Source organism: Euprymna scolopes, chromosome 27 (assembly GCF_053919585.1).
Source record: "Euprymna scolopes isolate OS-2025 chromosome 27, ASM5391958v1, whole genome shotgun sequence".
NCBI classification, from domain to species: domain Eukaryota; kingdom Metazoa; phylum Mollusca; class Cephalopoda; order Sepiida; family Sepiolidae; genus Euprymna; species Euprymna scolopes.
Genome location: NC_136508.1, coordinates 97954650 through 98026738, shown reverse-complemented (window position 1 = coordinate 98026738; position 72089 = coordinate 97954650).

Genomic DNA, 72089 nt, shown 5'->3' with positions numbered 1-72089 from the left:
TTCCAGCAGGTCATGCATAGCATGATGAGCGACCTTGCATATTTAGATGAGATCATTATAGCGAGCAAAAGCAGGGAGGCCCAAACAACCCATTTCAAACAAGTATTCACTCGAATACAAAATTATGGGTTTAAGGTTAATGAAGACAAATGTAGATTCAAGTACCTGGGACATATCATTGATAAAGATGGCTGACACCCAGATCTGGACAGAGCGACCCCTATTAGAGAGATTCTGGCACCGAAAAACAGCAAAAATGCAAAGCATTTTTAGGCTTGGCAAATTATTATCAAGGGGCTGTCGCAAACATGCACAAACTGCGCGCACCACTTAATCAATTAATAAAGAAGGATAAACCTTGGGAATAGACATCGGATTGACAGAGATCATTTAAAGAAATTGAAAAATCATTACTACAAAATTGTTCCTAACTCATTTTACCCGGATTTGAATATAATAGTAGCTAGCATTGGCGCATGCACGTTACATAGGATGCTGGATGGCTCAAAACATGCCGAGCCCTACTTCCAGTTGAGAAAATTATTCTCAGATCGAAAAAGAATGAATAGGCATTATTTTTGCAGTTTCGAAATTCCACCGTTTCCTGTTTTAGTCAAACCGATCATAAGCCATTGATATCTATTGTTGGATAAAAGAAAGTGATTTCCCACATTCACGGCGAACCGGCTATTAAGATAGGAAGCGATTCTTCTAAATTACGATTGTACCCTAGAATTTCTCTCGAAAAAAACGAACGATCCGTCGAGACTAATTCCTGCCTAAATGGAACCTCTGGAAGACTCAGTAATCGCGACGCTACGTATTAATAATTATTAACCATGATTTTATCCGGGAACTGCAAGTAACACTCCAGGGAAGGATTTTCACAACGATCATTCATGTATAAACCGGATGAAAGCCCAATGAGAAGTTTCGTCTACTGGTCATCTATGGACCAAGACATTACCAACATGGTGGAAACGTTCAAATGCTGTGCTTTGGCTGCCAAGGTACCCCTTATAACCCATCAACCCTGGCCCAAAGCTGAACAACCGTGGCCCAAGATCCACATTGACTACGCGGCATCAGTAGAGGACTTCTAGTACCTGATAGTAATATATAGCTACTCAAAATGGCCAAAGGCCCTGAGATGCAGAAAATCGACCGCAGTAACGACTACGAATTTTTTATTATTAGAGTTGTTTGCTCGTTTTGGTGCTGTGGACTGTATGATCAGCGACAACGCTATCCAGTTCACCTCTGTGAAACATACCAAGTCAAGAATATCACAACCCCTCAGTACCATCCCAATATAAACGGACAGGCCGAACGCTTCGTTGAGACGCTACAAAGGGCGTGAAAGATGGCGTACGACACACCAACGGAAAAAGTTATCCAACAATGTCTCCAAGTTTATAGAATCATGATAAATCCTTACATACCAGATGCCAGATTCTCAGCTGAAACCATGTTTGAGCGAAAATTAAAATCAGTTTTTGATAATCTGATTCCCAAACACGGAAAGCAACACAGAAGATTTACCATTCCAACAAAACGAGTTAGCCTCAGCGATAAATCTACTTAAGCACTTCATTTGGAAACAAGGCAGGATCTCACAAAGAATCGGCAATGTCAAATACATCATTCAGGTCCCAAAATTCGGAAATAAAAGTAACCTGAACCAAATTAGGAAACGCATCTTCGAGGATGAAGTAGAACCACCACAGGATGGCGTAGAGGCAGTCGAGACAGTATATGACGTTTTTGAAATATAATCTTCCAAATCACGGCAGAACCAAGAGGCTCAGGAAGAAGGAGGAAGTGATCAGATCCATTGCAGGTCTTCCCAAAAAAGAAAAAAAATACTGTTTTTCACACTTGGTAAAAACAGGAGAGGGGCTATTGAATAATGTATGGTTTGTCATGTTATAATTTGGAAATATATTCTTTGATTTGTCAGGTAATTATAATAGATTATATCACGTTGTTTCATCAGTTATATTATGATTTTAAATCTCATTTTTTTTCTTTTTTGCCACGATCTACTTTGGAAATATCATATTGTTTGATTTCTAATGTAATTATTTTGAAATATTATATTGTTTACTTCTAATTAATTCTTATATAATTATTTGAAAATATCATATTGTTTGGTTTCTAATGTAATTATTTGGAAATATCATATTGTTTACTTCCTAATGTGATTATTTGGAAATATCATATTGTCACGTCATAATTAAGAAATATCATATTGTTTAATTTCTAATGTAATTATTTGGAAATATCATATTGTTTGATTTCTAATGTAATTATTTGGAAATATCATATTGTTTAATTCCTAATGTTATTGTTTTATTTGTCAGTACTCATGCAGAGCGTAATCCAGACTTAACTCAGCGCCCGGCTTTTCCCGGAATATGACGTCAACAGCCGGAGTAAGCCGAGCGTCGCCGAGGAAATTAAGCCGGGCGTCGCCGATGAAAACATAATAAGAAAAGAAAACCTACCTTAAATTTAAAGTTTTTATTTTATTTCTTTTACATGGTAGTTACCACTTATCAAGGCTCAGAAGCCACTCGGGGATAAGAGTTATTGCGTGTACAGTAATCAATGGGATAGTATCATAGTAATCATTAGTATTGGAGATTTTATAAAGTGTCTTACTTAAGGGTGCGATTCATCAGGAATTTGTTTATGTTAGACTTGAAGATATCCAAGTTGTAGTCAGATGGGAAACAGGCAAACGGAAGAGGGTTCCACAGGCGTACATTTCTAAGAAAGAAACTTTGTTCATGGAATCTACGTTTTGATTTAGGCAAATATAAAGAGTGGGGAAAATTATTGAAAGTGGTTTCAGCCAGACGGGTGTTTATCATGAAAGATTGGCGAGAGGGGACCAGAGAGTGGATCTCAGACGAGCACTTGCCATGGAAATAATGATAAAGGAGAGGCGTGCTCCCAATATCTCTTCTGTGGGAGAGAGGTTGCAGGGAAGAGAAAAGTGCACCCCCACTAAGCCCCGAAGTCTATTTTGTACTCTGTCAAGGCAGGATAGGTTGTTTTAGCAGCTCCTGCCCAGATGTGGCAGCAGTACTCCATCCTTGGGCATACTTGGTATCAGTATTAACTGTTATTAACTATAAAGAAAAATGTTATAACAACGAAAACAGTATTCCACTATTTTTTTTATGTATTTCTTTTTAAATAAATAATGTTAAATATTTTTTTTTGTTGGAGAAAAAGTTCCACGGTAAGTAAAATAAATACTTTCAAGGAATATTTTTTTCAAGGAAACTCATGAAAGCTAAAAAAAAATTGAAAGAAAACATTTATTTGTTGTTGTTTATTTATTTTTGTGGGGGGGGTCTAGGAAACATTGAAACAAAACTGGGTGCGAGATATTTTTTTTTTTTTGCATTTTCTTCATATTTTTCATATTGAAAGAGATACTGTTGTTGTTTCCTCAGACACACGATGGCAAAGTGAATGCATAGGTGGTAGCAGACATGCAAGTAAGCTCGTCAGCAGTCGGGTACCTTTCGACGATGTGAGCTAATATGGAGACAAACAGAGCATTACCAAATGTTTGCCTCCACATAAACTATAGCAGATATGTGTCTAAAAGCTCCCGGTTGGTCCCGCATTCTACTTTGTTCCATTGTTTAGCTTCCTTCCCCATTCGCTCTACATGATTCGTCGTAGTCTTCATCTCGGAATCTACGAAGTTCACCGTCAAATAGCGATACCCTCTCTCCTCACATTGCTGTATGCATTCCAACAGTCTGATAGGACTGTGATCTCCGGCAGAATATATTTTTATTAATTGAAAGGAGGGTTTCTGCATTCTGATTTGGTACACTCACCAAGAAAACCTCGTTATGCGTTCGTCGGTTCAACCGAACCTAATCTATCTCCACCGTATGGCTTGGGCCCTTTATCTTCCGGGTATTGCTAAAAAAATATTCACCGTAAATGTCTCGCAGTAAATTCTTTTTTATTCTGCATTTGCGCTGGAGGTCTGTGTTGCTCGCTCGAACGCTCGCAAGTAGATGTGTTTAAGTATGGTTGCAATTGTTAGCCAAGACTGGGCAAAAAAGGTACCAGTCTGTATTGATGTAAAGGTTCGGCATTTAGAAGCCTGGTACTTTCAGGCATAACCATCGCTTACCTTTCCTCTTGTAATAAGGTTGCATCTTTTCCACTCATAATAAGATTGCATCTGTGTCCACATGATGCACAAGTTTTCGTCCGTGCCAGTAATTTTTTCTTGGCAAATGTCGAGGACTCCGGCTGCTCACTTAAGGCTGTAAAATTCATGATTTTTTTCTGACGTGAAAGTACGAATTTTTTTTTTTGTACTAATTTATTTTCTTCGTCTTCCAAATTGTAGTCTGCTGCCTTGAATTTTCAACTCGCGCGAACGCCCTTCCCGTTGAAAACCACCGCACTACATTGCCATTGGCTCGGGTTTATGTTACGGCAGACGGCTTTATTTCCTCGGCAACGCTCGGCTTACTCCGGCTGTTGATGTCATGTTTAGAGCTAAGCCGAACAGATGCTGAGTTACATCTGGATCACTTTCTGTATGAGTACTGATTTGTCATGTCATAATTAAGAAAATATCACATTTTCTAGTTTTTCATGTCATAATTTGAGAGCATCATATTGTTTTTTTTGTTATGTAATTATTGTAAAAATATAATATTGTTTGAGTTATCATTTAATGATTAAAAACATCAATTGTTTGATTCGTTATGTCATAATTTGAAATATATACTTTGATTAGAAATGTCGTAATTTGGAAATATCATATTGTTTTGTTTGGTATGTCATAATTTTAAAAAGTATTATTGTTTGTTTTGTCATATCATAATTTGGAAATATGATATTTTCTGGTTTGTCATATAATTCGAAATCATCAGAGTGTTTGCTTTGTGATATATTAATTGGAAACATCATATTGCTTGATTTGTCATGTGATAATTTTGAAATATCATATTGTTTGATTTTTCATATAATTTTCAGGTCTCTTGGTCTTTTTATGTCATGATTTGGAATCATATTATTTTATTTATCGAGTCATAATTTGAAAATATTTTATTGGATGATTTGTCATGTCATAATTAAGAAATATCATATTTATTGTACTGTCATATCATAATTTGGAAATATCGTATTGTTTGATTTGTAATGTGATAATATGCAAATATGTTATAATTTGGAAATTTAAATTTCTCTATTTCTGTCATGCCATGTTTTGGAAATATCTATTTTCTTTGTCTGTAATGATATACATTGTAAATATATTTTTCTCGATCTGTCATGCCCTAACTGTCAAATTAAAATTTTCCTTGTGTGTTATTTAACAATTTGAAAATATACTTTTGAATGTCATGCATTAAAAATATTATTTTACACTGTCCGTCATTCTAGTTTGGAAATGTGAATTCTTCGCAAAACGCGCAGATCAAATGGACGTGTCTGCAGAATCAACTTTGTCTATTTTTACTCTTCATTTGTTTGTGGTGCTTGAAGCTACTCTCAAGTGCCAATCCAAAGTTTCGCTCGATTTAATATCCCACAAAGACACAAGGATCTACGCCAAAATACGCTTGAAATAAAACCTCTTGAAAGTTTCAAATTAGCGAATTAATTACCGAAAGTTAATACGGCTATTTTATATTTAGACTGGCAAATTATCATATCAAACTTATCTCACCTTTTCTCATCTTTTCTTGTTGCAAGCAATCTATTAGTTGGCCAGTTGTGTACAGCCCCCAATAGTGATAGAAGCCTTTTATCCTGTCTGAAAGTGAAGCACTTGAGATTTTCCAAAAGTGATGATCATCCAAGATTGTAAATCCTCGAGGCCAGTAAGTTTTTACTTTTCAGCGAAAAAATAGCCAATGATTCCCAGTGCATGTATATATGGTCCACTGCATATCATACTTATATATATATATATATATATATATATATATATATATATATATATATACATATATATATATACTAATTTATAAAAATATATATGGCAATTAAGCTACACAGATTATTCCGCGTTTCATTCTCTTGGGACATCGTCAAGAATATATATATATATATATATATATATATATATATATATATGGTAAAACTGGTAATTAGTAAAAACCTGAAGAGAGTGCTCAATACTATTGCAGAGAAATATGTGTTTTATTTTTTATTACCGTTTTATCTGTTTGGTTACATATGTTTCAGATGTTGGACCATGTTTACGATCCAGAAGCCTCGTAAGGTCTGACGAGGCTGTTGGATCGTTAACATGGTTCAACATCTGAAACATATGTAACCAAACAGATAAAACGGTAATAAAAAATTGATGGTCATCCACATACAGTACTGTTTCGCTGTTTCACAGCTCATCAGTGCGATATATACATACACACACATATATATACATATATATATATATAGACATATACATATATATATAAACTTGCATTTTTTTAAAAAGAAATTTGGTAGTAAACGTTTCTTTTTGAAAACGGAATTTTTATTATAAAAAGAACAGATGAATGCTTTATATGAACATTGCAAATAGTTAGGTGAATGTAGAGAAAAGTTTGTTTTTTTCAAGAGATTGTACAAATTATGTTTTTCAACAGATGTTAAGAAAACAGAAAACATACTTCCATCATTAATTATGCAAAAAAATAAATAAAATGGAAAACTTTCTGTTATTAATGTTTGCTAAAAAATAAATACAGTAAACTTCGCTGAAGTGTTAGCATATGCTGCATCGTAAAAGTTGGTTCATGCTGACAATTAAATAAAATAAACGTCTAAAAATTAGTAAAAATAAGTAAAATCATGAATGACGGCTCTTGGAGGGGGCAAGTAAGTAGGAACAACACAATTATTTGTGTAAAATAATTAATATTCGAGAAATTGTAAAAAATAACAAAAATACCTGATACCAAATGCAGTGAAAATCAATATCTTTTATACGAGCTGAAACTATGTTTAAGTTATTTTTATTTCATTTCTTTTATTAAAAGTTGTCTCTCCAACAATTAACTGGTTGCATGTCGTTTAACCATTGGGGATTTCACTCCTAGAAAATTGTATAAAAAATCTGACTATCACTAACTCTAAATTTGGGAGTGCAACTCGAAGTTAGGGTTAGTGGTAGATAAATCATTTGTTACGTGTGTCAGAAATTTCGTGAAAAATATTGAATAATTCCACCCCGTTTTCCAAGCTTATAACTCTTCGAAAAATGTAATTCAAGCCCTATTTTTTTTCAATTAAAGGAGCAAGGACCAAGGTTTCATTTAAAAAATAAAACAAAAAAAACAAACAACGTGTTTTTTTAAAAGGTTTTAAACTTAGGACTTTACAGGTAAATTTCGAAAAACACTAATTTTTTTGTTTTAAATTTGAATATGTTATTTATTGCTATTTTATCCTCAATTTCTGATATATAACACTTTGGTGAATCAATTAATTATTTACTTTTTAATAGACATTTCAAAATGGGAGGCGTGAATTAATTCGGCCCCCTGTCTTTCCAAGATTATAACTACTCGAAAAATAATCACTAATTTTTTTCAATTAAAGGAGCAAGGACAAAGGTTTCATTTAAAAAAAAAAGTAAAAAAAACAAACAACGTGTTATTTGTTTTTTTTTAATATTTTAAACTTCGGACTTTACAGGTAAATTTCTAAAAAAAAACACTACTCTTTTTGTTTTAAATTTGAATATATTATGTATTGATCTTTTATCTTAAATTTGTGATATATAAAACTTTGATGAGTAAATTAATTATTTACTTTTTAATAGATATTGGAAAACTGCTTCTGTAGTACCAGTATTCAAGAATTCTGGCGAAAGAACTGACCCATTAAATTATCGCCACTTTTTGCCAAAATATTTGAGACCTTAATTAACCATGCTCTAGTCCAGCACCTTACAGATGCTAAACTTCTGACCGACCATCAATATGGATTTAGACAAGCCCGTTCCACGGAAGACATCCTCACTGTAATCTCTGAACGCATATACCATTCACTGGACAAAGCGGGAGAGGGCAGAAAGCTTTTGACAGGGTATGGCATGAGGGTCTACTCAGGAAGATTAGATCTTACGGTATCACTGGTAGACTACTTAACATAATTAAATCCTTCTTAGATAAGAGAAAAATCCAGGTTGTCCTCGACGGTCGTACATCTAAACAATATGATATAAATGCGGGAGTGCCCCAGGGATCTATCCTTGGACCTTTTTTTTTTTTTTTTTTTTACACAGTGATCACCACTTATCAAGGCCCGGAAGCCACTCAGGGATAAGGGTTATTGCAAGTACATCACGTTAGGGAGGAGATTTTATGAAGTGTTTAATTAGGGGGGCGGTTCATTAGTAATTTGTTAACATTAGACTTGAAGACATCCAAGTTGTAGTCCGGAGGGAAGCAGGCAGACGGAACAGAGTTCCACAGGCGTGCAGTTCTAAGAAAGAAGCTTTGCTCATGAAATCCGCGTTTTGATTTAGGCACAGATATAGAGTGGGGGAAATTTTTCACAGTGGATTCAGCTAGACGGGTGTTTTTCGTGAAAGTTTGGCGAGGGGGGACCATGGATTGGAGTTCAGACGAGCACCTGCCATGAAAATAACGATAAAACAAGGATAGGCTCGCAACGTCTCTTCTGTGGGAGAGGGGTTGCAGGGTAGAGAAAAGGGCATCCCCCACTAAACCACGAAGTCTATTTTGTACTCTGTCAAGGCATGATAGGCTGTTTTTGGCAGCTCCTGCCCAGATATGGCAACAGTATTCCATCCTTGGCCGTACTTGGCTTTTATATAGATAGAGAATTGCATCAGTAGTGAGATATCTTCTGGAGCGGTAGAAGGATACCACCATCTTTCCTGCGACCTTGGCAACAGACTTGATGTACGTGTTCCATTTCAGATCAGGAGTAAAGGTCAAACCCAGAAGATTGTCAAAACACGGAGCCTCACCCAGACGAGAGCCATCCATCACAATTGATGCCAGCTGGGGATCAGAGCGTTGATGATGTAAGGATAGGAGTTTGGTTTTAGATGCATTAAAGGTAACTAGCCACATCTTCCCCCACTGAACCACGCGCTCGAGATCAGAGGAGAGAGAATCCGAGAGAATTTCGTCATTTACAGCCTTTGATGTGTTGCCGTAGATGGTCGTGTCATCAGCATAGATGTCAACGAATGATTTAAGTATGTGTTTAGGGAGGTCATTGATGTAGATCAGGAAGAGAGTAAGGCCGAGGATTGACCCCTGAGGGACTCCAGCATTTATATTGCAGGCCTCCGATTTTTGTCCATCTACCACTACTCTTATGAGCCTATCGGAGAGAAATGATTTAATGATTGAGAAAAAATTTCCAAGTATACCGTAGCTGGAAATCTTGTGAAGTAGACCCTTATGCCATACTTTGTCAAAGGCCTTTGATATGTCAAGAGCAATTGCCCTAGAAAGGAAGCCTTTGTCAAGAGATTCACTAATCCTGTGGGATATAACCGTCAGCACATCTGCGGTAGATCTTGCAGAGCGGAAACCATTTTGTGTGTCACTAAGAAGGTTGTTTCTGCTGAGGTGGTTGACTATTTCTCTATTTAATATTGATTCCAGTAACTTACTCATAACACAGAGAAGATTTATTGGTCTGTATTGAGAGGGAGATGACTTATCACCTGAATTCTTAAATACAGGGCAAACTTATGAGGTCTTCCAGGGGGTCGGAAAGCACTTCTCCTTAAGGCAGCGCTTAAATAGTTTCGTAAGTATGGGAGCAAGTTCTGGTTGAAGCTTTTTTAACACTATAATTGGGATGCCATCAGGGCCAGTTGCTTTACTGGAATCTAGGTTTTTTATTAGCTTGGCGACCTCATGCACGGATATTGTATATTACCTAGCTTGTTCTGTGTTATAGGAGGAAATATGGGGAGTTGATGGCCTTCGTCGCATAGGGTAGAATTAGCTGCAAAGTTCTTTGCAAATAGTGTGGCCTTGTCTGACGCTGACGAGATAACCTCTGGTCCATTGATAATGGTTGGGATAGAACGCACACTTCTGTTCAGGATCCTATTTGTTATTTGCCAAAACTGGTGGGAACCAAGCCGTTGATCAGCTACCTTGGATTTAACAGACTGGGCATATAGCTCTCTTGCATTTTTTATTACTCTTTTACAGTGGTTGCTGGCAGTCCTGAAAGCAGCTTTAGTCTCAGTGCATCTATTACGTTGGTAGTTATGGAAAAAGTGATTTCTGTGCGCGATAGCAGCAGCACATTCTGGGGAGACCTCTGCTGTTCCTGATATTCATAAATGACCTCCCCGACAAAATTGCCTCTGAGATGGGTATATATGCTGATGACACCACACTCTATAGCAGGCACGACAAATGAACATATATCTAAAGTAATGGCAGAAACACTAGAGGATGACCTCCAATCAGTAGTGGAATGGGGACAAAAATGGATGGTGACGTTCAATGCCATCAAGACAAAACTGGTTTCATTCAATAATTACAAGAAACCTTCTCTACCACCTATAGCAATGGCCAACGACTCTTTATCTGAGAGTACGTCTCTCAAGCTCCTTGGCCTAACGTTCACAGGAAACATTAGTTGGAACAATTTCATCGAGGGCATTACCAGGGACGCTGCAAGGAAGGTGCGCTCTCTCTACCGTGCTAGAAAACTTCTAACACCCGAAAGTATCCTGTACCTCTATAAGGCCACTATTCGCCCATGTATGGAGTATTGCTGTCATATTTGGGCCGGTGCATCGGCTACTAGTCTCTCGCTCCTTGACAGGGTTCAAAAGAGAGTCGCAAATCTGATAGGCCCTAAACTGGCATCTAAACTTCAGCCTCTGTCCCATCGTCGAAACGTTGCATCCGTCTGCCTGTTCTACAAGTATTATAATGGTGAATGCTCTGAAGAACTGCAAGCACTTGTGCCCCCACGACGTGAACACCCTCGACAGACCCGACAAGCTGCAAAATCCCACCCCCACACTGTAGAGATCCCTAGATGTAAAAGATCTTTCTACTCCAATAGTTTCTTCCCCAGAACTGCTAGACGTTGGAATTCCATTCCAGGTTCCTGCTTCCCTAACTGTACTGACATGCATAAGTTCAAGTGCAACGTGAACCAACATCTCGCTGCCCTAATCCCTACATAGTACCCCAGTAGATGTGTCTCCTGATAGTAGCCCCCTACACCAAAGTGGCAATGTGCCTTGTTTGGGGTGAAAATGTAAAAAAAAAAAATGTCGGGGGCTTGACTTTAAAAAAAATGTGTGTCTAAACTATTATATTCGATTTCTTAGAAAGAGCATAAAATTTCACATTGATCCTAAAAATATCGTAAAAATTGAATCAATAGAAACATTTTGTTAGATTTTTAAAGTTTAAAAATTGAAAATACTGAGCTCGTAAAATTCAATTAATTTCATTCTGTTTTTTTTTAAATAAAAAAATAATATTTCTATTACTTTTATACAACTTTAATTCATTTAATTATTTAGTTTTCTGTCTATTAATTCTATTGTTGATCGTTTTCAACTTCCAAATAACTGTTTTCACTTCTTGCAGGAACTGGTTGATTTAATCACTCCATTTGTTGTAAACCTGACACTTCCAACCTTTCTCGATTAATCGCTATTCAGAAGCTGGAAATTATCAAAAATAGAAGTAATAGACAAAAAAATCTATATTATTTAATTAAATATGTCCAAGAGAAAATATGATGCCTAAATACACACACACACACACACATTGTATATATATATATATATATATATATATATATATATATATATATATATGTGTGTGTGTGTGGGTGTGTGTGTGTGTGCGAAGGACGTGCAATAAGTAATGCCCCTGACCCACTTTCAGTTGTCTAATCTAGCTGAAATTTGACATGTGCAATGATTTGTATCTCTACGGGTTATGTGGCAAATTACAGCTCTGAACTGATTGTGGTTTCTGTTTTACAGGTGTTTGAAATGGAGCCTGTTGAATGTTGAGAAGTGATCCAGTTTTTGTATTTGAAAGGAGGCACACCACAGGAGACTTTTGATGAAATGAAAGAAACTTATGGTGATATTGCCCCACCATATGACCTTGGAAAACGCTGGCATTGTGAATTCAAACATGGCCGGAAGTTTGTGGAGCGGCTACGAGACCTGGTCGCCCCCTTCTGCCATTGATGAGGCATCTGTCCGTCAAGTTGAGGCTAACATTTTGTCAAGATTAGTCCAGCGTCCGTGGAAACTATCATTCATGACCATTTGCATATGCATAAGGTATCTGCCAGATTGATTCCCAGGTTGCTAACACCTTTCCAGAAGCGAGAACCCATCGAGTGCTCGAGGGGGAATTTGGAGATGTGACAAGAAGATGAGTCAAAGCTTTTCAAAAGCTAATTACATAGGATGAAACCTGGGTCCATCACTATGATCCAGAGACCAAATCCCAGTCAATGCAGTGGAAGCACTTCGACACACCACCTCCAAGAAGGCAAGGGTGCATCCCTCCGCTGGCAAGGTCATGCTCACATTCTTCTGGGACCAGTACGGAGTAGTGATGACAGATTTCCTGGAAATAGGTACCACAATTACAGGAGCGTATTATGCTTCACTTTTGAGGAAATTAAGGGAAGCTATCAAAATCAAGAGGCGGGACAAGATCAGAAAAGACCCTTCTCCTGCAGGACAATACTCCGGTCAACAACTCGCATGTCGCCAGATCAGAAGCACGGGTGTGTGTTTAGGAAATCCTTCCCCATCCTCCCTACTCTCCTGACCTTGCACCCTCTTATTTTAACCTCTTCCCAGCCATGAAGTTGTTTTTGAAAGGAAAGCGTTTCCCAGATGGTGCAGCCTTGATTTCAATAAGTTTCCTGTGTGATATGAGAAAGTTGTTGGAATCCATATTAAATAGAGAAATAGACAACCACCTCAGCAGGAATAACCTTCTTAGTGACACACAATATGGTTTCCGCTCTACAAGATCTACCGTAGATGTGCTGACGGTTATATCCCACAGGATTAGTGAATCTCTTTACAAAGGCTTCCTTTCTAGGCCAATTGCTCTTGACATATCAAAGGCCTTCGACAAGGTATGGCATAAGGGTCTACTTCACAAGATTTCCAGCTACGGTATAACTGGAAATTTTTTCTCAATCATTAAATCATTTCTCTCCGATAGGCTCATAAGAGTAGTGATAGATGGACAAAAATCAGAGGCCTGCAATATAAATGCTGGAGTTTCTCAGGGGTCAATCCTGGGTCCAACTCTCTTCCTGATCTACATCAATGACCTCCCTAAACACATACTTAAATCATTCATTGACATCTATGCCGATGACACGACCATCTACAGCAACACATCAAAGGCTGTAAATGACAAAGTTCTCTCTGATTCTCTCTCCTCTGATCTCGAGCGCGTGGTTCAGTGGGGGAAAATGTGGCTGGTTACCTTTAATGCATCCAAAACCAAACTCCTATCCTTACATGATCAACGCTCTGATCCCAATCTGGCATCAATTGTTATGGATGGCTCCTGTCTGGGTGAGGCCCCTGTTTTGACAAGCTTCTGGGTTTAACCTTTACTCCTGATCTGAAATGGAACACGTGCATCAAGTCTGTTGCCAAGGTCGCTGGAAAGATGGTGGGATCCTTCTACCGCTCCAGAAGATATCTCACTACTGATGCAATTCTCTATCTATATAAAAGCCAAGTACGTCCAAGGATGGAATACTGTTGCCATATCTGGGCAGAAGCTGCTAAAAACAGACTATCCTGCCTTGACAGAGTACAAAATAGACTTCGTGGCTTAGTGGGGGATGCCCTTTTCTCTACCCTGCAACCTCTCTCCCACAGAAGAGAGGTTGCGAGCCTATCCTTGTTTTATCGTTATTTCCATGGCAGATGCTCGTCTGAACTCCAATCTCTGCCCCCCCCCCCTCGCCAATCTTTCACAAAAAACACCCGTCTAGCTGAATCCACTTTGAAAAATTCCCCCCACTCAATATCTGTGCCTAAGTCAAAACGCGGATTCCATAAACAAAGCTTCTTTCTTAGAACTGCACGCTTGTGGAACTCTGTTCCGTCTGCCTGCTTCCAACCGGACTACAACTTGGATGTCTTCAAGTCCAATGTTCACAAATTTCTAATGAACCACCCCCTTAAGTAAACACATCATCAAATCTCCACTCTAACGTAATGTACTTGCACTAACCCTTATCCCTGAGTGGCTTCCGGGCCTTGATAAGTGGTGATCACTGTGTAAAAAAAAAATTTACTCACATAAAATTAATATACGAAAGTGTAGATTTATGCGTAAACTTTAAGCATTTACTTCAAAAGTGCTCAATACGTAGGTAGAGCTATTTAGTAATTTATAAAATATATATGGCGATTAAGCTACACTGAATATTCCGCGTTTCATCCACTTTAGTACTCCTCAGGCTTATGCGCGAATTCTGTGGTTGTTCATCGTTTATATATATATATATATATATATATATATATATATATATATATATATATATATGACTACTTCATTTACTCATATAAATTATTATACGAAAATATAATTTTATGCGTAAATTTTCAGTATTTATTTCAACAGTACTAAATACATACATAGAGCTAGGTAATAAGTTCTAAAATATATATGGCAATTAAGCTTCACAGAATATTCCGCGTTTATATCGTGAGCCTGACGAATTCTCACGAGAATGAAACGTAGAATATTATGTGTAGCATTGCAGCTTAATTGCCCTTTATATATATATATATATATATATATATATATATATATATATATATATATATATATATATGAGCAAACAGTTAATGAAATATGTTAAAAAACACTTTGAAATGAGTTAAAAACATATTTAATCTGAAAAGGAAACACTAGATAAATGGATAGTCCTTAATCCGCGGAGTTTCGAAGAAATACTCTCCTCTTATCATCATCATCATCATCATCATCATTATATATATATATATATATATATATACATATATATATATATATATATATATATATATATCTTATGGCTTGAAATAGGTCACAAAGAAAAAAGAACAATGGAATAGGGTTTAAATAATGTATTACTGGAACAACAACGTAAAAAGGTCACAACTGAAAAGAGTAGTAAACGTCACCGAGCAGGCGATGGTTACTCTGGTGTTTAATCCACACCTAGGATCAAAAGGTCTATGGTTTATATAATGGATAGAACTGTCCATTTGGAGGGTGATTCCCCTCCCAAGCTGATTTCCGCGGTTGTGAAAATCAGTATTTCTTCCTTTGGGGGCAGACTACCAAGGGGTCTGTGCGCTTCCTCTTTCTGCCGGAGCGTCTCGGTTCTTACATCCCTTTTGGAGAGTCTATGTCAAAACAGTCATAAACAGTTTCAATTGCCTCACTGCCGTCCTGCGGTGGTTCTTCTTGGTCCTCGTAGAAGCGTTTCCTGATTTGGTTCAGGTGCCACTTATGTTGGAACTTTGGGCCCTGAATGATGTATGTAACATGGCCGATTCTTCTAAATATCGTGCCCTGTTCCCAAAAAGAAACGTTATTTCTAAATTGTCTACAATACACGTTATCTCCGCTGTTAAACCCTTTCATTGGGATTGTAACGGCTTTTTGTGTACTATGTGTTTTGGTAGCAGTTTATCAAATACGGAGTTTATTTTCCATCCAAACATGATTTCTGCTGGGGATCCCGCATCTGGTTTGTTCGGATTTCTCGTGATTCTGCAAACCTGCAGAAATTGCTGAAGGGCCTTTTCTGTCGGTGTACCGGGCGCCTTTTTAATGCCCTTTTAAGCGCAGCGACGAAGCGTTCGGTCTGGCCGTTGCTTCTGGCGTGGTACCGAGGTGTCGTAATATGCTTGACTTCATACATCTCTAAGAATTCTCTGAACTCTGTCGAGGTGGACTGTGTAGCGTTGTCGCTAAGCATACAGCCTACAACCCCAAACCGAGCAAACAATTCCAATAAAAAAATTGTCGTTGCTGCCGTGGTCGGTTTTTTGCATCTTAGTACCTCTGGCCATTTAGAGTAAGAGGTAACTACTATCAGGTAGTAAAAATCCTGCACAGGTCCCGCATACTCGATGTGGATCCTCGACCATGGTTGTTCAGCCTTAGGCCAAGTTTTAAATTATCGATGGTGCTTTTGCAGCCAAAGCACAGCCTTTGCATCTGTTCACCATGTCGGTAATATCTTGGTCAATAGCTGGACAATAAACAAAACTTCTCATTAGGCTTTTCATTCTGTTAATTCCTGGATGTCCCATGTGAAAATCCCTGAGAATTCTTTTTTGAAGGGTTTGGGGGATGACAACCCTTTCACCGTATAGCTGTATTTCGTCGCAACCAGAAAAATGTCTAAACTGGTGTCACCCAGTGCTAATTTCTGCTTCGTGGTTTGAATGAAATTGTCATTTAGGGATTCTGACTAAATTTCCTGAAGTGTGACCGGCAGTTCGTGGATAATATTGTTTATCATGGTTTTTACATCACTATTAATACGCAGTGCCGCGATACTGAATCTTCAAAAAGTTCGATTTTGGCAGGAATCAGTCTCGATAGACCGTCTGCTTGGGCTAGTTGTTTTGAGGGAAGAAATTGAATTGTAAAATTATAGTTTAGCAGAATAGTTCCCTATCTTAAGAGTCGGTTCGCAGTGAATGTTGGACGTCCTTTTTTTATCCAAAAATGGATATCAACGGCTTATGGTCGGTTTGTAGGAAAAAATGTCTTCCGTACAAGAACCGGTGGAATTTTGAAACTGCAAATATAATTCCTTTCCGTTAGCAAGAGAGTCCGTGATGCGAAAGCAATAGGCTGTTTCGAGCCAACCGTCATTCGATGTAGCATGCACGCCCAGACGCCATATTGACTAACGTCGCTAGCTACTATTATGTCCAACTGTGGGTTGAAATGCTCTGCAAGTCAGGATTCTTTTTATTTCTTAGAATGATGTCTGGCAATCCTCTGTCCACTCCTAAGCCTTATCCTTTTTCAGCAATCCATTAAGTGGTACGCGCAATTCGTGCATATTTAGGATGAACTCGTCGTAATAATTTGCCAAACCTAAAAAAAAACCTCTGAAATTGAGTTATGTTTACTGGTGCCAGCATTTCTTTAATAGCGGTCGCCCTATCTGGGTTTGGGTGTCTGCCATCTTTATCGATTAAATGACCCACGTATTTAATTGTTTGTAAAAAGAACTCGAATTTATCTGCTTTGATCTTAAATCCATAATCTTGTATTCGACTGGATCCTTGTCTGATATGTTTTTCATGTTCCTCCCTGTTTTTGCTCGCTATGATAATGTCATCAAGATATGCGATTGCGGTGTTCAAGCCGGACAGCATAGTATCCATTACTTGCTGGAATATTGCGGGTGCCACCCTGACACCAAACGCGAGTCTTTCGTATCTGTACAAACCCTGAAGAGTGTTAATACAGAGGAGGTTAGCGCTTTTGTCGTTTACCTGAATCTGTAGGTAAGCGTCGCTTAGGTCGATCTTAGAAAAAAACTTTTAATTTCGTGAACACTTCTTCTGGACTAGGTAATGGATAGTGAAAATCTTCTAAGGACCCGTTGAGTCCGGTCGCGAAGTCGGTGCAAACGCGAATTTCCCGGGACCTTTTCTTTATGTAAACCGCCGGAGCAGCCCACTCACTATATTCAATTTTAGCCAGTATACCGATGCTTTCTAATCTGTCTACTTCCTGATTTATTTTGTTCAGGGAAGCGAACGGGACATTACGTTGCTTATTAAACACCGGTTGTGTGCCAGGTTTCAACTTAAAATCTGCGGCCATTTTTTTACATTTCCTTAGGTCAGTAGTAAATACGTTTGTGAATTATATTTTAGAACAAGTTATAAGTTTCTCCGTTTCTGCTGGGCGGGTATCTATTTTCTCGCAGAATGTGGATATAGGAAGATCCCAGAGACGGAATTCCTCCATGCTATTAGAACCGAACAGGTTCTTACTATCTTTTAGCACATACAATCTTAGTCTTTTGTTTTCCCCCGTAAAGTGACGTTTGTAATTAATTCACCTTCAAAATGAATTTTTGTACCATAAACGGCCGTCGCCGTTCTGTTAGTTTTTAACATAGTCGGCTTGCGTAATATTTTCCACGTTTTGTAGATTTATTATTGAATGTCCGATCCAGAGTCTAATTGGAATAATTGCCGAAAATGTTAACCGTTGCATATTTGCGTAGATTTTCATCTACTACGTCCTTAGTTCTAGTTTGACGTACACGGCTTTTATTCTGAGTTTTCCTACAGTGCGAAAGTTTATAACCGATCTAATTGCATAAATGACATATTTTTGTTAAAAATGGCCAATCCCTTAACAATGTATTCCACCACATCTGAAACATGCGCTCGGGGCTTTTAGTTTTTCTGAGTTTCGATGGTTAGTGTATGTGTGCCATTTCGACGGGTTTTCTTGGTTACTTTTTTTATATTCGCGATGCCTGCTTCGATATTTGTTGCATCTTTTTTAATAATTTCTACTTTTTGACAATCCTCAGTCAATTTTTGAAGTGTTAAGTTCGGTTCATTATCTAATTTTGTAAGGACTTTGCGCCTGATTTCTGCATCTTTTCCCGATGTTAACCCTTGCGCAAACACAAGACATTTAAAATTGTCTGCTGTTAGTTCAGACAACTTAAAGTCATCACAGTGTTTATGCACTACAGCTGCGTAGGTGGCAAAATCGTCATTATCGTCTTTTATCACATTCAAACATCTCCACTGCCTATGGAAAAGAGACGTTTTCGGCGAGAAAAGTTCTGTTAACAAATTTACCGAATGATAAATCTGCTGTTTTCCGAGCAAGATGTAATCCACGAATTTATCATGCCCAGCCGTTTCCAATTTTCACTGTAGAAGTCTGGTTTTCTTTTGATCAAACCAGTTGCTGCAGTCAATATTTAAAAAATCTTCATAACACCGAAAATACGCTGCGAATGATTTTTCCTCTTCCTCGTATATAAAATTGTCTATCACGGTCCATATTGTATTCTGAGAAAATGCTGAATTGCTTGTCGCGTTCGCATTATTCTTACCAATTTCTGTAAGTAACTCCTCTGCTCGTAATTGACGTTCGGATAACTGTTTTTGCAATTCCTTTTGCTGTTCTTCGAATCGTATTTGACGTTCACTCCAGTGTTTTTCGGATTGTGACTGACGCTGTGTGGCATCGGTATGCAACTTGGTCAAATGTTCCAACGCTACTTTCAATTCGTCCATTTTGCTTTGTCAGCATTAGCAATTTCAAAACGTTCGCTGAATTTTACAAAACCGTTTATTCTTTCTTATTTCTTCCTCCAGACAATAAAACGAACAGATAAAAAACATAAATATATAAAAAGTTCATTGACTTAAGAAAAAAAATCAAGTGTATATTTTTCTCCAGAGAAAAAAAAAATAACGCCCGATTTTAGCAGCGAAAACCACAAGTGACGAATTCTTTTTCCAAAAGTATAAAAATTGACCTTTCTTAGTCGCGACGAAACTTTTTCTTTTTGCAAAAGTACAGCGCTATCTTTGAAAGTCATGACGAACTTTTTTCTTTTCAACTCTTTTTCCCCCGAATGATCTGCGTTTTTTTTTTGTTCTTTTTTTAGTTTACGTGAACCTTTCAGTTGCAAGTGTTATGATTTACACTTCCTTAAGCTTGCTAATATTTGAGTTTGACATCGTTAGTATTTCTGAATACAATTTAAACGCGAGTATATTTTTTCCAATGTCGTTACTGGTGTTTATTTTAGTATGCTCCTTGAATCCAATGTCGTCAGTGTTTAGTTCTTTAGAACACTGTTTATAAACGGGAGTACGGTCTCCGAATCCAATGTCGCCAGTCTATGGCTTGCAATAAGCTACAAAGAAAACAGAACAATGGAATAGAGTTTAAACAATGTATTACTGGAACAACAACGTAAAAAGGTTACAACTGAAAAGAGTAGTAAACGTCACCGATCATGCGAGAGTGTCACCCTAATGTTTAATCCACACCTGGTATCAAAAGGTCTGTGGTTTATATAATAAATAGAACAGTATATTTGGAGGGAGATTACCCCACAACAATATCTTAAATTTTTGGTTTGCTTTAGATTCAAGCTGATGCATCCAAGTCATATGGATATATATATATTTTTTCTTTTATAAATAGCAATTTTATAATATATAAAAATCTATAGAACATTAACTCTATAATGATACATACGAAATCTTCAAGTATTAAAATATCATATGTAAGCGTACTTTACGGCCGGGATACGCCGGGCGTCCTGGCTAGCTTAGATAAATACTTTTGCAGCTTTAACAAAAGAGTTACAATAATATGAGAGCGTCTCCATCTACGCTGAACATTGACAGAATGCCAATATCAATATAATATGAATGAGTCCCTGGTGAAATTTTTACAGGTCCCCTTAGTTTTTATTATTATTATTATTATTATTATTATTATTATTATTATTATTATTATTATTATTATTATGTTGCTATTGATTATTGTTGTTGACGTTGGTATTATTTCTATTATCATTCTTATCTTATTTCATTTTATATTTTTAGTTATTATTTTAATTGTTATCATTATTTGTTATTATTAATGTAATTAGTGTTATTGTTGTTGTTAATATGTCTATTAATCTATCATTATTGTTTTTATTTTTATTGGTGTGTTAGTTTTGATTATAATTATGATTATTGATGTTATATTATTAATAATATGATTATTTTTTTTCATATTTATTAATATAAAATTAACATTGTTATTGCTATTGGTATTATTATTTATAATTATTATTAATAGTAATAATATTTTATGTTTATTATTAAATTTTATTATTTTTATTAATATTTGTATTATTATTAGTGCTATTGTGGTTATTATTATCGGCTCACCTGGACCTTTCACACTAATCAGCAAACGATCCGATTGGAGACCTGTGGTGTTCTCTGGAAGCTGAGTGACAACAAGTCGCCTCAAACGTCCAGCTCTCTCCTCCTCCTTCGATAGCATTTGCAAATAAATTTGCATCATCGCTTGTTACCATTGATTTCTCGCTGACAGTGGCCATTGGTTTATACTGGAATTTGAGTGCCATTAAGCCTCCCCAAGATCCCAGTTCCTTTCGCACTTGCCCACTGAGGTCTGGCCAGTGCTCCCTCCTCGGTCTTTCCATCCTCCTTTTTTTCCTTTTTTTGGGGGGGGGAACGGTGGTGAAACAATGGAGAAATGTATGATGGGAGGGGTAGAACATGTAGCTTCGGTGTTCTTCATTTCCTGTAACGCTTCTTCGTTATATTTATTATTATTATTATTATTATTATTATTATTATTATTATTATTATTATTATTATTATTATTATTATTATTTTATCATTATTGTTGTCGTTGTTGTGATTATTATCATTGTTTTTTTTCTTTTTGTTATTTCATTTTTGTTTTATTTTTATGGTCAAAGACGTCGCTGTTACAGAATAGAGCGCCGTAAAGATGTATGGAATTTCTGTTATTTTAAATGCAAACTAAACATTATCTACATCAGTTTTCTTTAATTCCTTTTTGTAATTAACATTGTTTTCGTTCGTAATGGATGGCAAACCATTGACTCTGCAATAAAGCGGAGGGATTATTAATGAACACCGTCTGTGACAAGACATAATAGCTACTGAAGCGATAATTGCAGTGTGTGTTTTAAGGCAAGATCGTTAATGGTAATGCGTCTGGTTCATTCATTAGTAGAGACGAAAACCATTAAATACAAATATTTTAGTAAATTTCAAATCTTTTTTTTTCTTTCTTTCTAATCAACTTCGTTTCTTACATGTTTCCCCATCGATCTATTGTAAAAGCAAACTCGAACAAGAATCCAACAACGTTAGAAAGTGCAGATGTGGCTTTATTTTCGGTAGCCGTCTTACTTTCGTTTTATTCATGTTGTCCTTGTATCCTCGCATTCCATGGGCGACGTTTCTGACAAAGGGGTAAGAATTGCTGTTTTCTGTGTCAGAATCTATTCTATCTTACATTTATCGCTGGCAAGTTTACTTTTTACATCGAAGTTGTATTTTTAGCCCCTTGCGTCAATTAGCTTTATCCTTGTCTGGAGCGATTTTTATTTGAAAAAATATCAAAGGACTACCCGACAATGAGGAAAAAAATCATTCCTAAAAAATTTAAAAAATTAGATTTTGGAGAGGGAACCGATTAGTTTGATCCTTTTTTTTTTTTTTACTAAGTTTGAGTTCTTCCAATGAACTGAGATATTTAATATTGAATTATATTTATTTGCCGAGTCTGTCAATAACGAAATTTGAGCTTAACCCTGCGTTAGTCACCTGGGTGCTCCAAACATAGTTAGGTCTATGGGGTGTTTGTACACCCCGATACAAAAATGTTTATAGTGTTATTGTTTTGTAAAATGTAATAATTATCCTGTTGGTTCATGATATATCTACAATTCCTGCTAAACAGTGTGAATCACTTGTAGCCTGTCGATGTCAATAAAAACATAATACAATCAATGAAAATAAAACTAAGGAAAAAGTTTAAAGAACTCAGATTTAGATTACATTTATTTTTAAAATACCCACAGAATATACGGTTTGTGTTATTTTTTAAATATCTATGATGAACATAAAATGTTTCCATAAATTGAACAAGTAACAAAAATGAATGTATGCTATTAAATGTAAACACAAAATCTCTACAATTATATAAATGCAAGTTTGTCTCTGTGTGTGAGTTTGTTCTTTATGGACTCCGAAACCACTGAACAGATTTACTTCAAAATTTACATAACTTTAGTGTATAAGTCTTATGCTCTCTTGTATTGAATGTTATCTCCCCTTTTTTATATTGTAGCCAACATGACAGGGTTCCATTTTCATTCATAACGTTTCTCCATCACTGAAATATCCTGATTAAATATCCTGCAATATCCATCACTAAGATTCTTCGCAAAACTCTCGACAATCATGATTTTGAAATATATATATATATATATATAGAGAGAGAGAGAGAGAGAGAGAGAGAGAGAGAGAGAGAGAGAAAACATAAGGGATTTTCTATTTTTGCTTGGGGTAGTGTGCCGGAACATTTTACCGGAATACGATGTCCAGCATGTTAAAAATATACCAATTGTTGTAAAAATCTAATGGATAAACATCTGAAGAAGTTGGTGGCGGCAGAATATTTTTACGGGGACATAAATCGTAAAATTGCCTACTCATCATTGAAAGAACTGAAATGGAAAAATCCAGGAAATAAACGAAGGTTATAAAAAAGAAAACGTGAGTCTTTGAATTTTCAACAAAATTCAAAATTTTGTCACTATATATATATATGTGGGTGGGGGGGTTGTGTGTGTGTGTAGATGACTAATACGCCCCTCTCTTTGGGTTGCGCACTTTGTAAATATATTTTCATCCGACGCGTATTTAAGCGGTTAAGCGGTTGTAAACAAACTGACAGTTCGAGCACTTTGTGGCGAACAAATGCTAATTTTAGAGGTATTTGAGGAGAATTGTTTACGGGCACTGATTCTTGGTCCGATGGTTAGAACCACCGACTGTCAACGCGATGGTTGTAGGTTCGATCCACGACTGGGAAAAGGTATATGTCTAGCCGCACGCCGCACTGATGAGGTGTGATACAACGAAACAGTAATGTATCTGGATGACTAATAAGCCCCACTCTCTTTTGGTTGAGGACTTTGTAAATATATTTTCACACGACGCGTATTTAAGCGATTAAGCGAAGCCCACTGTTTGTTTCAAAGCAAACTGACAGTAGGACGATGATGCACTGATAGCTGAAAGTCGTTTATATATTATCAGGATCCCAACAATTCTCTCTCTCTCTCTCTCTCTCTCTCTCTCTCTCTCTCTCTATCTCCAGGTGTCTTTATTCTATTTAATTAAAACGTTTAAAGAACAACCAAACGTCCACGAGATTTACTATCAACCTAAATATTTGTGTTAGTTGGTATTTATTAATTCCTTTTAATGACATGAAAGTAGTTTTTCATCTATAGCAAATTGCAATCACGCATGAAGTATTGTTCCCACATTTGGGCTAGTTCATCTGCCACTTGTCTATCTGTCCTAGATCGGGTTCAGAAAAGAGTCGCCAACCTGATAGGTCCTTCACTATCAACTAAACCCCAACCTCGGTCCCATCGCCGAAATATGACTTCTTTGTCCTTGCTTTATAAGCATTTCAATAGCATGCTCTGACGAAATCAAAGTACTAGTATCCCTTCGATGACAATACAATCGAAAAATCCGACAAGCAGCAAAATCCCACCCCCACACTCTAGAGATACCTAGATGCCGTAAAGCCTTCTACTCAAACAACTTTTTCTCTCAGACTACTGCATTTTGGAGCTCCCTTCCGGAAAATCGGGTCCCAAATAGCAACCGTTCACAACTAAGTGGTTCTGTGCCTTGTTTGGGGTGAAAAACAAAAAAACGACGCAAAAAGTAAATTTGCAATTTCCACTTATAACCTATTCGCGGAATTCGCGACACATTAATGGGCTACGGCATGACGGTTGGAAACAGCTGCTTTGGATATTTTGTACATCCATTTTTCCCTCATGTCTATTATAGACGTTTGTGTCATCAGCAAATGTAGCCATCTCGGATGTGCGTGCAGAACTCAATCTTTATAAGTACTTACTTGTGGCGGCATTCGCCCGAGGTGGGTTGAGCTGTTTCATAGTGAATCTACCGAATCACGAGTCAAGCCTGATTTGTCTGCTGCTGACTTTCAGCATACTTGAGTCATTTGTGATTGCATCATCGCACACCGAAGACGCACGGACTAGTCATAGACTCCAAGTCAGCGTTGATCGTTGTGAGCCACCTACTTAGTTGAGAATCTCAATAAATGAGTACCACTCATGTTGGGTCATCCCGGTAGGGATGTTGGTCTTTATCTGTAACAGAGCGCTGAGGAGCATACGGGATAATATCAATAGGATAGCTGGATTACGAAGATATTAACAGCAGCAGCCTAAAACTCAGATATGCAAATTAGGGAGTGTGTGTGTGTGCTTGCGTGACAAGAAAAAGAACAAAAATGAGAGCACGTGGTCGGAGAGAAAGTAGACCGTGCCGCAAAAGATGGGCATGTAAAGTTGAGGATAGCTGACACATCGGAGACGCAGGAATCAGTCGTAAACTTCAAGTCAGCGTTGATTGCTGTGAGCAACGCCCTTGGTTGAGCACCACTCGTCTTGCGCGATCCCAATAGCGATGTTGATCTTTATCTGTAGCAGCAGGTGTATGAGCGCGTAGGAAAAATAGCAGCAGAAGATGTAGGCTTGCGAATATACTAAGAACAGCAGCATAAACGGCACATATGCAAATTAGGAAGTATGAAGCTATATTTTTCATGGCGGCGCTGTGCTATCTGAAGCAAAAAAGAACAGGTCTAACGAGGTGCAAAGCAAGTTCCACTACGCGAGTTATATCAAAAAGTCTGATGTGACTCGGAGCACTGGTCACAGTACGCAGGTTTGAACGCTCCCAACTCCTCCTAGCGACCTGCTTTGTGATAAGTAAAAGAAAAAAGACACCACGTGGTCGGAGAGAAGAAAAGTCCGCGCCGCAAAATCATCATCATTAATCTCATGGCGGCCGAAATGAACAAACAAACAAAAAACTAGGCATTGTTTGGAATGTAATATTTATAAATGATTTTTGTTAAAACAGAAACAAAAAGCTGATGCGGATTTCCTATTTATGTTCTTTTGTTTGTTCCTGCAACGATACATTACAAATCCATTAAACTATAGACTGCAGGTTGTTTTTATGGTTTTTATCATTACATTGGAGCAGTGGTTATGAAGCTATATTTTTCATGGTGGCGCTGTGTCATCTGTAGCAAAACAAAAAAGAAAAGGTCAAACAAGACGAAAAGCAAATTCCACTACACGAATTGTATCGAAAAGTCTGATGGGACTTAGAGCACTGTTCACGGTCTGAACGCTCCCCCAACTCCTCCCAGCTATCGTTTGCACAGCCACACAAAGCTCGAACGCATGGCCGCTTGCCTCCTTGATAAACATCACATGATCAGCAAATATAGCGATGTCGGATGAGTGTTAAGAACTCATACGTGCTTTCTTACATTTGTGATGTCATGCACTCAGAGTGGGTTGAGCCAGCTCTAAGTTACTTCACTTGGACGAATGCACAAAACTCAATGTTGATGTCTAAATCTGAACGAATCTGTTTCTCTTACGAATCTGTTTGCTTTCTTTTGTATCTCCAATCTAAATCAAGAAATAAGAAATAAGGAAATAATATATAAATACTAGATTTGCATTCCTGAAATATTTACCATAATTATGGTCGAAAGAAGGAGATAATATGCTAATAATGTACTGACAATTATACGAATTATTTATGGAGATTGAATTAATTGTTTTACGCGTCCCTTTCCGATTGGAGACGAAGCGATTATTTGGAAATAATTCATGCCTATTACATTAATATTATATTCTGTGTAATTCGATCGGCAATCTTCCGGGAGAGACGTTTGTTTCACAAGACTAATAAAAAAAACAAAAATAGCACAAATAAACACATTCTAACTGGAAAGATATTCTGCGAATTATTAAAAGCATGTATACACACACACACACACACACACACAAGCAAACACACAAGACACCCACACACACATATATGTATACAAACATACATACATATATACATATGTGTGTATGTATGCATGTATGTATGTATATATGTATTTATGTATGTATGTGTGTGTGACGATTTATATGTTCGCTGGTAACGTAAAGATGGCCGACAGTTGTCGCAAAATAAGAAAGATTCTACATAATGGCATCAGGTTGTCATAATTGTAGTATAAAATTGAAAACGCGTTAGCAAAATTATACACACATACAAATTCTCTCTCTCTCTCTCTCTCTCTCTCTCTCTCTCTCTATATATATATATATATATATATATATATATATATATATATATTCTGCGAGGCCTGACGAAGCTGTCGAATCGTAAATATGGTCCAATATCAGAAACATATATAGTCAAACAGGTAAAACGGTAATAAAAAATAAAAACATATTTGCTCTGCAATAGTATTGAGCACTCTCTTCAAGTTTGCACTAACTACCAGTTTTACAAAAAAATATATATATACAAATATATATATATATATATATATATATTCGCGCGTGTATGTGTGTGTGTGTATACATTTAAAGGTTGTGCTACATTGGCATGACAATGACGATCTCTCGGCCTAAGGGCGGGGATCAAAGTGTAGTATCTGTTCCGGCAGATGCTGCACTTAAGATAATTTGTACCAGTCAATGGAGGGGAGACCCTCTATACTGGGACAATTATTATTTTTGGTAACCAGAGTGACCCCTTTTAGGGGAGCTGGTTTTTACCTCACATTAAAAACGGCCTTGTGCCTAATTTGCTCAGTGGGGGAGCAAATAAATACCATCTGTTCCGGCAGATACTGCAAGCTATGACTAGCTATGACTAGCTATGACTACCAAAGACCAGATGTGGGGGCAACCCCACATGCCTGACCTTTAACCAGCTCCCATTTCCCACCTCTCGGGAGCTGGTCCCCTTTTTCCCTTCCCCCTCCCTTCACTCCTCACATTAAAAATCGGCCTTGTGCCTAATTTGCTCGGTGGGGGAGCAAATAAATACCAGCTATGACTAGCTATGACTAGCAAAGACCAGATGTGGGGGCAACCCCACATGCCTGACCTTGAACCAGCTCCCATTTCCCACCTCTCGGGAGCTGGTCCCCTTTTTCCCTTCCCCCTCCCTTCACTCCTCACATTAAAAATTGGCCTTGTGCCTAATTTGCTCGGTGGGGGAGCAAATAAATACCATCTGTTCTGCAGATACTGCACTTAAGATAATTTGTACCAGTCAATGGAGGGGAAACCCTCTATAATGGGACAATTATTAGTTTTGGTCACAATCAGAGTGCCCCATTTTTACCCTACATTTAGGGGAGCTGGTTTTCCCTAACATTAAAAAAGGCCTTGTGTCTAATTTGCTTTGGTGGGAAAGCAAATAAATACAATTAATAAGATTTAATTGTTAAATAAATGTGTGTACATAAACTCTGCATGTATGCGCATTTTTAATGCATTTTTAGGCTTGTTCTACTCGGATCACATACATTTAAATAAAAGATTGCTTTTCGGTTCATTCGCAAATTAACACATAAAGGAAAACAAACAGACATTTTGCCAATAGGATCTTAGTTACTAAAAACACACACACAAACGCGCACACACACATACATATATATATATATATATATATATATATATATATATATATATCCACATCTAAACCACGTCGCAGCCCACAAAGTGGATATACCCATCGAATTTTGAAATTCCGGTTCGTTTACTGTCTTAGCTCTTGTGGGCTGCGACGTTGTTTGGCTGTGGAATTTATTATATATCATCTCTCACATTCTGAAAATCATATATATATATATGTATGTGTGTGCTGCGTATATATGTACACACACACACACATATATATATATATACACATAAACACACACACACACACACACACACATATATATATATATATATATATATATATATATATATATATATATATATATATATATATATATATAAAAGACAAATAAAAGATTATTAACAAGTTGTACCCAGCCACGCGTTGCTGTGGCTCAGTTAGTTACACCTTATTTGCATTTTGGATGTGAATTTTTGTATCCTTTTCATTAACTTCCCTTACTCTACGCCATTTAAATACTTAAACAACTTTTAATTGTGATTTTCATGTCTCACTGACTTTAGCAAACAAAGTGTAAACCATTATAACTATTTGGTAATATTTTCTCCTTTGAAGAGATGGTTGGCATCGAAATCCTATATGATGAGAAGTTATAATATTTCAAATGTATTCTTTGTCTTACATAGAACAATAAAAAAAATCCTTTGATTTGAAATTTAAACATTTCACGTACTAAATTCTTAGTCATTGAATGACTATAATTTTATATACATATATATATATACATATATATACATATATATATTATTTTATATTCCATTGTCTTCCTGTCCATGTCTTTCAGCTCATGTTCTTTCTATTATCAATTTGCTATCTCACAGCTAACAGCAGTCTCAGTTTCCTGAACCATATGCGTTTACTGCAGCTATTTTGTTTTTTTTTTCATTCAATGCTGATCTAAGAACCAACCGTAGTTTCAGCTTCTTTATTTTATCTCATCCACACATGCCAACATGCACATGCACACATACGCGCACACATATACGACTGTACATACATATGCATATACACACGTACACATCATCGTATATGTAGAATATATATATATATATATATATATATATATATATATATATATATATATATATATATATATAAAGGAACGTTCATGTCGACGACGATGATCATGGTGGGAAAGAATAAATGAACTTCGCATGAATAAAAAAGAAAATCAATCGAATACACACAATTCGTAGAAGAGGCAGTAATTCGTTGCGATTATTGTGTGACTTTTAAATTAAAGATGCGTCCACAACGGCATAAATTCTCAACGTTCATGACGACAATGATGATGGTGGGTACGAATAAATTAATTTCACATGAATAAAAAAGAAAAACAATCCCATACACACAATTTTTAGAAGAGACAGTAATTCGTTCATACATTCATTCATTCACACATGCATACATACATACATACATACATATATTAAACCAGAAAGGTGAGATGTATATTATAGATTTTAAATATTAAATAATATTAGTAATATTTTCCATGATGTAAATAAGCATACCTGTATGTAAGTTTTAATTCTGATACTAACTTAATGATTAAAAACGATAAATTGAAGAGAAGCCGTTCTTTTTAATTTTGTTTGAGTTTGCGATAATTTTAAAAGGGACGAATGCTTGACTGCGAAGATTACCAAGGGAAAAACTTAAATTGGACTTGTATAAATTACTAGCGGGGGTGTCCGTCGTTTCCCGGGTGTTTTGTAGGTGTAAAAGAAAAAAAAGTTTTGGTGGGAAGGTGGGCTCGAACTTGAAACCTTGACGCGAAGGTGGAAAAGAAAGGAAAAAAAGACAGGTATCATCCGCTCAGCCACGCAGGATGAGGAATGAAAAAAGCTTTAATTTAACGTTTAAAAACTTAATGGAACAGGTGCGTGAATTCAATGAGGTCAAAAATTACGGTATAGAGGGAATGAAATCCCGCACTTAGTATTTACTGCGAGGTAGTTTTTTGTTTTTGTTTCCACAACTTCAGCTGCGTGGTTCCCCAAGACATTGGGGGGTATCCACATAAAAAAGGCGGTAACAATTGTCTGATATAAGGGGGTTCTCCCGATGACATCCCTAGCACGAGTGCCAGGGAGCTTGTTTATGTGCTTTGTCTATACTGAAAAGCCACAGAAACACGCCTAGACCAAGAAATATCGCAAAAATAGCGTTGAAATAAAACATAGACGCGACCTCCATTCGTAAATCGTAGATATTATAATTTAGACAGCATGTAAAAAGTTTTAAGAATGTGTGGCCCCACCGAGTGCCCCATTTTCGAAAAAAGCTTTTGGCCAACATACAGAAAAAAATGAACACACACACACACACACAAACTAGCACATATTTTGCCTTATATATGTATAGAGTATTGAATTGAAAATAATTCATGTTAGTTATAAGTCTAATATTTTTAATAAAGTTTCGGAAGGAAAGGATAAGTTAAGATTGAATTTTAATAGAAACATTAGTGTATGATGTTTAGCACGTTAATGTGTGTTTTTATTTTGCTGATTGAATCTCCAGTGTTTTTATGTGGAAGGCGCTGATAGTGTCCATTAGTGGAGTTAAGATATTATATATAGCTCGTGCGATTTTGTGTGTGGTGGTACCGATGCCAGATATTATAGGATGCATAGGGTGTGTTGTGAGTTTAGCGCGCTAGTGAGCATGCGCACTAGATGTTTACAAATAGAACGAAATTGGCGCCTTTTCCCAGCTTAGTCGTTCGTTACCGACAATGTTGTTGTACCTGCTGAATTTTATGTTGAATAAAACCTTTCTAATATCTTAAAAGGTCTTTATTTTTCATTACAATTTATTCAACATAAAATTAAAAATTAACAGCAACAATGGATGCTATACTGAGACCTGGTAAATTCAAAGGATCGTCAGATACAACCGCTGACGAATGGAATCATTGCTATCGTAACCTCATCAACTGCATCGACTCTCTCACAGTCGCTCATCCTCAAAATCCTCCGAATAATTGGAGTATTCTGATTAATTTCATCTCACCGAAGGTCTATTCTCTGCTATCTCACTGTTCAACATTCGAGAGGGCTATTAGCATCTTTCAAGCAACCTATGTAAAACCGGTAAATTCTGTGTTTGCTCGTCACCTTCTCGCCACTAGGAAACAAAATCAAGGTGAATCTATTGATCAGTTTCTCCTAAAACTAAATAATCTCTCTAAGGTTTGTAAATTTGAAGATGTTACTGCCTCTCAACATGCGGAGCTAGCGATAGGTGACGCATTTATCACAGGTCTCACTTCCTCAACTATTAGGCAGAGATTACTTGAAAGTTTTGAAATTAACCTAGATCATGCTGTAGCAACTGCACGAAGTCTAGAAATGGGCCAACATAATGCAGCAGCTTATGACACATCAATTGTAGCAAAGGCATCTATTCATGCAGATGAATCTGAAAATAACTCTAGTTTGGAACTGACTAATAAATGTGCTGCTGTTTCCAGAAATAATCAGGCGACTCACTTCGCCAGATGCCAATTCTGTGGACGAGAAAATCATTCTCGAAATATTTACTCAGCTCGGAATGCTGACTGCTTTAAATGTGGAAAGAGGGGCCACTTCTCTAAAGTCTGCCGATCTAAAATAAAACAAACAACGTATAATACCAGGACTAGTTCTGCATATATTGCCTACACTGCGTCATCCCAATGCACAATATTCTGTAGTAAATGCAATAATTAATAGTACCTGTTTGAAAGCTATGGCAGACAGTGGAAGCACTCATAACTTTATACGAATGAACATCGTGAGATCACTCGGCCTTAGTATATTACCTTCTAATGATACGGTAAGCATGGCTTCCTCGAATCTCACGAGCAAAACCTTAGGACACTGTGTTGCGTCCATCGCTGTTAATGGACAAATTTACACTAATATGCGTCTATCTATCCTTCCCAACTTGTTTGATCCAATTATACTAGGACAAGAGTTCATGCAATTGCATATCCGGGTAGAATTCCGTTATAACGGAAAGATACCATCTTTACAGATTTGTAACGTCACTCAGATGAAAATCGAGCCACCGTCTCTTTTTGCTAATTTAGCAAAGAATTGTAAACCCATCGCAACAAAAAGCAGAAACTACACAGCATCGGACTGCGAATTTATCCGGAATGAGATACAAAAATTATTAAAAGAAGGTATCATAATCAAATCGAATTCCCCATGGAGAGCCCAATTACTAGTAACTAGAAATGAAAGACATAAGCGTCGCATGGTCGTTCACTATTCTGCAACTATAAATCGGTTTACACTTTTGGATGCTTTTCCGCTTCCCAAAATTTCGGATATCATACGCCAATTATCACAGTACAAAATTTTCAATAAGTTGGACCTGAAGTCTGCATATTATCAATGCCCTATACGTAGAGACGAGAGAATTTACACAGCATTTGAAGCTGACGGAGGACTATACGAGTTTTCTAGGGCTAACGAACTCAGTAGCTGTGTTTCAACGTATTATGCATAACCTGATTCAAGAACATGAACTCCAAGGTACATTTGCCTACATTGATGACATTGTCATCGGAGGAAAAACTAATAAAGAATTAAACGAAAATATGGAAGCTTTTAGAAAGGTTATCAACCGTCTTAACTCTCAACTAAACCCTGTAAAATGTGAATATGGTATAACCAAACTAAAGTTTCTAGGGCACTTATTGGAAAATGGAACAATCAGTCCTGATCCAGACAGACTTACACCACTAAAAGAATTACCGATTCCGAACTGCAGTAAGTCACTCAGGCGGGCTCTAGGTCTCTTCTCATACTATTCACCATGGATAGAGAATTTGTCAGATCGGATTTCACCTTTATTAAACATTACGTCCTTTCCTATCACTGAGAAACTCAAAAATCAATTTCAAGCCATGAAAGATTAAATTTGCAAGGCTTCGGTTGCAGCCATTGAGGATGAAGTTCCTTTTACGATAGAAACTGATGCATCTGCGACAGCAATAGCAGCCTGCCTTTCCCATAATGGACGTCCAGTAGCATATTTTTCCAGAACCCTAACGCAGTCAGAGCGTCGACATTCAGCAGTGGAACGTGAATCGCTGTGCGTAAATGGCGTGACCTCTTACTCGGTCGACACTTTACCATTATTACTGACCAACAGGCTGCATCATTTATGTTCAACACGCAGACACCAAATCGTATTAAAAACGATAAGCTGCTTCGGTGAAGACTTGAACTTTCAAACTATTCTTATGAGATAGTATATAGACCAGGTTCTCTTAATAACTCTGCAGACACCCTTTCTCGATTATTCTCTGCTTCGCGCTCATTATCACTAAAGGACCTGCACGCAGCACTTTGTCATCCTGGAGTAGCGAGACTCTATTACTTTGTGAGACAGAAGAATCTACCATTCTCCATGGAAGATGCTAAGCGCACCTGCGCTGAATGTCAAATATGCGCTGAACTAAAACCAATGTTCTTCAAACCTCCATCAGGTCGATTAATCCATTCTCGATCCCCTTTGAACGTCTTTCAATAGAGTTCATTGGACCGAAACCATCTACGAATAATCTCAAATACCTACTCGTGATTGTAGATGAATATTCACGCTATCCTTTTGTCTATCTATATCAGGACATATCAACAAAAACTGTTATAGATTGTCTCCAGAATTTATTTACCTATTTTGGCTGTCCAGATTCCATCCATAGTGATCGAGGAAGTCAGTTTATTTAATGTGAACTAAAAGAGTTTCTCTGGCAACATGGAGTTGTGATTACCCACTCAACTCCATACCATCTAATCGGCAATGGACAATGCGAGAGAGTAAATGGCACAATTTGGAAGACGATCAAACTTGCACTCAAAACCAGGCAATTGGACGAACATCACTGGCATGAAGTACTCGACATAGCTTTGCAGTCTATTCAATCGATACTTTGTACAGCAACTAACTCAACCCCACACGAGAGAATGTTTAACTTTTCCAGAAGGTCGGGCACCGGATATATACGTTACCCGAGTGGCTGCACGGAGGACTGGCCCTCCTTAGGAAGTTTGTCCGCCAACACAAGTCAGATCCCCTAGTGAAACCAGTAGATATAATATCTGAAACTCCCAATTTTGCCAGAATTCGTTTCCCTGACGGCCGTCAGTCAACAGTCTCAACAGAAGACCTAGCCCCCACTCCTGTCACTGACCCCTCCTCTACAAACTTGGAATCTTCTGTCTCCCCTGATCATGGTACATCACCAGATTCTACTACTCCATCAAACATACGCGAACCAGAGTTGATTGATCAACAGGAGACTCCAAAGAATAATACCTCACCAAATGGAGAATCTTTCTCTTCAGTCGACAAAACGAAGTGTTTAGAAATAGAAGAGCAGCAGCAACAGTCTGACTCGAAGAATGGCGTTTTCAAATTTCTTCCAGAAGCAACAAAAAAGGGGAAGGAAGATCACATGCAACCCGAAATATAAATAAAATGTGGTGGAGAGTGTTGTGAGTTTAGAGCGCTAGTGCGCATGCGCACTAGATGTTTACAAATAGAACGAAATTGGCGCCTTTTCCCAGCTTAGTCGTTCATTACCGACCATGTTGTTGTACCTGCTGAATTTTATGTTGAATAAAACCTTTCTAATATCTTAAAAGGTCTTTATTTTTCATTACAGGGTGTCTGATTTCCTGGATTTGGGCGAGGCCATATAATGTAGGAATATTGGGGTTGTATTCAATACATGATTTCCATGTTGTGTCGTTTTTTATAAGATTTGTAAAAGACTTATTAAAATTCCTTAAACAAAACCAATGACACTTTGTATAAGTTATTTAAAAATATTAAAAGACATCAGGCAATGTCCCAGGCATCCATCAAGTCCGCATTAGATCATGCCTCGTTCAGGGAACAGTCCGTGATAGTTTTCCCTGTCTGTGCTACAGGGACACTGAGCGTCCTCTACTTAGCCTGTCCTGTGTTTTTGGCAACCTTCGCTCGGGCCCCGTGGAGTTTAGAGTCTGCCAGCGGAGCTCTCGGTGCCGGATAAGCTCCGTTGATGTCGTTTTCGACAGACTAGTTCTACCAACGGAAGCAAAGGACTCTTGTCGTTATTCTGCTTGTCACGCTCTTTCTCTGCTATCGCCTACCTATTGCAGAGCGATTCCTGACAGTCTATTGACAGATGGAAGATTGGTCGATTTCAGGTTGTCCGTTATCGTCCTTCATGTTTTGTTGAGCTCGGCGTTGACCTTTGTAGTAGTCTGCTAATTTTTAGCAGTGACCTAAATAAAGCTGCTGAGGATAAACGCAAGCACAGAAAGGACAGATTATCAACCAGACACACCTAACCCTACCCCACCACCACTACCTTTATCTGCCCACATTGCACAAGAAAAATTAGGTTTAGGAATGGGCTCTATGCTAACCTGAGAACCCACAGAAGCCACAACGTAGGACAGTCTTACTCGGACACGAGTGACCGCCGATAAAAAAAAGTCTGCGGTCGAGTAGCATAGCGCTAAAGCTGGCAGGCGTAACGCCTGTGTCTCGGCTCCCCAACAAGTAAAAAGCTAGAAATGTGCCCGTAGCACTGGAGTCCATCAGGACCAGGAACCGGTTGCGCCATTCTTAGGCACAGAACGCGTACTTATACTTGATTTCTCTTTGTATACACAAATCGCTATATGTATCTATCTTTTAAAAATAAACTCACAATGTATTTTTCTATTACATTCGATCTTGACCTTGAATTTCTGCTTAAAGAAATCACTCAGAACTTAATCAGCAAAAAAATTCAACCCGTTGCTATTAGACAAACTGTCTAAGGCCTGGAGGCTCTAGTCTTTTTTATATTGATTTACATGTGCAACTGATTGTATCTGCAAATGAAGTGCTCCGAATAATTCGAGTTTCGTTAAAAATAAATGAAAGAAATAGATAAGCTGGATTCGATAAACACGAAATAATTATCGATTATTTAAATCCATTTCCAATTTAGATTATTTTCTTTTGTTCTTTAAATGAAGGCAATATTCTTTTTATTCAAAATATTTAATTATAATTCTGCTAATGATTTGGCCGGTTCGTTAGATAAAACCGGAGATCCATGCGGAAGATTCGATTATGAAATGAAACGATTGCAACAATGTGCATGTGTGATTGCTGGCGGGAAATTTTCGTTTCATCAGTGAAGAGAGAGAAGGAGTGGTAGGAGAAGAAGAAGAAGAAGAAGAAGAAGAAGAAGAAGAGGAAAAAGAAGAAAAAGGAAGAAGAAGAAGAAGAAGAAGAAAAAAAAAGTAGAAGAAGAAAATGGAGAAGAAGAGGAGGATGAAGGAGAAGAATAAAAAGATGGGAATGAATAGAAAAGGAGAGGAAGAAAATGAAAGAAGAAAAAAGCAATAAGAATAGGAATATGAATAAAAAGGAAGGAAAAGAAGAAAGATGAGGAGGAGGAAAGAATAATAAAGAAAACGAAAAGAAAAAGAAATGGAAGAAGAAAAAGAGAAATGATGGCAAGTGCCCTTCTGGGCACAAATCTATAGTCCTTCCTTTCCAAACATTTGCGAGAAATACTCGTCTGGCTGAAACTACTAATAATTCCTCCCACTCATTATCTCTACCTAAACCTAAACGTCGATTCCATGATCAAAGCTTCTTTCTTAGAACTGCACACATGTGGAACCCCCTTCTATTTACCTGCTTTCTAGTTGACTACAATTTCATTATCTTCAAGTCCAATGTGAACAAGTTCTTGATGATCCGTCCCCCTTAAGTAATCTAATTTACCAAATTTACACTTTAACGATTACTATATTTCCTTTTGACCACTGTACCCTCTTTAAACCTTATCCTCGAGTAGCCTCTGGGCCTTGATAAATGGTGATTCCCTTGTAAAAAAAGAAGAAGAATACGAAGAATGAAAGAAAATGAAGAAAAAAAGATTCTTTTCACGTCACACATATATGTCAACCACATTGTTGCATCCCTCTGCCTATTCTAGAAGTATTTTTTTATGGTGGATACTCAACTCCCTACATAATATCCCTAAAAATTATGTTCCAGATAGTAGCTCTTTACATCAAAGTGGCTTTGCGCCTCGTATGCAATTTTCTCGGGCCCTATGTACTATTCATAACTTTATATGCATATATATATAACTTTATATGCATATATATATATATATATATATAAATATATATATATATATATATATATATAATGTAGAATATGCATATATATATATATATATATATATATATAAATATATATATATATATATATATATATATATATTGAAAAGTTTGACGCAAGTCCAGGTAACCTACATCTAAAATTTTAAGTGTTTAGACCCAAAATCGGTGGAGGAGTTTGATAGAGCCTGCAAAGGTAAACTTTTTAAACTTTTACTTCTTGGCAGCCAACTCTTTTTCCGAAACTGATTAAAATGTTTTCTTCATGTCTGAATACCCTTTATATAAAATTTCAAATGTTTAGACCAAAAATTGGCTAAATAGTTTGCCAGAGACCGCAAAGGAACTTTGACCTGGTGACAGCTCAAAATTTTATGTCAAAACTAGAATAAAAAGCTTGCCATATGTCTAAGTACACTTTATGTAAAATTCAAATGTTTAGACCAAAAATTGGTTGAGTAATATGGTAGAGACTGAAGAGGTGAAATTTTTCTAAACTTTGACGACAACTCTTAACGGGGTAAAAATTCCAAAGATTTGACCTTTGGTCTACACATTTGAAATTTTGTATAAAGGGTATTCAGACATGGAGCAAACATTTTAATCAGTTTTGGAAAAAAATTTGGCTGCCAAGAGGTATAAGTTAAAAGAGTTTACCTTTGCAGACATCAATATAGAAACGTTGTTTTAATTTGATGCGTATTTTATTTTATTCAAATTAAAACAACGTGTCTATATGAAATCTCATTCTTTTGACGTTATTCTCGCGTTGCCTACTTACAGTTCAAACATTTCAAAATACAACCACTAGAAACAACGCTCGGCTTTTTACAAACAGACTTCTTTCTCCAAATTTACAACATGGCAAGGAAGAAGAAAAGAAAAAAAGAAATAACACACTGAAGATGGAGGATACATCTGAAATATATTTCTGATAAATTTCAAATAATAAAATATTTGTTTATTTTCCTAATATTATGTTGTATTTGGCTTTCAAGTAAACTTGATATATATATATATATATATATATATATATATATATATATAGAGAGAGAGAGAGAGAGAGTTGATTAAACATGTAATATATATATATATATATTACATGTTTAATCAACTCTCTCTCTCTCTCTCTCTCTCTCTCTCTATATATATATATATATATATATATATATATATAAAGTTTACTTGAAAGCCAAATACAACATAATATTAGGAAAATACAGAGAGAGAGAGAGAAAGAGAGAGCGAGAGAGAGATTTGTTTATCAGGAATGCTTCAAGCAAACCTTTTCCTTATATATATATATATATATATATATATATGTATATATGTGTGTGTGTGTGTGTATGTATGTATATGTATACATATATAATCGTGGATGAAACATGTGATATATATATATATATATAGAGAGAGAGAGAGAGAGAAAGAGGGAGTAATATGTTGTAATAAGTACTAACATTACACATCTAAAATTAGAAGTCTTCTAAAATTCTATACTGCAGTTTTCCATACAGGTCTGTCACCTAAAGGATACATACTCTGAGGAATTAATTTTAGGTGATAGGCGAACGTTCAATCTTCAGTACGGGGAATACGAATCATATCAAACATCCATTCAGTCATTGCTGAAAGAGCGAAAACAATATATCCCGGCAGGTTAAATAAAAGGATTATATTCGTTATTTCATACCGATTACCGAGCTCGGCATAAAGATTCTCAAGTTCGACAAGAATCACATGAAGGATATCGGAGGTTACATCGGCCGAACCGTAAAAATTACATCTTATATGATTTTAATACAAATGCTGTTTATGTTTTCGGCACTGATGCGTGTTCTTAAATTGGTGTGTAGCATTATGTCTGTTTTTAATAGATTCATGTCTGCAGCTGTTATTAGTTTGTTTATTAGAATGTCGCATTTGTTTTCTCTCTTCATTATCCGCCATCCTGTTGACAATCATTATCTCCTATTCTGTTGACCATCATTATCTCCCATCTTGTTGACAATCATTATCTCCCACCTTGTGGACAATCTGGCGAACGACTTATTAACACGCTTATTCTGTTTTCAAAAATAGAAACAACGAACGATTTGATAACACGACATAACGATCGAGAATTGCTATTTCCGGCTAAGAATGTGTTCACCAGTAAGTTATACTACCATGACAGACTTTTTGGCAAAAGGTTCCACAATTACAATGTAACGTGACCGTTACGCACGAATCGTATTAGTTACAGTTCAAACTTCTCTAGGACCCCCCACGCCGTCCCGTGCCGTCGCAAAAGAATATAAAAAACGAACAAAAATAAATAAATCTAACTCTGCTTTTTTATCTATTTTACCAAAATGCATTTATGACCGTTTATTTCCAAACAATGTTAGCTTCTTTATTTTATGGTTTTTTTTTTGGGGGGGGGGTTAATTTTTTCGTCTGCTATGAAATAAAAAAAACTCCGCCGTCTGGACTTAAAGGTCTCTCGCCGCCACCACGAGACCAAACGTCAATCTCGTCCAGCGCGCACCTTTTTGTTTGTTTTTTTTTTGTTTTGTTTTTTTACATATGAATCACAACTTATCAAGGCTCGGAGGCCACTCGAAAATAAGGGTTAATGGGTATACATTAGTCAATTTGATTATAGCGTAGTAAACACAAGTAGTGGGAACTTTGTAAGTTGGATTACTTAGGGGGACGATTCATCAAGAACTTGTTTACGTTGGACTTGAAGACTATCAGATTGTAGTCAGCTAATAAGCAGACCAACGGAAAAGATTTTCACAGGCGTGCAGTTCTAAGAAAGAAGTTTTGTTCATGGAATCTAGATTTAGAATTAGGCATAGATAAAGCGTGTGTGAAACTATTGATAGTCTTTCTGGCTAGACGAGTGATTTTCGTGAAAGTTTGGCGGGGTGGGCATAGATTAAATTTCAAGCAAGCACTTTCTCCATACTTCATGCTGGTCATAGCCAGCCATTTCACGCCTTGGACTGTACACGTCCATCTTCCCCGGTCCTCTGTGTTTCTCCTCTGACTAGATGCTGTACATTTTTTGTACTTTTTCTTATGACGCAAGTCCAAGAATATTTTTAATTTGTATTTGTGCTTTAATGACTGCTGCTGCTAATATCTAGTTCACTCACTCTCACACTCGCTCTGTTTTAACGGAAGCTTATTACGGTTTAATTTTCTAAAAAAAATAAACCCTAATAAGAGACGGGGCAGCATAAACAAAGTTATTCTCTTCCGGCATTACAATGATCCGGTCTACAAAAAGCATGTAGCCAGATCAGAAGTACAAACGTATGATTGTACAAATCTTCCTTCCTCCTTCCTATTAACGCACCTTGCAATCCCTGAATTTTTACATCGTCCCAACCATGATAGACTATTTTTATGAAAGGAATAAGAACAATGATTAATTTACAAGACGACTCGGCAGACATTTATCGCCATCGGACATCAAAACGATTACATTCTGGTCTATATAGAATAATTCCTACACGCGCGCACGTACGCACTGATAAACACACATTCAAAAGTAAAAAATCATAAAAAGATATTCACCAAATAGACTTAACATATCCCATACACCAAATTAACTCTTAACCAATTTCACTTGAGACATCCAGTCTCACATTTACATATCTTTCGAAAGCTCAATCGATCACCAAAAATGGAATCTCATAAACTGTTCACCACAAAACGTATTTCTAACTAAATAAACTTTTAACTAAAAAATACATGAAGTGAGCTAAATAAGGCTCAAAACGCGTTACGAAAATACTTTAAAATACTTTAAAAAATGATAAAAGTCTTAATAACCAACAATTGTTGCTGGCCACAGTTTTTTAAATATACATTTTTCTCTTGGTGAACTCACACAACCATTACTATGTGTATATACTAGCAGTACTCGCTAACCGGCGTTGCCCCGTGGAAGCGTGCCCCCCCGATAAAATTATAGTACGATCGTTGTTGTTGTTATTGTTGTTGTTGTTGCTGTTGCTGCTGATGATGATACTGCTTCATCACTTCAACTGTCCTTATGTTAAGTACGGCTTTCGGAATAGACAATTTCAACTACTATCGGTAAGAATGGCTATCGAAATATAAAGAACGGCTGGAAAGAGGTGATGTACTAAGAGCAACCACCAGCCGTTAAAATAAATAAAAATAGCAGCCAGGGGCAAAAAAAAAATAGAGACAGTAGGAAGCCTGAAAAAACAAACATTTATTTAGCCGTCGAAGCTGTGGTAATGTAGACTAGTTACTTACTGGGCTCCACGATTAAAAATAGTTCGTCTCAAAGTTTTATTAAGAAGCAGAAATTTATATATATAACTCTATGAATTTGATAATAATAATTAAAAAAAAAAGGTAATACGCACGTGCAACCCGTAGGTTATAACACGGGCCTGCTATCAACTGTGCCACACAAACAACTTTGAAATATTGTCTTGTTTTTATTCTAATTAAAGCAAACAATGACGCGTTAATGAAATGAGGTCAATTTGTTACGTTGTTTTAATCTTTCTCCCCTCTCTCTCTCTCTCTCTCTCTTCTCCCTCTCTCTCTCTCACTCTCTCTCTCTCTGCCGAAACACTGATTTAATCTCTCTCTGCCGATACGATGATTTAATCCTTCTCTCTCTCTCTCTCTCTCACACACACACACACACTCACACACACTCACACTCTCTCTCTTTTTCTCTCTCGCTCTCTTTGTTTATAGCTCTCTGTTGTTCCCGCTAACCGGTGTTGCCTCCTGGAAGCATACCCCACCCTCTCGAATATCATTAAAGTAAGGTTGCTGTTGTTAATGGTGGTGTTGCTGCCCAACCCCCAACCCCCACCCTCCTCATGTTACGAACGGTTTTCGGAATAGGTACCCCCAACTCGTCATGGTAAGAACGGGTGGAGAGAGGATGTGTAGTAAGGGTACTGAGCAACCCCAAGCCAGTGTTTGCCAAATGATATTTTATAATCCCGCTAGATTAGGGGAAATAAATCTCCAGAAAATCGTTAGGTTTTTACTTCTGTCGTTTGTAATTTTCAAAAAAGAGCTAATTCACCAAAACAATCTGCAAAAAAAAAGAAAAAACACCGTAGTTTAACTACGTACCCTACATAAAAATATTATGAATGTAATATATACAAAATGTTCCGTAAATGCAATAAACTTAAACTTAAAAAAAGGTGGTCCATACTGACAATTAAATGGAATAATAAACGTTGAAAAAAATTAGTAAAAATAAGTAAAATCCTGAATGTTGGCTCTTTTGGAAGGCAAATAAGTAGGAACAACACAATCATTTGGTAAAGTGCAGAATAGTTAACATTCGAGTAATTGTAAAAATAACAAATATCAACAAAAACCTCATATTATCTGTTATTAATAGCTGTCTTTTAACCATTGCATACTTTATTCTTGAAAAATTTTATATAAACATCTATGAATACCACTAACTCTAAATTTGGTATTGCAACTCTAACTTAGGTTTAGTGGTAGAATAAGTCCGTGGTTTTCAATTTTGGGGGAATTAAGCCTCCTTTCCCGTTAAGCAAAAAGCGGCAGTTTGTTTATTTTTATATCGTGTGTAAAAACCAGTTTGAACTACATCATTTGTAATTTTTTAAAAAATTTGTTTTAGCATATTAAAAGTATATAGGTTGGTAGATATTTGAATTCTACTGAATAATAGTTTTAATTTTTTACTGTTGGTTCTTGCTTTTTACTATTTTCGACTATTAAGTGTTATACACTTTAACTAAGTGAATAATTAAATCTAAATAAAAGGTGGGAGCTTATGGGCATTTTAAACTGCAGAGGCTTAAACGCCCCCCCCCAATAAAATGTATTTTGTATAATCGATTTTTACGAGTTTAAGAATGATGAGGCAAAAAAATAAGGGAAAAGCAAAACAATAATTGATAACAAAAGCAGCAAAGAAACTCAGCCCGTGTATTTAAAAAAAAAAGGAAAATAATATTTTAAAAAACGGAAAGTATAAAATGTAAATAAACCCAAAAAAAACGACAAAGAAAACTGTTGGATTACGATAGTTGGCTAAAATGTAATTACATGTATGTATCGGTAATAGAGTAAGTTGGCGTAGTGTTCGTTTATTAAAGGAAATATCTTCATTCCAATAATCTATGAATAGAGGAATTATTCGTGTCAGCCAATCAGAATGGGAAAAATAACTATTGGGAGACATTAGTATTTTTAGTATAGAAGAACGGAAAGTAAATGTTACGTCAAATAGTTAATAGGTCAGTTACGTAGGAAGGGGTCTAAATTCAAGTTATATTTGAGTATAAATACGCGGTGTAAGTGAGTAACGGTGGGAGCACTTTGCGAGTAGGGGGGAAATAGGAACTACTTTTTTGTAGGTTATGACGACGAGGATGTATCTCCTAGGATTAAATCTAATGTTTTAATAATACGAATTAATGTGTTTAAAATGTCGTTCTATAGTTGAATGAGGTAATGACTAATAGTGTAAACATAATAAATTTGTATGCGCCACCTTTTTGGTAAACCTACAGTATTTTTATAGAGAGGGGAAAACTGCGCCTCTTTTATTATATATATATATATATATATATATATATATATATATACATATATATATATATATATATATATATATATATATATATATATATATATATAAAGCTGAACTTTGTGTGTGTCTGGTCACGAATAGGCTCTTATAGAAAAATATAATGATAGAAAATATTATAGAAAATATATAATGATAGAAGATGTATTGAGACACGGGAATGGGTATATTTGATCTGGCATAATGATGGTTCATTAAAATTGTGGGGTCTGGGTACGCGACTAGTCCACAAAGTATGGAAATAAAAAAATTAAGAAATTAAAAAAAACGTTTACAAGTACTTTTGATATAGATGTACATAATAATACTTTGATAAGTATGTTTTAACTTAAAAAGTGATGGTATAATAAAATTGTTGGGTCCGCGCTCGCGCCTGGTCTCCATAGAATGGAAATAGGCACAAACTTTAATAAAGACTTTTCATATCGAAATATGCGTAAGTATACTTTAATAATTATGTTTCAGTTTGAAGAAATATGGTATGATAAAATTATGGGGTGTATGTTCGTGCTTGGCCTCCATAGAATGAAAATATGTCACAAAGTTTAATAAGGTTTATAATATAGACCCACAGAATATTGTGATAAGTGTTTCACTGTGAACAGGTATGGTAATTTCAGCTAGTCGGGTGTTTTTTGAAAAAGATTGGTGATGGGGGTCAAGAGAATGGAGCTCAGACGAGCACTTGCCATGGAAATAAGGATAGAACAAAGCTAAGCTCGCTACGTCTCTTCTGTGGAAAAGAGGTTGCAGGGAAGAGAAAAAGGCATCCCCCACGAAGCCACGGAGTCTATTTTCAACCGTCAAGGCAGGATAGGCTGTTTTTAGCAGCTCCTGCCCAGATGTGACAGCAGTACTCCATCATTGGACGTACTTGGCTTTTATATTGATAGAGAATTGCATCATTAGTGTGATATCTTCTGGAGAGGTAGAAGAATCCCAACATTTTCCCAGCGACCTTGCCCACAGACAATGTATGTGTTCCATTTAAGATCAGGAGTAAAGTCAAACCCAGAAGCTTATCAAAACATGGGGCCTCCCCTAGACGAGAGCCATCCATTTCAAGAAACTTTCATCATATTTTTGTTTGGTTTAGATACCCCCAAATCCGAAGCTTTCTTTTTACAACTCTTCCTTTTCATAACATATCATACTTTCATAAATCAGAGTCCATTTTCTGTAGGCTGTTTTTGAACTCAGTCAACGACGGGAGCCTTTGCTAGTACATATATATATATATATATATATATATATATATATATATATATATATATATATATATATATATATATATACCTAAATAAAGTACAATTAAATAAACACTTAATTTTTGTCTTCTGTTATCTTTTCTCTGAATAATGGTTTTACGATGTTCTTTATTTTTGAAAACGTTAGTAATAGGGAAGCGTTTTAAAAGTATCGTCATTCCTTTAGAAATAAATTTGTTTACTTTTTGTGTGGAAAGCATTCTTTAGACTATCTTTAAAACCCGTCTAAATTAATACAAGAACAAAAGGCAGTTTTTAATTTCAATCAAAGAAAAAAAGCAGTTTAATTATTTATAAAATTAACATAAGCGACAAATTGTTATTTTATTTTATTTTGTTGATTTGGATATTTGGGACCATGTTTACAGGTGACTGGGTTAGAAGATTACCAGCGAGATGTCTGTGCTCATTTCGTTTATACTTTTGCATGTTACTTTCGTCAGAGAAACAAGAAACAGGGAGGGAATTCCAATATTTAGTAGTCAGAAGGAAGAGATTTGCTTGATTGCTGGGATTGAATGATCTCAATAGTCAATGAGTTGGGTATTTGGGTATATACGTATTATTGTTTTTTTTTCTTTTCCTCTTTTCTTTCTGTTTTCTTTTTGTTGTTCTTCCTCTATTACTCTACATTCTGTTTTCTTTCTCCTTTTTCTCTTTCCTTTTTCTTCTTTTTCTCTTTCTTTTTTCCTCTTCCTTTCTATTTGTTCCTCGCCTTTTTCTATTTCTTCTTTTTCTTCCTCCCCTCGTCTTTTTTTAATTCTCATCCTTCTTTTTCTACTTCTTCTTCTTCTTCTTCTTCTTCGTCTTCTTCTTCTCCTCCTTCTTTTTATTTTTTATACTTCTTCCCTGCCTCATCTTTCTGTTTCTTTTTCAAACTCATTATCGATTTCAAACTCATTATCGATTTCAAATTCATTATCGATTTCAAACTCATTATCGATTTCTAACTTATTATCGATTAAATATATCGAATTCCCTATGAATCAAAGCCTTTATTTTTTTCTAATCGATTCCTCTGTCGCTTCTATTCGTTCTTCTTCATCCGTTTTGTACCAAGTGGCTTCATGCACAGTCTTAATAGTTTCTCATACGATATCGAAATCGCTCCAGACAAGGCATGAAGTAACTTGATATAAAAAGTTGGTGCTTGTGCACTTATTAAACCGCGCTATTTTTAAATAGTATTTTCAAGTTTTATTAAAGTTTTGTGATATTTTTTTTATTAAATTCTTAGGTACCAGTACAGAATAGTTACAAAAAACCATCCTCTCCCCATGTTGAGAATGGCTTTCTAAATAATAACGTTATTATTTCAGCACGGTTAAATAAGTGCACAAGTACCAAAAAGTTTAACAATACATCACAGGCAAAAATGGTAAGTATTAGATAAATAGATGCTGAATCAGAAAACAAAAATTATTTCCCCGAAAGCTTCACTTATTGAATGTGAGGAGAAAAGAGACAAAATGAGAAACGCAAAACTTACTTAAGTAAACCTAACATGTACTTTATACTTCCCTAGTTTTTTCTTCTTTTTCGTTTTTTCTTCTTTTTCGTTTTTTTTTCTTCTTTTTCGTCTTTTTCTTCTTTTTCGTCTTTTCCTTCTAGTTCTTATCCTATCTCTTACGCTCGGCGTATTTATGTGTGTTCCCTATATGTAGTGGTTCTTTTGTTTATTTCATCATCATCATTATCAATCATCATCATCATCATCACCATTATCAATCATCATCATCATCAACAACAACAATAACAAAAACGTCATCATCATCATCATCATCATCATCATCATCATCATCATCATCATCGTGGTCGTCATATTTATTTTCCTGTTTCTTCTGCTTCTTATTCATTATCATCCACTGCTACGACTACTACTTACGGTATTCATTATTCCATCTCTAAGCCCCATCTCTTCTTAATACCTTCTTTCCTCCCCTCTTTTGTTTCGATATTTTCTATTTCTCGCTGCTCTTCTTGACAATATTCCATTCAACATATTTCCAAAAAAAAAAAAGAAACGGACAATATTTTCCTGTCTTTTCACAACTTCAATAATAACCAAAATGAAAAGAGGACATTTTGTTCCGAATTTTTTTTTTTTTTTCGTTTCTCAAAAATTCAAGAGTGGAAATTCTTCCTCCTTTGTTGGAATTTCATTCTCGACGCATTTTGTCACACTTCCGGTAAACCGGTTCCACCATTTTGTCTGCGACAAAAGATGAACAGCTGCAGTTACACCGAACGACGACACACGGATAGACTAACCATCGTCCAATGCTTTTTGTTTTTTTTCTTCAGACGGATCCAAGCCTTCGAATTAGAGGTTCTCGCCGTGCGGTTGCAATGCTGTTCGTCTGTCACGTTAATATGACATGCATTTTCGTTGCTCTAAACAAACAAGACTGCTACGTAAATAACCAAAAGTGTCGCCAAAAATATACCAAGACCTTTCGTTACAAAAAAAATGGAAGAATAAGCCAACTATAGATCCGTTGGCTCAACGCTGCCAAAACCAATCTTTTTTCCTTCAATAATTAAAATACACCTTCTCTACCACCAATAACAATCGCCAAATACTCAGTACCTGAAAGTAATTCTTTAAAATTCATCGGCCTAACGTTCACAGGAAACATGAGATGGAACATATACATTGAGAGCATTGCCAAGGCCGCTGCGAAGAAGGTGGGCTGTATTTATTTGCTTCCCCACTGAGCAAATTAGGCACAAGGCCGTTTTTTAATGTGGAGAGAGAAGGGGGGAGGGAAACGGGGACCAGCTCCCGAGAGGTGGGAAATGTATGGACCAGAAGATTGCTACAAGGGCAATGGTCTTTGCTTGCAGCATCTGCCAGAACAGATACTACACTTTGGTCTTGGCCCGAAGGCCACAAAGGTGCCCCCGCGAGGGAGTGGGCTGTATTTATTTGCTTCCTCACTGAGCAAATTAGGCACAAGACCGTTTTTAATGTGGAGAGAGAGGGGGAGGGGGAAGGGCGCTGGATATTGATTTGCCGGCTGGTCCACGTAGGGTTGCCCCTGCATGGACCAGAAGATTGCCACAAGGGCAATGATATTTGCTTGCAGCATCTTCCGGAACAGACACCACACTTCGATCTTGGCCCGAAAGCTACAAAGGTGCCCCCGCGAGGGAGGCGGGCTTTCTCTACCGTGTTAGAAAGTTACTTATACATGGAAGTATCCTGTACCTCTATAAGGTCACCATTCACCCATGTATGGAGTACTGTTGTCACTTTTCGACTGGTGCATCTGCTACTAGTCTCTCACTCCTGGACAGGTTTCAAAAGAGAGTCGCCAACCTGCTCGGTCCTGAACTGTCATCTAGCCTTCAGCCTCTGCCCCATCGACGAAATAATGCATCCCCGGCATGTTCTACAGGTATTTTAATGGTTGATACTCTCACAAACTACAAGCACCTGTACGCCCTCGACGTAAATACTCCCAACAAACCCGACAAACATCTAAATCCGACTTCTACACAGTAGATAAACCCTTCTACTCCAATAGTTTCTCTCCCAGAACTGCTAGACGTTGGACTTCCCTTTCCGGATTCTGCTTTCCCACCTGTACTGACATGCAGGAGTTCAAGTGTAATGTGAACAGATATCTTGCTACTCATTTCCCTTCATGATAATCCTGCAACTTATCTCACCGATAGTGGCAGCCTACTTCAAAGTGTGACTGTGCCTTGTTTGGGGTGAAAATTATCTTTTTTAAAAGGATTTAGGCTTGGTTACTAATGTCTTAAAGACGACGGGTAATTTCAGCAATAACCAACTCCAGGTTCTGACACACAGATGTACAGAGTACGAGTCAATTAACATCCAGATTCCGCTAGGTGACAATTACTATACAATGAGACACAGTGGAGTGTGTAAATATCTTCACTGGACCATCAGTAAAATTGGAATATCGAAAGCATAAGAAGTCATAGAAATATATACCAGAACGAACAACAGAAATTACCAGCAACTATGCAAGTTTTACAGTTACGTGCCTAGAAACCGGAGCTATTATATTTTTTTATTCCATTTTCACTCTAAACAAAGCAGAGTGCCACTTCGATGTAGGGGGATACTATCGAGGACATGTTGCAGGGATACTATGTAGGGAGTTGAACAGCAAGATATCTGTTCATATTACACTTGGACTTCTGCATGTCAGTACAGCTGTGAAAACAGGAACCCGAATAGGAGTTTCAGAATCTAGCAGTTCTGGGAAAGAAACTATTAGAGTAGAAAGCTTTCTTACACTTAGGGCTCTTTACTCTGTAGGGGTGAGATTTAGCTGATTGTCAGTTTTTTTTAGGGTAATTACGTCGGGGGAGTACAAGGGTTTGTAGTTCGTCAGAGCATCCACCATTAAAATACTTGTAGAGCAGGCAGAGGGATGCAACATTTTGTCGATGGGACAGAGGTTGAAGCTTGGATCACAGTTCAGAATCAATCAGGTTGGTTACTCTCTTTTGAACCCTGTCCATGAGCGAGAGACTAGTAGCAGACGCACAAGCCTAAATGTGACAACAATACTCCCTATAATGGCGAACGGTAGAGGCGTTCAGGCGTAAGTAATATATGTTAAAACTTACATAGTGATATTATTATACCAGAAACAAGTTACAAATATGACAGCGATTTTGGACAAGAAAGAAAAAAATTAACCTTTTCACAATCCAATGTCCTCAATGATGCTGGGTTTAACAGAGATGAAATAGAAAAAATACAAAGCTTTTATGTACAGCATGAAAAGAAAATGGAATCTTAAAAGAATCTCCATCATTTCAACTGCAACTAAACTTATGATAAAATTATTTCAAGAACTACATGCAAATATACCCGGCGAACCAGGTGCAAAAGAGATACAAATAATTGCACTTATATAACACCATGGGCCGACCAATGGCGTGTCCGACCCACGTGTTCTATTAAATGTCCTGGAAACGGTACCAACTTGTGACCCAATGGGCCAGTCGTATCTGTCGTTTAGACGTCTTTTTGTCTAGGCGTAGATTAAAAACATACCTGGGATGTTGGTTGTGGCCGGCTCCTTCACTCTCTCAGGATGCATCTTATTCTGGTGGTGTTCTTGCTGGGGTCGTCTTCAGGCCCGTTTTGAAATTTTAAGGCAGGCACAAAAACAAAGCACGACACAATTGCGACATATATAAGAAATCTGAACTATTTATTTTACAAAATTTTCACAATATATTACAATAAAAAAATAATTCGTAATAATTACACTTTTAAGTTCTTAACTATTCTTAACTAGCTTAACTAGTGCTGGGGGATGACTCCTCCCTCCTCTCATTTACAGAGAGAGACAAAAGAATACGTGCTCATCCCATGGCTGTCTGAATGCAAAAAGATCGAGGGAATCGAAATTGCGTTGTGGTTCCCTTTTTTCTGCTGTATCGCTTTACGAGCGACTCAATCATCTCCCGGTCATGCCGAGAGGGAAGGGAAAACAATCACAACAACCGGTGCACTAGAAAATAGTGTCACACTAAAAAAAACCGGTTAAAATCTTAAAATATCTCACGGTTCGAATACCTGAGATAGCTTGATAATGTCCAAGATTCGGTAGGATACCCCATCCCGAACTGGAACTAAATAACAAGAAATTTCAAAAACAACTATTAAAAAAGAACAGCTTATAATACAAAAGTAAAAAAAAAATTAGACACTGAGAAACTCATGTAAAACTATGAATATAAAAATGCATACATACACTCAGGATAATAAAAGATCCTACTTACTTGTTTGTATATTAATCGAAAAAAGGGCATCAATGCTGTAAGCCTTCATATCACAGCCTTGAGAGAGGCAAACCAAGGTCAGCTACCATGCTTATATCTTAAAATGTCCTGACTCCCTATCATTATATACTCCCTATCATTATATACTCCCTATCACTTAACAACAGAAAAATCAATTAAAAAAAACGGCGTAAAAAGAAGAATTTTGCTAAAACTACTCAGTTTGAACACTGGAGCAAGATATTAAATGCAATTTTGGACGAGAATTAAAAACATTGCCTTTCTATATTGACTGATCACGTCGTATTTTAGACGCGCCCAAACTATTATTGTTTTTGGTCGTTCATCAATTTGTCAGACTTTAAGTTGAAATAATGATTTTGTTGATAATGGATAAGCTTTTGCATGAAAACAATTCGGTGAGTCTGTCATATTGAAGTTTGAAAAAGTATTAGTATTGGTCAGCTAGGCGTAAGACTGAAGTAACATTTTTTTTAATTACATTTTCACCCCAAACAAGGCAAATTGCCACTTTAGTGTAGGGTGCTACTATCAGGGGCAACAACTACTGGGGTACTATGTAGGGATTTGGACAGCAAAATGTCGGTTTATTTGAACTTCTGCACGTCGGTACTGTTGGTGAAGCAGGGACATGGAATAGAATTCCAAACTCTAGCGGTTCTGGTGAAGAAACTATTGCAGTAGAAAGATCTTTTACATCTAGGGATCTCTACAGTGTGGGGGAGGGATTTAGCAGCTTGTCGGGTTTGTCGAGGGTGTTCGTCGTGGGGGCACAAGTGATTGCAGTTCGTCAGAGCATTCACCACTATACTACCTGTAGAACAGGCAGAGGGATGCAACAATTTGTCGATGGGACAGAGGCTGAAGCTTAGATGTCAGTTCAGGGCCTATCAGGTGTGCCACTCTCTTTTGAACCTTGTAAAGGCGCGAGAGACTAGTAGCAGATGCACCAGCCCAAATGTGACAGCAATACTCCATACATGGGCGAATGGTGGCCTTATAGAGGTACAGACTACTTTCGGGTGTTAGTAGTTTTCTAGCACGGTAGAGAGAGCCCACCTTTCTTGCAGCGGCCCTGGCAATGCCTTCAATGTAATTGTTCCAACTCATGTTTCCTGTGAACGTTAGGCTAAGGAGTTTGAAAGATGTACTCTCAGATAAAGAGTCGTTGGCCATTGCTATAGGTGGTAGAGACGGTTTCTTGTAATTATTGAATGAAACTAGTTTAGTCTTGGCGGCATTGAACGTGACCAACCATTTTTGTCCCCATTCCACTACAGATTGGAGGTCTTCCTCTTGTGTTTCTGCTATCTTTTAGAAATGTGTACATTCGTATTCCTGTCGTGTCTGTTATAGAGTGTAGTGTCATCAGCATATATACCCATATCAGAGGTAATTTTGTCGGGGATGTCATTTATGAATATTAGGAACAATAGAGGTCCAAGGATAGAACCCTGGGGCACTCCCGCATTTATATCATATTCATCGTTATGTACGACCGTCAAGGACAACCTGGATTTTTCTCTTATCTAAGAAGGATTTAATTATGTTATGTATTCTACCAGTGATACCGTATGATCTAATTTTCCTGAGGAGACCATCATGCCATACCCTGTCAAAAGCCTTAGATATATCTATAGCTACCGCTCTGCCCTACCCCGCTTTGTCCAGCGAATGGTATTCGGCGGTTTGTCACACTTAAGTTTAAGATAGAAGTTTCGTTAGTCTGTCACACTAAATATTGAAATAGTATTTTCGTTGGTCTGCCACACTTAAGTGTGAAATAGCATTTTTTTAGGATACCATGCGCATGTTTCAAATAGTGGTGTGTTATTAGTCTCGGAAAATGTTAGGTAGCAATCGCAGGCGATTGTGAGATTTAGTTAGTAGAAGTATTTGAATAACAAAAAGGAATGTTTGAATAACAGAAAGAGCGTTGTCGAAGCGTATAAGTTATTTAAAGATAAAATACTTATGCTAAAATATGTACCAGGAATGTTAAGTTGATGAAAAGGAATTTTAGTTTTCATAACTAAAATAAACAGAAATTTAGATAAAAATAAAATAAATATGATTTATTTTTGACGTCAGATAACAAAAGCAAGAAAGGATTTAGATGTTCCTAAAACGAGAAGATATTAGTCAGGTATTCAACATGTTAGGGAACAGAGGGTTCTTGTGCGTCATTGTTTGCACTTGACGGTGTACGAGTGTGTCAATTTCAAGAATGAACCAAACATGGAAATAAATCATTATATCTAAATATAATTAACATATTAGCGTTTCCCTTTTTTCGGAGGAAAAGGGATTTTTAATTGCAGGAAACAACAGAAATGCTGAAAATGTATGTCATCTGCTGGTGAACCGACAGACAATTTCGCTTTTTCAGAGGGAAAACGTCTTCAATTGCAGGCAGCACGACGCAGAAAAGTTGAAAATGAATGTGTCTTCTTTTGGTGTTCCCTACAGACAATATTATTTACTTTTTCGGAGGAAAAAGCATCTTTAATTGCAGGAACAACGATAAAAACGTTGAAGATGTATGTCTTCTGCTGGTATCCCCAAAGACAATGTTATTCGTCATGTTCTGAAAGAATTGTTTCATATGTTATTTTCCTGTTTTTTACATGCGCATATATGAACACTACAGACGATCAATAGACGATACACGGTCATTCAAGAAACTAGACGATCACAAACACGACTCTCGCACATTATATACTGTTACAATATTTTGGACTTGTAATGGGGTAGTTATTTATTTGCCGCCCACCTCGGCAAAATGTGGTACAATGCCGGAAAGTGGGGACCCCGCAGGCTCCCCTAAAGAGAGGTACTCCTGCAATCTTAAAAATTGCCTGAGTAACCCCGTCAGTATTCCCCGGTCGGGGCGCCTCAGGCAACAAGCAATAAACTTGCCTCACCGGAAAGCCCGATGGCAAGGCCTGGGAGGGTAGACCTCCTAGGTATTACCCAAGCAGTGTACCTCAGTCCGACGATGTGAAATTGCTACGGAAAAGGTATTATTATATTTATGGGGAAATTCTGTTTTTTTTTTTCTATTTTTTACACAGTGATCACCACTTATCAAGGCCCGGAAGCCACTCAGGGATAAGGGTTATTGCAAGTACATTACGTTATTGTGGAGATTTGATGAAGTGTTCAATTAAGGGGGCGGTTCATTAGGAATTTGTAAACATTGGACTTGAAGACATCCAAGTTGTAGTCCGGAGGGAAGCAGCCAGACGGAACAGAGTTCCACAGGCGTGCAGTTCTAAAAAAGAAGCTTTGTTCATGGAATCCGCCTTTTGATTTAGGCACAGATATAGTGGGCGAAATTTTTCACGGTGGATTCAGCTAGACGGGTGTTTTTCGTGAAAGATTGACGAGGGGGGACCAGAGATTGGAGTTCAGACGAGCATCTGCCATGGAAATAACGATGAAACAAGGATAGGCTCGCAATGTCTCTTCTGTGGGAGAGAGGTTGCAGGGTAGAGAAAAGGGCATCCCCCACTAAGCCACGAAGTCTATTTTGTACTCTGTCAAGGCAGGATAGGCTGTTTTAGCAGCTCCTGTCCAGATATGGCAACAGTATTCCATCCTTGACGTACTTGTCTTTTATATAGATAGAGAATTGCATCAGTAGTGAGATATCTTCTGGAGCGGTAGAAGGATCCCACCAACTTTCCAGCGACCTTGGAAACAGACTTGATGTATGTGTTCTATTTCAGATCAGGAGTAAAGGTCAAACCCAGAAGCTTGTCAAAACACGGAGCCTCACCTAGACGAGGGCCATCCATGACAATTGATGCCAGATGGGGATCAGAGCGTTGATGATGTAAGGATAGGAGTTTGGTTTTGGATGCATTAAAGGTAACCAGCCACATCTTCCCCCACTGAACCACGCGCTCGAGATCAGAGGAGAGAGAATCAGAGAGAACTTTGTCGTTTACAGCCTTTGATGTGTTGTCGTAGATGGTCGTGTCATCAGCATAGATGTCAACGAATGATTTAAGTATGTGTTTAGGGAGGTCATTGATGTAGATCAGGAAGAGAGTTGGGCCCAGGATTGACCCCTGAGGGATTCCAGCATTTATATTGCAGGCCTCCGATTTCTGTCCATCTACCACTACTCTTATGAGCCTATCGAAGAGAAATGATTTAATGATTGAGAAAACATTTCCAGTTATACCATAGCTGGAAATCTTGTGCAGTAGACCCTTATGCCATACCTTGTCGAAGGCCTTTAATATGTCAAGAACAATTGCCCTAGAAAGGAACCCTTTTTCAAGAGATTCACTAATCCTGTGGGATATAACCGTCAGCACATCTTCGGTAGATCTTGCAGAGCAGAAACCATTTTGTGTATCACTAAGAAGGTTATTCCTGCTGAGGTGGTTGACTATTTCTCTATTTAATATGGATTCCAGCAACTTACTCATAATACACAGGAGACTTATTGGTCTGTACTGAGAGGGAGATGACTTATCACCTGAATTCTTAAATACAGGGCAAACTGATGAGGTCTTCCACGGAGTCGGAAAGCACTTCTCCTTAAGGCAGCGCTTAAATAGTTTCGTAAGTATGGGAGCAAGTTCTGGTTGAAGCTTTTATAACACTATAATTGGGATTCCATCAGGGTCAGTTGCTTTACTGGAATCTAGGTTCTTGATTAGCTTGGCGACCTCATGCACGGATATTTGTATGTTACCTAGCATGTTCTGTGTTATAGGAGGAAATACGGGGAGTTGATGGCCTTCGTCGCATAGGGTAGAATTAGCTGCAAAGTTCTTTGCAAATAGTTTGGCCTTGTCTGACGCTGACGAGATGACCTCTGGTCCATTGATAATGGTTGGGATAGAACGCACACGTCTGTTCAGGATCCTATTTGTTATTTGCTAAAACTGGTGGGATCCAAGCCGCTGATCAGCTACCTTGGATTTAACAGACTGGGCATAAAGCTCTCTTGCATTTTTTATTACTCTTTTACAGTGGTTGCTGGCAGACCTGAAAGCAGCTGTAGTCTCAGTGCATCTATTACATTAGTAGCTATGGAAAAAGTGATTTCTGTGCGCGATAGCAGCAGCACATTCTGGGGAGAACCATGGCTGGCTGTTAGGTTTTTGTTGGAATTTTTTAGATGGTATGAATTGGTCTATGCCTACAATTAACCATTCGGTCATATCTGATACTATAGAGGACACTTCCTTTTTAAACATGGAGTGCAGAGGTAAATCAGATAAGAATGTGCGGAAGCTATCCCAGTCAGCCATAGAGTATCGGTATACAGTACGGTGGAGGGGTACGTCTGGGTGCTTCTTACATTTCGTTTTTATCTTAACTGTTACGACGGAGTGGTCGGAGGATCCTAGATGAGAATGAACGGAACATGAACTTAACTCAGGGGAAGTTGAGAGAAAAAGGTCTAAGAGGCTTGCATATTGACCGAGTGTATCGGGCACACGGGTGGGTTCGCGAACAATCTGAGTGAGGTCATAAGCAATGGCAAAACCATGACAAAACCTCCCCTCATCATCTGTCTTATTTGAATGGGTCAGCCATTCCACGTTATGGACGTTGAAGTCACCAGAGATGTGGATGTAAGCCGAGGAATGTGAAGACAGTATGCGGTCTATTTTCTCAGATATGCTCTTAAAGATAGTAACTCCGCTGTTGTGGGGCCTATAGAGGGCAAATATAAATGCAGTGGTGTTAGCAAGTGCAACCCTGAAGCACATATAGGGTAAATTAGGATCTTCTCTAGAGATATCCTTGCCACACGGGAAGCCATCCTTAATGTAGGCACATATTCCATGCCCATGGCGATCTTGGGTGCCAGATTTAGCTGTTAAATTAGAGTATCCGTTAATTATGAACTCATCTAGGGAAGTGGTCGGCCCTATTCCAGTTTCACTTAGAAATAATATGTCCGGTTTAGTCTCCTGTAATTGGGTTTCAACCTCTGGAAGGTTGGAACGTAGACACATGATGTTGGAGAAGGAGACCTGGTAGTAGGGGGCTACGTTGGAAGATGGGGTTCTAGGTTTAATCGAGTTTTTATTCTGGAGATATTTCATGTTGAGGTTTGGGGATCTGTGGAATAGGTCGGCATATTTGATCAGCACCTGTACAGAGAGGGAAAGTAAGAGAGAAAAAGACAGGAAAATTTTTTTGTAGCACACGAAAAGGTAAAGCCGTAACAATTACCCACTAGTATGGCATCGAGAGGCCCCACCAGAGGCTACTGCATGGTCCAGATCCACTCATCAAATGTCAATACAGCAGTCCCAGTACTTTGCGCCTGCTGATAGGGCAGCCTCCTTTGTGGTTCATCCAAGGTTCGGGTCCCTGACTATCAGGCGGATAACGTCAGCCCAGACAATACGTTTACCTCCAGCACCCTTACTAGTAACATCGCCACAAGGACAGACAGAGACAGAAAAATTTCTGTCATCTCAGACGACTGGTCACCAAGTACTTCCGACTTTTAAGCAGCTTTTTCTTCGCCCTTTGTCAGAAAAATCACTCATTGAATGAGGACTGAATGACAAAATAGGAGAACCGAGAGTTACTGGAGCTGCCGATAACACATCCACTGTATTATCTACTCCCCATTAAAAAAACGGGGGGGAGAATGGGGACAAGTGACTTATTTATGTCTAAGTATTAAGTCCGGTGCTAAGTTAACAATTCAGGACACTTTTGATGATAATCTCCACTCCCATATTAATGGGTGGAAGTTTGTCGTTATCTATCGAGGTTAAATCATTAGAGTTTCATCTTATAATTAATTAAAATCCAATAATTAACTATTATCAATTTGTAAAGTTTGCTTAATATTTATTTACATTCGAGTTTAGATAATTATTCAAGGTTTTACTTTAGGAGGTTCGTTTTCATGAGTAACTATTTCTTTACACTGTATTATATTTCGAATGTACTTGAACATAAGGCTAACTTCTAATTGGTTGGTAGCAGAACGTGAATTAATTCGATCCGTCAGTTCCTAGCAGAATCGTTTATAAATAGAATCGTCCGACTGTGTGGTATCATACCCCTATTATATGTCCAAAATATTGCAACATCCTCCCTATTTTTTATAATGGTGAAGTCCCTTATGTTCGTTCTGCTCAAAAATAAATATATATTTTTATATTCAATTATACATAACAAAAATTAGAAATCCTTTGGATCTTAGAATTTTAGCATGTAAAAAGACGCCATTTTTAATTGTATTCAAATGTCAAAACAGATATATGTGTACAGAGAAGAGAAATAAAAGAAACCGAAGGTATTTTAACCTTAAAAAGAGGGGGTATGTGAAAAAAGAAGCCATTTATTAAATTTGATTATGCAGTTTTGTAAAAAAAGAAAACAAAAGAAAAACGCATACATATAAATAAATATACATAAAACATACATGCAATATGCACCCGTTTAAAGAGTTTTTTGTTAATGAAAACAATGCAAAAAATAGATATGACATTTTTGAAAAATAACAAAACTAATGTGCACAAAAAATAAAAGTCAATTGTAATTTCTGCGCGCCTTAAAATAAGCATGCAAAAAGTATTTTGTCGAAAAGGAAAATTACAAAGAGTTTTTTTTTTATTTCAGCAAAAGTATTAGTTACGCATTAGTAGGTTAAAGTGTTAATAAAAATAAAATTGATACAGTTTAACGTCTTGTCCAGGACTATTTTTTTTATACATATAGAAATCTATATACATACAGGGCCGTGAAAAAAAATTATTCAGTCGAATCCCCAAACAATTTTTGAGAAAAAACGCTGTAACTTGATTCTTGTTGCGCGTTTCGTGAATACATCAGCGATATTTTGTTCTGATTATATGTAATTCAAAATAATAGAGTGCTTCCTGAGTCGTGTGTGTGATCGCGATAAATTCTGCTTCACACGTAGAGAGAGATAGAATCTGTTGCTTTTTAGATTTCCATGAAATAATAGGCCCACTTTCTGAGAGTTTGAAACAATATGCAGATATACTCTTGCGATCTTCCTCGTTTTCCCACTCTGAATCCGAAAAACCTTCTAATCTTAGGGGATTCCTTGATTTTCTAAATACTAACTTCTGTTCTTTAGTTCATTTTAAATAACGCAGGACTTGTTTAGCTCTTTTTAAATCCTTCATTGTTGATCGTATTGATTTTTGTGACAGTTTTGTTGCTGTATAGCATATGTCGGGCCTGGTTGCAGTCATTAAATATATAAGACTACCTATAATTTGGCGATATTATGTGTCATTTATTATTTCAGATTCTGTGTGTATATTTTTATTAATATCATTTTCGACCGGTGTAGAGCGTTTCTTGCACGCTCCCATTCCAAATTTTAATAGTATTTTGTCGGTGTATCTCGATTGAGTCATCGTAAATGTCCTTTGCTTTGAGTAAATTCTATTCCCAGAAACCAGGATATTTTGCCAAGATCGATCATTTTGAATCTTTTACTTAATTTGTTCTTAACATCGGGTAACATTATGCCGCAATTTGATGCGATTAAAATATCATCGACCCACAAAACCAAAATCAGTAGTTTATCGTCTTTGTGTTGGGTATATAAACAGGAGTCTACAGCGCATTGTCTCAATTGTTATTTAATAATATAATGATGAAATACTGTATTCCAACACTGAGCACTTTGCTTTAGACCATATAATGACTTGTTAAGTCGCCACACGCTATTTTTATTTTTCATTATAAATCCCTATGGAGGAGTAATATAAATTTCACAGTATATTGGGGCATTCAAATAAGCATTTTTTACGTCCATTTGATGGATGTTAAGATCATATTGTGATGCAATTTGTAGTAAAATTCTGATTGTCGTTAGGTTTGTGGTTGGTGAAAACGTAGAAAAATATTCTATACCGTAAATCTGACAGTACCCTTTAGCAACAAATCTTGCTTTGTGCTGTTCTACGCCTGATGCTGTAGTCTTTTTTGTAAAGACCCATCTTGTAGAAATAACATGTTTATCTTTTGGGAGAGGCACTACCGTATATGGGTTACTCAGGCAATTTTTAAAATTGCAGGAGTGCCCCTCCTTTAGGGGAGCCTGCGGGGTTCCCACTTTCCGGCCTTGTGCCACATTTTGCTGAGCTGGGCAGCAAATAAATATCTACCCCATTATAAGTCCTTTATGATGGGATGTGTCTCCTAGCGGCTTCGGCTGCCGGGAGACAGGGTAGTACAGGTCAAGGATTCGTCACTTGACACTCAGCCCAACAGGTGAGGGGCCGGGAACCGGCCCAGCACCTGTTGGACTGAGGTACACCGCCTGGGTAATACCTAGGAGGTCAACCCTCCCAGGCCTTGCCACCGGGCTTTCCGGTGGGGCAAGTTTATTGCTTGCTGCCTGAGGCGCCCCGACCGGGGAATGCCGACGGGGTTACTCAGGCAATTTTTAAAATTGCAGGAGTGCCCCTCCTTTAGGGGAGCCTGCGGGGTTCCCACTTTCCAGGCCATGTGCCAAATAATGCTAAGGTGGGCAGCATTTAAATAACTACCCCATTATAAGTCCTTTATGATGGGATGTGTCTCCTAGCGGCTTCGGCTGCCGGGAGACAGGGTAGTACATGTCAAGGACTCGTCACTTGACACTTAGCGCAACAGGTGAGGGGCCGGGAACCGGCCCAGCACCTGTTGGACTTAGGTACACCGCCTGGGTAATACCTAGGAGGTCCACCCTCCCAGGCCTTGCCACCGGGCTTTCCGGTGGGGCAAGTTTATTGCTTGCTGCCTGAGGCGCCTCGATCGGGGAATGCCGACGGGGTTACTCAGGCAATTTTTTTAAATTGCAGAAGTGTCCCTCCTTTAGAGGAGCCTGCGGGGTTCCCACTTTCCAGGCCTTGTGTCAAATAACGCTGATGTGGGCAACATTTAAATAAATACCCCATTATATGTCAAAAATATTGCAACAAAGTTTTTATGGCGATTCTTGCAGATAGCGAGTGCTTAGGGGCGGTAGTAAAAAAAAAGTAGTTTGGGTTGTTGTCCGATAGCCCTTTACTAGGGGAAGCGGTTAGTGAGGAATATCGTTACGTTTTATGGACAGCGACGAAGCGCAATAAGCTAGTTCCTGTCCGGTGGTACATTTTCAGTTGGGTTATTTGCATTTACGTACTTTAACTTTCTCTTGTGCGTACAACTGCAAATTATCTCTAGTTTAATATATATATATATATATATATATATATATATATATATATATATATATACACGTAAGTGCAAATGATATTTTAAACAAATCAAACAACAAGCAATTGACGTTGTAGTCCTTCACCAACAGACTCTTACAGCTGAATGTCAGGTGACTCACAGTCTGTACTTCTGTGTAGAAGAACTGCACTTGTTGTCATTGCTGAGGCCATTAATTTTTCCGAAAATAGTACGAAGGAATGAGAGATCCAATCAAATCCAGGGAGATGCAGCACAGCATGAAAATAATTAGGGTAAATCTCAGACATTTTGTACTAATGTAATCATTAGGTTTGATATAAGATAAAACAGCAAAACAATCGATTACCGATTTAATGTACAATATTAAAGGTGATATGGTGTCATATTTTTATATTCCTCGATAAAATCTATTAAACAGAAAAAAATCTTTTTTATCTCGGATGCCGTTTATTTTGGCAATAAGACAAAGTTGATAATTATTTTTCGTGTTATAATATAGACGTTTATATCAGGTTTCATAAAACGTTTTTGTTCTAAAACATGTTTTTATATTATGCAAAGTGTTATATATCATTTGAAAGTACGTATTCTGTTCTACAAAATAATGGTCATCGCTTTTTGCTAATATAATTTTCCTTGTTTTCCAGAACCGTCAAATCGATTGTTAAGTAGATAAAAAAACATTTTCGACCCCTTCGTCTTTTCTCTTTTAATCGAGGTCAAAAAGCTAGTGAATTGACCAAGGATATTTGTGTCGTATAAGGAGAAAACGCTATAGCTGAAAGAACTGTTCGAGATTGGTTTACCAGATTCAAACACTGTAATTTTGACCTCAATGGCGCTCCTCGTTCCGGAAGACCATCAAGATAGACGAAGACGTGTTTTTTTAGGGAAATAGGCATCAGACATGCTGAGAATTGAGTGAAAGGATTAATTCTGATTTTGCTACAATTTCACGCAAGCTTTAACTGATAGGATTCACAGAAAAAACTTCCTTTTACTGTTAAAATTCACACAAGCTTACTTTTGCTGTAAAAATGTTTGATTTTCTTAAAGGAAAACGGCGAGAACATAGGTTAAAACCTGAATGAAGTAATACAAATTGCGTTTTTTTTTTGTTTGTTTTCAAAATCAATATATGTGAGATTACGGTATATGCCGTAATGTTGCTGAAACAGTTATTCCGAGCTTTTAAAAACCCGACAGAAATAATGAGAAATCGTGAGACATGCTGATTGATTAGTTTTTATGTTCAACGATAAAACAGCCAAGTTTTCAGGTTCGCTCGCTGTGTACTGTAAACGAGATCATACAACAGAGAGCCTTTGTTTAGTTATGGTTTTTTTTTCAATTTTTCTGGTGATGCTTTTGGATATAAAAAAGGGTATTAATAAATGGCCTATACTTAGATTTGTTTCTTCCAAGCATGTCGCGATTTTGTTGCTTTTCGTCAGGAATGTGTAAGATTTGGTTGTGCTGACGGTATTCTGATATATATATATATATATATATATATATATATATATATATATATATATATGTAATAGAGTACAGAATTCGTCAGGCTTATACACAAGTTTACGAATTCTGACGAGAATGAAAACGCAGAATATTTGGTGTCGCTTAATTGCCATATATATTTTCATAACTTACTAGCTAGCTCTACCTATGTATTGAGCACACTTGAATTAAATACTGGTAAATTTACGCATAGAATTTTATCTTCGCATATTAATTTATGGAATTAAATGAAGAAATCACACACACACACACACACACACACACACACACACACACATATATATATATATATATATATATATATATATATATATATATATATATATATATATATAACAGAATATTGAAGTGAATAGGCTCTCAGATTATTGAAATGTATGTTCTGGACGACTGCAAAAATGCCAAGATAAGCAGAGAGCGCATGCAACGCCTAGAATTCCCAAATGGTCTCCCATCTGGTACTAACCAGGCTCGACGTTGCTTACCTTCGGCGATTTGATGGAAAAAATCTATGATGATCAATTCGCAATGGCTCTTTACCAATTATCCAGGTGACTATATTGAAAAGAATTAGAATATCCCTTCAATGTGGATTTCTCCTACCAATTTGGAATCTAACACCATCATCTCTTTTTTTTATTTAACGATGATTAGTCCATTCGGATACCGTAATGTATTTTCCTTTCTTTTTTCCACCTTATTTTCTTTATCTATTTCTCTTAAAAAGATTTCATCTTTAAAATATATATTCTACGGATGTGCTGAATAGCAGAATTATATCAAACAAGATTAAATATTATGCTAATGACTTTTCCTCTGAGGAGATGAGCCTACATCGAAAAACCATGAGTTAAGGAAATCACTTAGAATTGTATTCTTTGTTCAAATAATTTTTCTTGTTGTTGTTTTTAAAAATTATATTTCTTGAATCAAATTTAAATATGAGAAAACTATAAATTTCATATATATATATATATATATATATATATATATATATATATATATATATATATGTATATATATATATATATATATATATATATATATATATTAGGGTATAGGGAGTTCTGGGAAGAGGTAGTACCTTTGAGTCTCTGGCTGCTGCACCAAATATGGTGGACAGAGATCACTGGTCCTCACCCATTTCCTAAATCTCTCACTTGCTAGCTCCAAGAGCTATACCCTGGGTACTGGTCTCAGCAGGCCTGACAAACCTTGTGAGGGGACGGTGTTGGTACAGCATCGCTAAGCAATGTGTCCACTAGACTGAACTAACCGTTAGAGTCAAGGACCAAGAAATAGCTGGTATAGTATCCAGCTGCACAGAAAGCGTACCAGGGTGGATCAGGCCCTTTAGTGTTGGCTCACAACTGATCTAGGAGATGGAACACTCTTACAAGAAAATCCTGCGATCGTTTTATCATCTGAAGTGTGGCACATGTGTGCACCTGTACAGACCATGTTAATCCGATGGAGAGAGTGTGCTTTGTTCAGCACAAGCAATGACCAATTAAAACAAATCAAAGTGCCGGTTGTTCAGAATAATTTTCACTCATTTAAGCCTAAGGTTTGGTACATCGATATGTGCTTTTTTTATTATTTTTTTAAACTAATAATCAATTAAATCCTGTGGCGATGATGGGATTGTGACGGGAACAGGTGAAGGATGTCACTGGTAGTTCCTAGCATGAACATTGCACATAGGTGGTGGAAGGTAGATGGCCGTTTTTCACAACACCCGCAAGTAATTGTGTGACTCGTGTCCTCCTTTCATAACAAAACAGCCATTTATAGGATGGCACTGCTTTCCTCTTCATGGGGAGGGGTCTATAAAAGGTGACCTAAAAATTGTTTACTTGCTCATGGCCCTGTCATCAGGTGCAGATATCTGGGCATCCAATATTTGTACCCAAATCAAGAATAGAAACAAAATACATGGAACGAATATGTTCATTGCGACTTGGAATGTAAGAACACTCCAGGATAAGAAAAGGAACCCTGAACGAAAAACCGCTATTATAGCACGTGTGTTAAGGCATCATAGAATTTCTGTTGCAGCTCTTTCTGGAACTCGGTTTGCTGATACAGGACAGCTATAGGAAGTTGAAAGTGGATACACTTTTTATTGGATTGAACAATCAAGTTCTGAGAAACGTTAATCTGGTGTTGGTTTTGCCATCAGGACTGATATTGCCAAAAATCTTGAGTCGCTGCCCGTTGGTATAAATGACAGACTTATGTTCTTCCGCATTGCAGTAGGAAAGGACAAATATGCCACATTTATTAGTTGCAATGCACCTACACTTAATTCATCTGATGAGCTAAAGGAGAGGTTTTACTCCTCTTTACGCGAACAAATCAACAAGATCTGTGTACAGGATAAGCTGTTTGTCTTGGGTGACTTCAATGCTCGTGTGGGTAGTGATACACAATTCTGGAGAAATGTCATTCGTTCACATGGAATTGGTAAAGTCAACTCAAATGGTGTTCTCTTATTGTCTCTTTGCATTGAATTCGATCTTTTGCTCACTAATACAGTGTTTCAGCTGCCTAATTGCAAGAAAGCCAGTTGAAAACATCCCCGGTCTAATCATTATCATCTCATTGATTATGTCATTGTACGTCGTTCTGATAGACAAGATATAAATCTTACACGTTCTTACAGCATCGGGGAATGTTGGTCAGACCATAAATTAATCTGCTTCACAGTCAGGATTAAGACAAAGCGCCCTGTTCGAAACCAACGTAACTCTTCCATCAAGAGAATTGATGTAGGCAAATTGAAAAGTTTAGGAGATAATGCACTCATTTCAAAAGACTACTGATCAAAAGCTGTCCTCCGTTGTATGTGGGAATGATATTGAGGCATCTTGGAGAGAGTTTAAAACTGCAGTGTATGACTCTTCTAAAGAGTCATTAGGATATGTTCGAAGGAAAAATCAAGATTGGTTTGATGAAAATGATCCAACTATCGTCCCACTGCTCAATAACATGCATCAAACCCATCAAGTATGGATTACTGACAAAAATTCTTCAGTGAAACACAAGGCTATCAGAATGGCCAAAAGGTTGGCACAATCTCGGCTCCGGAAAATGAAACAAAACTAGTGGAAGCAGAAAGTTGAGGGCTTACAAGATGCGGCAGATAGGTGCGATTTTAAATGATTCTACCAAAACCTCAAGGGGGTGTTTGGTCCCATTTTAAGGGGGACATCTCCAATATTTTCGTCGGATGGCATTCTCCTCACTGATAAGAAAGAAATTACTAAGCGCTGGGCTGAACATTTTACAAATGTTTTAAACAAAGAATCGACAGTGGATCGAGGAGTGATTGATGATATTCCTCAGAGGCCAACCATCGAGGCGCTTGCTGATACTCCATCCATGTCGGAGATTGAATGGGCTGTGAAGCAACTTTCAAATGGTAAGGCTCCAGGTGGTGACGGCATACCTGCAGAATATACAAATGTAGAAGCAAACTGTTAATCAGGAAACTAAGTGCCCTGTTTTCATTAATATGGGAACTTGGTACGTGCCAGAACAGTTCAAAGACGCATCAATTATTCACCTGTTTAAGTACAAGGGAAATAAGTGTGAGTGTGGTAACCATACAGGAATTTCTCTTTTGTCTGTTGCTGGTAAGATTCTAGCTCGTGTAATCCTAAACATACTCAATGGTTCAATCTGTAAAACTGTGCTCCCAGAAACCCAGTGTGGTTTTAGGGCAGGAAGAGGTACTGTGGACATGATCATCAGACTTCGGCAACTACAGAAGAAAGTGAGGGAGCAGAATAAGGACTTGTTTGTCACATTCGTTGACCTCACAAAGGCATTTGATACCGTCTGTAGGGATGCCCTGTGGACTGTTTTGAGGAAGCTGGGTATTCCGGACAAGATGTTGAATGTGATTGTCTCCTTTCACTGGGGAATGGTGGCGACAGTACGATCTGGCTGTGAACAAAGTGAACCATTTGAAGTGTCAAATGGAACTAATCAAGGATGTGTCCTTGCTCCGATCTTATTTGTTCTTTTCTTTTTAGTGATGCTTGAGACAGCTTTCAGGAACACCTCAGGAGGCATAGGTGTTGAGTATCGATCAAGTGGAGGATTATTTAACCAGCAACGGTTCAAGGTCAAAACTAAGATTTCTGTGCAGACTGTTCTTGACCTCCTTTATGCTGATGACTGTGCTCTTGTCACCCATAGTCTTGATGACATGCAGAACATCCTCAACAGCTTTTCTGGTGCATGTAAGGCCTTAGGTCTTATAATTAGCATAAAAAAGACTGAAGTTATTCACCAGCCAAAACCAAACACTACGTCCTCTTCACAACCAGTGGTATATGTTGATGGTAAAGCTTTGAAAACAGTATCTTCTTTTACATACCTCGGCTCTATTGTGTCTCGTGATGCTAAATTTGAAAAAGACATCCAATGTAGAATTAATAAAGCTAGTGAGGCATTTTTTAGGTTGCGACACAGACTCTGGAATAGCCACGATGTGTCTCTAAAAGTAAAGGTGGCAGTCTACAAATCTGTTGTTCTGCCTACTCTTCTGTATGGTGCCGAAACGTGGACCTTGTACCGCAAGCATATAAATCAGCTTGACTCCTTCCATATGAGATGTCTGCGTTTTATCTGCAATGTTGGATGGCAGGATTGTGTTCCGAATAGTGAATTACTGGAGAGATGTAAAATCAATGGTATTGAATCAGGATACAAATGCGGTGGTCGGGTTATCTTGTAAGAATGGATGACTCAAGAGTTCATAAGAAACTTTTTATGGGCAACTGACAACTTTTGACCGTCCAATAGGGCGTCCCCTGCTTCGTTACAAAGATAAACTAAAAGACAACCTGAAACGTTGTGGAATTTCTCTGAGTTCCTGGAAGAGTGCAGCAGAGGATCGCAGAAAATGGAGGAAGACGTGTTACCTGGGGACCAAAGAATTTGAACATAACCGCCTTTGTCATAGGGACACCCTTCGTGCAAATATGAAGGCAAAACACAAGAAACATCCACCTAAAAATTAATATGTATGCCATTGTGGTTTCAGAGCACGCAGCAAAGCAGGGTTATCTGTTCATTCGAGAAGGCATTTTTGACCTACGAGCATATGAAATTCACCATCTGTGGAGGAGTGTGCTGGACGTCTACAGGATTGCAATTACGCATGTGGTGTCACAGATCTTGGGAGCTGCTGAAGATTGCATCCTCATTCATCGTCTTCGATGAGAGAATCCACCATATATATATATATATATATATATATATATATATATATATATATATATATATATATATATATATATATGAAATTTATTGCGTGAAATTCATAGAGTCCATCTATGAATTCTGACGAAGCTGGTCGGATTTCTCCTCATCTTCAGAGGATATCTTCCTAGCGGAAACGATGTGTAAATTCATTCTGGAATTACATATATAAATTTCCTATATACTGCTCTGGCTACACATTGAGCACTCTAGTCCGGGTTTTTTCACCACTAAAGATATATATATATATATATATATATATATATATGTACACCAATATTCCAATCAAAAAATGCCTTAATCTACTCCACAAGCACTTAATCAAAATTAAAGCCGACCTACCTTTTTCCTCAGATACACTAATACAAAGTATAAAACTCATCACTGATAGAACCTACTTTCAATTTAATAATTCTTACTATAGACAGACATTTGGACTCCCTATGGGTAACCCCCTTAGTGGTGTACTAGCCTGCTTATTCTTAGAATTCTTAGAAACCAACTCTTTTAAACACAGACTTCCTAAAAACTCCACATATTTTAGATATATAGATGACATTCTTATTTTTCTCCATAAAACACACACAAATAGAACAAATTAGAAATAAATTAAATTCAGTGGAACCATCTATAAATTTTACACATGAATCCGAACAAGACCACTCCCTAGCTTTTCTAGACATATTCCTCATCAGATCAGAAACTGATCTGAGTTTCAAAGTACATAGAAAGACCACACACAAAAACGACTATATTCATTACTACTCACACCACAATGATAAAATAAAGACGGGCATGATTATAGGGTTTTTCTTACGTGCCTTTAGAATATGCAGTCCCCAATATCTTAATGATGAATTTCAATATATTACGAATGTTTTAAGAAAACTACAGTATCCATCCTATTTCATTTCTCACGCAAAGAAAAAAGCTACGAAAATACACTATAACATAAACACACAGAAAAATAAAACAGATACCTCACTATTAAACAGACATCTTTTCATTCCCACACACACCAAAAATACAAAAATCTACGACACTCTTAATAGACTTGGTTTTCACCTGATACAAACAACTTCCTCAACCATAAAACAGACATTAAAAACTACCAAGCACTCTCCCAAAACCCTCACATCCGATGCCGGTATATATTCCATCCCATGTAACAACTGTCAACAAGCGTACATAGTTGAAACACAACGAACATTGAAATTAAGACTTAACGAGCACAGAAGAGATATAAGGAATGGTAACGCCCTAAATGCACTTTTTTGCCATTGTGCAGAACACGATCACTCATTTAATTTAGATCAAGCGAAAATTATTAAATACGTGATAGATAGAGCTAAAAGAAGACTTTTAGAATCAGCACTAATTTTGAATACTAATACTATTACGCAAAGAAAAGGCTTCTACCATTTAACCCCTAGAATAGGGAAAATAATAATCAAAGAGCAAGGTATCAGGGTGGATCCTGACTAGCCGTTTTTCTTTGAATGTTTCAGGAAAATGAGTAGTTTCGCAGAAGAAAAAAAAAAAAAAAAAAAAAAATGTACATATTTATTTTAATGCATTTTAAAAGTGTATATATAGACATCAAACAACCTTCCCATACGCACACATATTCGTCCTTTCCCGACATGGGTTGGATTTTAAAAAACTGTCTTTTTTCGCACGATCTATGACTTTTTCTTTTATCACATTTTTATTTTAATTATCCTGAAGATGTCCTCTGAAACAGGGACGAAACGTTGATTTTTTAATAATTTCATTCGGTTTTTTCTATTTTTTCCTTTAAACATATATATATATATATATATATATATATATATATATATATATATATATATATGCGCGCGTGTGTGTCTGTGTGTGTGTGTGTGTGGCGGCGTGTGCGTGAGTGCGTGTGTGGATGTATAAATTAAATAAGAAAATCGCTCCACTATGAACAGACAGTAAAGAAAAATTCTCATTTTATTTTGTTAACCATACAAGTGTTTGTGTCTTTTGCTATTCTTGTATATAGCTTTCTACATACGTGTTGTTTTTGTTATTCTTACACTAGTGGGGCATTCATCGGTGCTAAATAATACATGAAAACGAAATAAGAAAAATAGAGACGAGTTACTCTAACTAACAGTCCGATACATTGTATAAGGTGGCTTTTATAGCCATCGTATGCTACGAGCAACATAATAATAGTAATAATAATAATAATAATAATAATAATAATAATAATAATAATAATAATAATACATAATACATAATACATAATAGATAGCGCAGGCTCATCAGTAAAAATGGTTCATAAAATAGATGGTCAATAAAAGTACGATAATATTTCCGGTGTAAGGGTTAGGGTTAGGATTCGGTTAGGGTTATGGTTAGGGTTTTATATTTGTTTTCATGTTTTTCATCCACTACAATATCAAACTATTTATACTTGTACACAAGATTCGTAAACTTTTATTTTCATATTATATGTATACACACACACACACACACACACACACACACACATATATATATATATATATATATATATATATATATATATATATATATATATATTAGTGATGGGACGATTCCAATATTTTTCCCGATTCCGATACAATTACAGATTCCGTACGAAATTCACGATTCGTATGCAATTACCGATTCCGAGTTTTTATAAATCTCTAAATATTTTACTATAAAGTTTTTATTTTGTCTCGATTACTGTAAAAACATATCTTAAATGCGCATGTATTTTCTCAAAAATAAAAAAAAAACACTTGTGGGTATGTGATCCAGAGATTTTAGTCTTACTGGCAGGTTAAATCAATAAATATTTATTATTTTATTATTACTACGAACGATGAGAGACGTTTTATAAAAATAAAATAAAATAAAATACACAATTAAATGGATATCTATTTAATTATGTATAGGCTCAAATTGTCCCGATACCGATACGCCAAAAACCTCGTAATTTTCCAATTCCCTATTCCGATTTCGATTAATCATCCTAACACTAATATATATATATATATATATATATATATATATATATATATATATATACTAGCATTGGTACCCGGCGTTGTCCGGGTGTTTGGAGGTGTGTATTGAGCAAAAAAAAGTTGTAGTAGGAAGGCAGGCTCGAACCCGTACCGCAAAGGAGGAAAAGAACGGGAAAAACGTGACGTCTTTGCTGTTTCGACCACCGCCAAACCTGAAGTGACTTATGTTTACATTAAGGCTACACAATCGAAAAGAGGGGATGACTTTCGAAAATATCGGGGAAAAAAGCGACCCCTCCCTGTAGAAAAGTGCGCAGTTTAGGGTGAAGAAATTAATGTTTTTAGCCAATTTTTCTGTATTTGTCGTATTAAAGCTCGAGCTCCAAAGCAATATTGATCTCGAGAAAATGCGTCGCCTCTGTCAAATGATTTAGGCAGACATGCAAGCATATATACACAAATTTATATATTGGTAGCTCAAATTTTCGACGCAAACCAATTAAAATTCTTGCCCTCTCTGAATACACTTTATGTAAAATTTTAAATGTTTAGACCAGAAATTGTCTTAGTAATTTGGTAGAGACCGCAGAGGTCAATTTTTTAAAAACTTTTACTCCTATTATGACCCCTGAACATTTATTATTTTGGGCTCAAATCAAGTTATTAAGTTAGATCCATGTCCAAGAAAACTATATCTAAAATTTCAAGTATTTAGACCCAAAATTGGTGGAGGGGTTTGGTAGGATTTTGAAAGGTCAATTCGTTGAC